The sequence below is a fragment of the Oncorhynchus mykiss genome, chromosome 25, assembly GCF_057628025.1.
Source record: "Oncorhynchus mykiss isolate SJ-2025 chromosome 25, ASM5762802v1, whole genome shotgun sequence".
Taxonomy (NCBI): domain Eukaryota; kingdom Metazoa; phylum Chordata; class Actinopteri; order Salmoniformes; family Salmonidae; genus Oncorhynchus; species Oncorhynchus mykiss.
Genome location: NC_143046.1, coordinates 19,364,710 through 19,435,905, shown reverse-complemented (window position 1 = coordinate 19,435,905; position 71,196 = coordinate 19,364,710). Strand labels below are relative to the sequence as shown.

At 42.6% G+C, this 71,196-nt stretch overlaps 4 protein-coding genes across 6 annotated transcripts; 1 reads left to right on the top strand and 3 right to left on the bottom strand.

Moving 5' to 3' along the window:
* The first annotated feature begins 37,840 nt into the window (after nt 1-37,840).
* LOC110504740 (aldehyde dehydrogenase, dimeric NADP-preferring) lies at nt 37,841-41,859 on the top strand. Its single transcript, XM_090220359.1, has 9 exons — nt 37,841-38,007; nt 38,847-39,051; nt 39,383-39,504; nt 39,608-39,816; nt 39,915-40,032; nt 40,324-40,465; nt 40,672-40,838; nt 40,935-41,034; nt 41,160-41,859. Exons 1-9 carry the CDS (start codon nt 37,852-37,854, stop codon nt 41,432-41,434), a joined length of 1,494 nt encoding a protein of 497 aa, XP_090076485.1. The 5' UTR covers nt 37,841-37,851; the 3' UTR covers nt 41,435-41,859.
* Nucleotides 41,671-48,458, bottom strand: ccdc142 (coiled-coil domain containing 142). 2 transcript variants are annotated; one of them, XM_036970552.2, is made up of 13 exons: nt 48,024-48,458; nt 47,585-47,723; nt 47,391-47,452; nt 47,226-47,280; nt 45,497-47,095; nt 45,331-45,417; nt 45,015-45,179; nt 43,904-44,067; nt 43,549-43,665; nt 43,310-43,424; nt 42,986-43,163; nt 42,535-42,746; nt 41,671-42,357 (listed from the first exon to the last, which is right to left on the bottom strand). In XM_036970552.2, exons 2-13 carry the CDS (start codon nt 47,670-47,672, stop codon nt 42,107-42,109), a joined length of 3,093 nt encoding a protein of 1,030 aa, XP_036826447.1. In that variant the 5' UTR covers nt 47,673-47,723; nt 48,024-48,458; the 3' UTR covers nt 41,671-42,106. The 2 variants fall into 2 exon arrangements, with proteins under 2 accessions (XP_036826447.1, XP_090076484.1); XM_090220358.1 differs by lacking the exon at nt 48,024-48,458 and having other exon boundaries at nt 47,585-47,905.
* Nucleotides 48,459-48,668: 210 nt separating this feature from the next.
* Nucleotides 48,669-52,713, bottom strand: slbp (stem-loop histone mRNA binding protein). Of its 2 annotated transcripts, none has more exons than XM_021583544.3 (8): nt 51,972-52,713; nt 51,047-51,175; nt 50,499-50,603; nt 50,353-50,415; nt 50,011-50,145; nt 49,772-49,921; nt 49,366-49,477; nt 48,669-49,201 (listed from the first exon to the last, which is right to left on the bottom strand). In XM_021583544.3, exons 1-8 carry the CDS (start codon nt 52,028-52,030, stop codon nt 49,133-49,135), a joined length of 822 nt encoding a protein of 273 aa, XP_021439219.1. In that variant the 5' UTR covers nt 52,031-52,713; the 3' UTR covers nt 48,669-49,132. The 2 variants fall into 2 exon arrangements, with proteins under 2 accessions (XP_021439219.1, XP_021439220.1); XM_021583545.3 differs by having other exon boundaries at nt 50,353-50,409; nt 51,972-52,525.
* Nucleotides 52,714-53,827: 1,114 nt separating this feature from the next.
* On the bottom strand, nt 53,828-58,979 carry tmem129 (transmembrane protein 129, E3 ubiquitin protein ligase). Its single transcript, XM_021583543.3, has 4 exons — nt 56,660-58,979; nt 55,931-56,405; nt 55,538-55,697; nt 53,828-54,973 (listed from the first exon to the last, which is right to left on the bottom strand). The coding sequence occupies exons 1-4, from the start codon at nt 56,862-56,864 to the stop codon at nt 54,725-54,727; spliced, it is 1,089 nt and encodes a 362-aa protein (XP_021439218.1). The 5' UTR covers nt 56,865-58,979; the 3' UTR covers nt 53,828-54,724.
* Between the last annotated feature and the right edge of the window lie 12,217 nt (nt 58,980-71,196).

Below are 71,196 nucleotides of genomic sequence, written 5' to 3'. Positions count from 1 at the left end.
GGGGTAGGTTACCCTGATCTATAGATGATGTAGTGTCAAGGGGTAGGTTACCCTGATCTATAGATGATGTAGTGTCAAGGGGTAGGTTACCCTGATCTATAGATGATGTAGTGTTAAGGGGTAGGTTATCCTGATCTATAGATGCTGTAGTGTCATGGGGTAGGTTACCTTGATCTATAGATGCTGTAGAGTCATGGGGTAGGTTACCCTGATCTATAGATGATGTAGTGTCATGGGGTAGGTTACCTTGATCTATAGATGCTGTAGTGTCATGGGGTAGGTTACCCTGATCTATAGATGCTGTAGTGTCATGGGGTAGGTTACCCTGATCTATAGATGATGTAGTGTAATGGGGTAGGTTACCCTGATCTATAGATGATGTAGTGTCATGGGGTAGGTTACCCTGATCTATAGATGATGTAGTGTCATGGGGTAGGTTACCCTGATCTATAGATGCTGTAGTGTCATGGGGTAGGTTACCCTGATCTATAGATGCTGTAGTGTCATGGGGTAGGTTACCCTGATCTATAGATGCTGTAGTGTCATGGGGTAGGTTACCCTGATCTATAGATGATGTAGTGTCATGGGGTAGGTTACCCTGATCTATAGATGCTGTAGTGTCATGGGGTAGGTTACCCTGATCTATAGATGCTGTAGAGTCATGGGGTAGGTTACCCTGATCTATAGATGATGTAGTGTCATGGGGTAGGTTACCTTGATCTATAGATGCTGTAGTGTCATGGGGTAGGTTACCCTGATCTATAGATGCTGTAGTGTCATGGGGTAGGTTACCCTGATCTATAGATGCTGTAGTGTCATGGGGTAGGTTACCCTGATCTATAGATGATGTAGTGTCAAGGGGTAGGTTACCCTGATCTATAGATGCTGTAGTGTCATGGGGTAGGTTACCCTGATCTATAGATGCTGTAGTGTCATGGGGTAGGTTACCCTGATCTATAGATGATGTAGTGTCATGGGGTAGGTTACCCTGATCTATAGATGATGTAGTGTCATGGGGTAGGTTACCCTGATCTATAGATGATGTAGTGTGATGGAATTATAAGCCTTATAGTGTCCACATAGGCTACAGCCTAAAGCTTGTGCATATCCATACAGGTTTGACTGTGTCTTTCTGGGGCTATGCAATGCATGGATGCATAAGGTTCTGAAAAATAGCCCGAATGCAAGACATTGTGTTTTACATTGGATTATTTTTCTAATAAAGGAATAGCCTACTATACTTGCCAGAAACAAGAAAGCTTTTGCCCTGCAACCTTTATAGTGCATACGTCTCAGGTAACACCAGGTCAAACATTGATGGCTGCATTCATTTGTGCTGGGGAGCAAATAATCCTGACAACTTTATAAAGTGCTTGGGTGAAGAAGTTGTTCACTTCGAGAACCGTTTGCCTGTAATTTAAAACAACTACCCTCCGATTTGTGCCGGGGGTTTTTCACCCTCCCTCCCTGGTCTCCCTCAGTGAAAGTTTTCAGCAGGATATTACACACAAGAGCAGGCAGCAGATTGTGTGAGATTACGACAACATCCCGGAGCAGTCCAGCCTCTGTAATATCCTCATGTTTGTAGTCATGGCCCGTCACCCCCGCTGACCAGTAGGGACGTCCGGTGAGGCCGCCTGCGTTCCTCCATCAACCTCAACTGTTATTAAATACTGACCTCCATAAAAAAAAAAGTACAATGTAATGATGTCTTAAACAAACGCAATTTATCATCCTCTTGGAGTTGACATTGCTTTAGCCTCCTGTAGCCAGCCAAGCAAGTGCACTTCAGCTGGTTTGGGAAGGCTCCCTTTGGTTAAATCTAATTCTGAGGCTGTGCATATACTGCCATTGGTTTAAATGTCTAAAAAGTCATTGAATGTACAGTATTTGCATTGCAATGTTCCCAGTCTTTTCCCTTTACCCCAGTATATTACAATTTAGAAAGATTTAAGATGGAGTTATTCTTATGGAAACAATATGGCAAGACCATTTAAAGTCACTCCTATGAAGGACATGTATAGAGATGCCTTGCTTGATGATGCCCTTCAGGATCTTGGACAGTTCCAGATTCTCCACCAGGTCAGACAATGACTGCCTACTTCTGCAGTCACATTAAGCTTCTTTCCTAGTTATAAAAATGGAAGCAGTCGCTGTCACGATCCACACACAATCAACTTTGAAAATTGAGCCATGTATGTACATTTTCATGTGTATTTAGTTCTACGCAATTTTGCAGATCATTATTTGCTGTGGTCGAAATAAGGACAAGTTTGTTATGTAAAGATCTCCTGCGTTTCAGCAGATCAGCAGAGTAGCTATGCCTCAGGACATCACTAGTTGAGTAGCTATGTCTCAGGACATCACTAGTTGAGTAGCTATGTCTCAGGACATCACTAGTTGAGTAGCTATGCCTCAGGACATCACTAGTTGAGTAGCTATACCTCAGGACATTACTAGTTGAGTAGCTATGCCTCAGGACATCACTAGTTAAGTAGCTATGCCCCAGGACATCACTAGTTGCATAGTTATGCCTCAGGACATCACTAGTTTAGTAGCGATGTCTCAAGACATCACTAGTTGAGTAGCTATACCTCAGGACATTACTAGTTGAGTAGCTATGCCTCAGGACATCACTAGTTGAGTAGCTATGCCTCAGGACATTACTAGTTGAGTAGCTATGCCTCAGGACATTACTAGTTGAGTAGCTATGCCTCAGGACATCACTAGTTGAGTACCTATGTCTCAAGATATCACTAGCTGAGTAGCTATGCCTCAAGACATCACTAGTTGAGTAGCTATGCCTCAGGACATCACTAGTTGAGTAGCTATGTCTCAAGACATCACTAGTTAAGTAGCTATGCCTCAGGACATCACTAGTTAAGTAGCTATGCCTCAAGACATCACTAGTTGAGTAGCTATGTCTCAGGACATCACTAGTTGAGTAGCTATGTCTCAAGACATCACTAGTTAAGTAGCTATGTCTCAGGACATCACTAGTTGAGTAGCTATGCCTTAGGACATCACTAGTTGAGTAGCTATGTCTCAAGACATCACTAGTTAAGTAGCTATGCCTCAGGACATCACTAGTTAAGTAGCTATACCTCAGGACATCACTAGTTGAGTAGCTATGCCTCAAGACATCACTAGTTAAGTAGCTATGCCTCAGGACATCACTAGTTGAGTAGCTATGCCTCAGGACATCTCTAGTTGAGTAGCTATGCCTCAGGACATCTCTAGTTGAGTAGCTATGTCTCAGGACATCTCTAGTTGAGTAGCTATGTCTCAGGACATCTCTAGTTGAGTAGCTATGTCTCAGGACATCTCTAGTTGAGTAGCTATGCCTCAGGACATCTCTAGTTGAGTAGCTATGTCTCAGGACATCTCTAGTTGAGTAGCTATGTCTCAGGACATCTCTAGTTGAGTAGCTATGCCTCAGGACATCTCTAGTTGAGTAGCTATGTCTCAGGACATCTCTAGTTGAGTAGCTATGCCTCAGGACATCACTAGTTGTAAACGTTAAAAGTTTGGCCTTTTACAGTTCCTTGGCACTTCATCTTTGATGGGATTATTTTTCTATATAAGATATTGATTCGCCCTTTATTGATCCAGTAGAATGTATCACACAAATCATTTTGCACCAAATCAATAAAGAAATCTCCCGGAAAATGTATATTAAAAGGCCTTTGTTTGCTTAACTGGGTTTAAGACAGGGCATATTGAATGTTTTGCTGATTAATTGAATATGTTTAAATTTGACCAAGGCTAGCCCATTAAAGAATGAATTCTTAAATCAACTTCTGCCATTTCTGATTGAAATGAGTTTCCGATGCAGTGAGAGGACTGTTAGATAAATCAGCTGTGCATTTTACAGTGTGCAATAAAAGGGACATAATTCTTATGAATGCACGGTCTCCTCATCTTAAGCTGCTCTGTGAGTAACTTCGCTCAGGTAGCCTACAAGTCACCCTCTGTAAAAGAGTTTAAATGACTATAGTTTAAGATGACTTGCTGTGTGTATCATCTTAATTATGCAGAAATACGTTTGAGGTCAGTGTTTTGATCATTCCAAATTGAGGTCATTATTGAAGTGATTATGATTTTTATTGCAATAATAAAAACACATTTATTTTCAAATGAGTTCTTCAGGTACAAACATCCCATATGGTTTGTTTGTTAGTCACTGAATGACAACTAAGCGCATAATTTCAAGGATCTTGATAAATTGTCAATGGAAGATCAACTGTCAATCAGCTGCATCTTTCTAATGATTCATCATAGACTCAGCAGTAATCTCAACACAATGTACTTTTCCAGGCACCATTTCTAATGAGCAATTCGTTTGGCAACTGATAATGGTCATTTTGTCCTCTAACTGAATTATCAATGGTGAGTCCAGTCTGACCCAAAGCATACTACCATACCATCAGATAGACAACACATAGCAAGCACACGGGGACTGACGGCTCACCTCACTGGCACTGAAGGGCAGACACTTCAAGGATGCCAAGGTTTTTTTTTTATAACTATCAGTTGATCATTTCTATTTAATTATGTGGGGTGGATTTTGGAGTAGATAACAAGCTGTTATCTGTAGGTGAGGAGGATAGAAAGGATATCAAAAGATAAAGATGCCTAGATTGCCACTGTTAAAATATTTTAATGATTTTTTCTCTAAAGGAATGGAAGATGTTAATGTTTTACTTAAAAGAGAATGAAAAAGCTGAAAAAAAGACAGGCCTGCCGTTTTGACCTCCTCGTGTGAAAGTGACAAATACATTGGGACATCAGCCAGACAGCCACCTCCATCCAAACGGAGCAGGGGGGTGAATAATGACGTGAGGGGAGGAAGGCAGGCAGGGTGAGGGGTAGCTAGTATAGGAGACCTGGGAGGTTCAGCAACACTGCAGAAGTAATGGCTGAGGGGATTAAAAGATCACGGGAGTCAGGAGGTGTGCTAAGCGCAATAAAATGCAGAAAATATTCTGAAAGATATACCTGGTGGAGTGAGGTTGTGAAGAAATGGAGGAGGACTCTGTTGACTGGGCATTCATTAAACAGGCCGCGCCGCACAACATTGGCCCCGGGAACCAGACAGATAGGAGTGACAAACCTCTCTGCATCTGGGTGGCTTTCACTCTCAATACGTATGTTATAAGCATACTGTTGTTCCATTTGAAGCAGTCAGCCAAGGTCTCTCTTGACAGATTCCTCTAACCCTTTGACATTATGATCAGTAATGTTAACAACATGAGCTGATAAGATGATGACTACCTGTGAAGATTTGGACCTACTTCACTATCAGCAGCGTGCCAACATGTCATTATGGTTGAGCAACAGGAAGTCTGAAGAGACCTAACCTAAGAGGCTTGGGTTGTATTAATAGCCCAAAACAAGACACTCTGCACTACTTGGCTGTACATTCGATTCAATCTAGACACAAAAATGCAGTACAATATTATCAGCAAAGTGTTGACTTTCTGTGTTTAGGTGGAAATAAAGCAAAGGTAGGGTGCTAAAGGTAAACACAAGCATGGATCTGGGTGGTAGGGTGGGTAGTAGGATCTGGGTGGTAGGGTGGGTAGTAGGATCTGGGTGGTAGGGTGGGTAGTAGGATCTGGGTGGTAGGGTGGGTAGTAGGATCTGGGTGGTAGGGTGGGTAGTAGGATCTGGGTGGTAGGGTGGGTAGTAGGATCTGGGTGGTAGGGTGGGTAGTAGGATCTGGGTGGTAGGGTGGGTAGTAGGATCTGGGTGGTAGGATGGGTAGTAGGATCTGGGTGGTAGGGTGGGTAGTAGGATCTGGGTGGTAGGATGGGTAGTAGGATCTGGGTGGTAGGGTGGGTAGTAGGATCTGGGTGGTAGGCAACACTCAGAAGAATGTATACCACTTACAGCACAAGAGAAGGAATTTAGGAAACATTCAAATGGAAAAAGGAAGTGGGAGGGAGTGGGAAACAACTCAAGAATGATCGGAATAGGAGATTGGCTGCTTAATTACAAGAGGATTTATTCAATAAGCTGTCTAAACTCTTAATTAAAGGAACTAATTATGCTATCGAAAGACGTCGTCGCCCTGCCACCAAAAGTGGGCCGCCCACTGCCGCCGCCTCCACCCCCACCCCCCCACCCCACCCCACATGAGCAGAGAAGGTGATGACCTTGCGATAACCTGTGTGTTCATTAGTCAAATTACTGTCCCCAGTAATGGTAATGGCAAAGCACTGGAACACTGGGGCCAGCTAATCTGTATTCAAATTACACGCCACCAAACAGTGAGGTGCACTCCTGGGTCATAACTCAGCTGAGCTGTAAGGGACAGAGAGCCAGGTGGGTGGGTGGGTGAGAGACAGAGAGAGAGAGACAGAGCGAGAGAGAGAGAGACAGCTGTAAGGGAGAGAGAGCCAGGAGGGTGGGTGGGTGAGAGACAGAGAGAGAGAGACAGAGAGAGAGAGACAGAGCGAGAGAGAGAGAGACAGCTGTAAGGGAGAGAGAGCCAGATGGGTGGGTGGGTGAGAGACAGAGAGAGAGAGAGACAGAGCGAGAGAGCGAGAGACAGCTGTAAGGGAGAGAGAGACAGAGAGCTGTAAGAGAGAGGGACAGAGAGAGAGAGAGAGAGATGTAAGAGGGAGGGAGAGACAGCTGTAAGAGAGAGAGAGAATTCAAAAACAAATCCAATTTTGATAAACTCCCAAATCTATTGGGTGAAATACGCCAGTGCGCAATCCCGGCAGCAAGATTTGTGACCTGTTGCAACAAGCAAACGGCAACCAGTGAAGAACAAACGGCATTGTAAATACAATCCATATTTATGTTTATTTATTTTCCCTTGTGTACTTTAACTATTTGCACATCGTTACAACACTGTATATAGACATAATATGACATTTGAAACCGTGCTTCACGGTTGGGATGGTGTTCTTCAGCTTGCAAGCCTCCCCCTTTTTCCTCCAAACATAACGATGGCCATTAATGCCATACAATAGTTATATTTTTGTTTCACCAGACCAGAGGACATTTCTCCAAAAGTACGATCTTTGTCCCCATGTGCAGTTGCAAACCGTAGTCTGTCTTTTTTATGGCGTTTTTGGAGTAGTGGCTTCTTCCTTGCTGAGCGGCCTTTCAAGTTATGTCGATATAGGGCTCGTTTTACTGTGGATATAGATAATTCTGTACCTGTTTCCTCCAGCATCTTAACAAGGTCCTTTGCTGTTGTTCTGGGATTGACTTGCACTTTTCGCTCCAAAGTACGTTCATCTCTAGAGACAAAACGCGTCTCCTTCCTGAGCGGTATGACGGCTGCGTGGTCCCATGGTGTTTATACTTGTGTACCATTGTTTGTACAGATGAACGTGGTACCTTCAGGCATTTGGAAATTGCCCCCAAGGATGAACCAGACTTGTGGAGGTCTACAATTTTTTTCTGAAGTCTTGGCTGATTTCTTTTGATTTTCCCATGATGTCAAGCAAAGAGCCAGTGAGTTTGAAGGTAGGTCTTGAAATACATCCACAGGTACACCTCCAATTGACTCAAATGATGTTAATTATCCTATCAGAAGCTTCTAAAGCCATGACATCATTTTCTGGAATTTTCGAAGCTGTTTAAAGGCACAGTGAACTTAGTGTATGTAAACTTCTGACCCACTGGAAATGTGAGACAGTGAATTCTAAGTGAAATAATTTGTCTGTAAACAATTGTTGGAAAAATTACTTGTGTCATGCACAAAGTAGATGTCCTAATTGACTTGCCAAAACTATAGTTTGTTAACAAGGAATTTGTGGAGTGTTTGAAAAATGAGTTTTAATGACTCCATCCTAAGTGTATGTAAACTTCCGACTTCAACTGTATGTTTCCCTTGTCAATAAATGCCTTAAATTGAAAATTAATTGAACTGAGACAGCCAGCTGTAAGGGAGATAGGGAGTTTGATATTGAAAATACTAATCAAAGACAACTCCACTCCGGTTTAATGGTCAATTTGAATTCATAGCAGAGGCGTGTGAAGGAGGGGCATTTATTGGTTGCAGAGAGGTGCAGTATAGGACTGTGTTGGGGCCAAGGGTGAGCCTCGGGAATGAAAAGGTCAGCAACTCGTTTTTATTCTTAGTTCTTAGCTATGGGTCAATCTGACCAGACCAAGGCCCCCTTGGTATGGTGTTTGACCCTGTTATTTACATAACATAAAGGTAATTGAAGGGTAATATTTACGACTTTGGATATGGTCACCAAGTGAACTGAGAGATTATGGAAATAGTCACTATAAAATAGTAATGGTGTTCAGGTCTGCTTGGCCCAGGAGCAGACAGAAACACAAGACAACTGAAGTTGTTCATCAGCAGTTTAACAGTTTCATATTCACCAGTCCATTCTGAACATTATTATGTGGTTCTCAAAATATAACCAGAATATTGTACATTTATTTACATCTACAGATTGATTACATCTACAGCCCTGCATCAATGTCTGTGTGTGTGAGGCTTAAGCTTACAGATGCCAGACAGATAATGGTCTCTCTCCAGATGAAATCCTGCGACTAGTGAGGTCCGGCCACCCGACAACCTGACGCTCGACCCCTTCCCCTCCTCCAGACCATCTCTGGAGACCCTCTCCCATTCCTCATTTCCCTCATCAACTCATCCATGACCACTGTCTGCGTCCCCTCTGACTTCGAAATTGCCTGAGTCGCTCCCCTCCTCAAGAAACCAACACTTGACCCGTCTGACATCAAAAGCTACAGACCGGTATCCTTTCTTTCTTTTCTTTCCAAAACACTTGAGCGTGCTGTCTGTGACCAACTCTCTCGCTATCTCTCTCAGAACGTTCTTCTTGACCCTAACCAGTCAGAATTCAAGACGGGTCACTCAACCGAGATTGCTCTTCTCTGTGTCATAGAGGCTCTCTGCACTGCCAAAGCTGACTCTCTCTCCTCTGTTCTCATCCTCCTAGATCCATCCACTGCCTTTGACACCATAAACCATCAGATCCTCCTCTACCCCTTCACAGGGCGTCTCAGGCTTTGCACACTCTTGGGTTGCATCCTATCTGGCAGGCCGCTCCTACCAGGTGACGTGGAGAGGATCTGTATCTGCACCACATACTCTCACTACTGGTGTCCCCCACAGCTCGGAGCTAGACCCTCACCTCTGACACTCTTTCTACTTTTCTCCTTCCCCCTTTCTGACACCCATGTTGCGACACACATCTCTGTGTGCCTGGAAAATATCTCTGGTTGGATGTCGGCCCACCACCTCAAGCTCAACCTCGACAAGACAGAGCTGCTCTTCCTCCCAGGGAAGGCCTGCCCAACAGTCATTATGCAGGAATTATCGTGAATTACTGCTATCAGCCAGCATCCAAACAACCTGTTTTTATCCAGTGTAATTATGTTAGATCTGCTAAAACAGAACAGTTGAACTGCAAATTACTGCACGTAGAGCACTGGACAGCCTACGAATCCTAATTGAACTCCTGCACTGTAACTGCAATTGTTGTAATTGGGGTGATGTGCTATATGCTGTTATTATACTTTGCTATTTACATAACTTACCGTAGGCCTACATTAGAGATTGTGATGTAGCATATGCTTGTATGTTAGCTTTCTATATCTGTCAAAAATCATTATTTAGAGCATCACAGCTCATTTATGTCAGAGTGGATTTCTGGAAAGTATCCTATGGTTTACATTAAAAATAAAATCCCACTTCCTTCCACACTCTTTTTTTCAGGTGCCCTATGATGCCAGATCATCACTGCACTCAGCTGCCCTATGATGCCAGGTCATCACTGCACTCAGCTGCCCTATGATGCCAGGTCATCACTGCACTCAGCTGCCCTATGATGCCAGGTCATCACTGCACTCAGCTGCCCTATGATGCCAGGTCATCACTGCACTCAGCTGCCCTATGATGCCAGATCATCACTGCACTCAGCTGCCAAAGAACCTCCATCCTTGCGCCTGCATTATGCTACAGCCTAGACCTAACCCACCCAGAAGTGATTGGGTCAGACATTGTAATACGTAGCCTAATTACTCATGACAAGGCGCTTTGCTCATATTGGGCATGTCTGTAAAAGGAATAGCCTGTCTTCAGATAGGTTGTCGTTATGTTAGTAGTGGTTCTGGAGCTGCTTTTTCTGTCCACTAGGTGTCACCAGAGGGGTAATAATGTATTTTTGTTGGCAACAGAGTATTTGTTAAACCAAGTGGATGCCTCCTATTTGAAAATAAAGAAATAGTAAAAAAAATATTTAAAAAACACTAAATAAACCAACCATTGCTGATTACAGCCTACTGTTTACAAATGTCCAGGTCATCTAAATTTGTTTTCAATTTGATAATTATATCCAGAAGAAAATTCCACCCCTTGTACAAATCATGCTAATATATCATAATAATATATTACACTTGGCAAATGCTTTTATGCATAGCAACTTACATCCATATGTGTGGTCCCGGGACTCAAACCCACTATCGTGGCATTGCAAGAGCTAAGCACCATGCTGTACCAACTGAGCTGGAGGACCACTCTAGGTCTCTGTGGTTTTATTTCCTGTAGTCTAGTTTAAAGGGGCAATCTGCAATTCAAACAACAAGCACAAAGTGGTTACCCCACCTCCGTTTTGTTAAACAGTTGAGGGATAGTGGTGGAGAAATATAAACAAAGATGGATGCAATGAATAAACCATCCATTAATTCACCATTCTATTTATGTGAAGCTATATGGTAAAAAAAAACAAGCTTCTATTTGGGTTACGGTGGGGTGTGACAGTTGAACTATGCCCATGAAGCATTTTTCAGTCATATTCTTATTATTTTAATCTATGGGTGTTAATAAGCCTATACTGTAGCATATCTGGGGGTTCCAAACCCCTTGATGAGGTCGCTAGTTATTGTGTTAAGGTTGCTACAATTGGCTTTACCCAGGGCTTCTTTAAAACATGACAATGTTAAGTTTGAAGATGCTAAAAAGCATGTCTTGGTGGCTGAAAGAGATTCAAATCAAATTGTATTTGTCACGTGCTTCGTAAACAACAAGTGTAGACTAACAGTGAAATGAAAATAGAAAAAGTAATAACAAGCAATAATAAAAGTATTAATATATACAATGAGTAATGAGGATGTTGGCTATATACACACCGTGTACAAAACATTAGGAATACCTGCTAATTCTATGACAGACTGACCAGGTGAATCCAGGTGAAAGCTATGATCCCTTATTGATGTCACTTGTTAAATCCAATTCAATCAGTTTAGATGAAGGGGAGGAGACAGGTTAAATAAGGATTTTTAAGCCATGAGACAATTGAGACATGGATTGTGTATGTGTACCATTCAGAGGTTGAATGGGCAAGACAAAATATTTAAGTGTCTTTGAATGGGGTATGGTAGTAGGTGTCAGGCACACCGGTTTGAGTGTGTCAAGAACTGCAATGCTGTTGGGTTTTACACACTCAACAGTTTCCCATGTGTATCAAGAATGGTCCACCACCCAAAGGACATCCAGCCAACTTGACACAACTGTGGGAAGCATAGGAGTCAACATGGGCCAGCATCCCTGTGTAACGCTTTCGACACCTTATAGAGTCCATTCCCCAATTAATTGAGGCTGTACTGGGGGCAAAAGGAGGTGCAACTCAAAATTATTAGGAAGTGTTCCTTGTGTTTTGTACACTCAGTGTAGTGTACCTGGGATACCAGTACCGAGTCGATGTGCAGGGGTGCGAGCAAGGTTGGGGAGTAAGAGATTACATGTAATCCATTACACGCAAGAGATTACAAAAAACGGTAACTGTAATCAGTTACGTTACTACCAAAATATTGTAATTGGATTACAGATACTTTTGAAAAACTCGAATATTAGAGGATTACTATTAAATACAGAAAGGATGATTTGGGACACTTCATTTTCTCAATGACATTCAAATCAGCATTGAAAAAGGCACAAGTTTAAGTTTGTTCCACCTGAGCGAGTCTGACCACAAGTCAGAGACCAATATGATGACACACCAAATGTGTTTGATCAATCACGGGAAAAGAGCAAGAATAGGCTTTTGTAGGCTTCAGTCCAAGCTATGTTTTCCAATAGTGCGACTGCTGTCGGCATCCAAAGATAATCCAACTTGAATAAATGCTTGGCGGTAAGGATGACAGCAGTGGTTTAGACAACGGCCAAACTTTTTATAGTCCCATACCCCTTCAAACATTCAACCTCCAGCTGCACCAGGGTCAGCTCATTTTCAAATGTTGTTTTTTGCCATCATTGTAAGCCTGCCACACACGATACATTTATTAAACATAATAATGAGTTTTTGTCACAACCCGGCTCGTGAGAAGTGACAAAGAGCTCTTATAGGACCAGGGCACAAATAATAATAATCAATAACTTTGCTCTTTATTTAACCATCTTACATATAAAACCTTATTTGTTAATCGAAAATTGTGAATAACTCACCACAGGTTAATGAGAAGGGTGTGCTTGAAAGGATGCACATAACTCTGCAATGTTAGGTTATATTGGAGAGAGTCTCAGTCTTAAATCATTTTCCACACACAGTCTGTGCCTTTATTTAGTTTTCATGCTAGTGAGGGCCAAGAATCCACTCTCACATAGGTACGTGGTTGCAAAGGGCATCAGTATCTTAACAGTGCGATTTGCCAAGGCAGGATACTCTAAGCGCAGCCCAATCCAAAAATCTGTCAGTGGCTTCTGATTAAATTAAATTCACAGAACCGCTTGTTGCAATTTCGATGAGGCTCTCTTGTTCAGATATCGGTAAGTGGACTGGAGGCAGGGCATGAAAGGGATAACGAATCCAGTTGTTTGTGTCATCTGTTTCAGGAAAGTACCTGCGTAATTGCGCACCCAGCTCGCTCAGGTGCTTCGCTATATCACATTTGACATACAATGAGAGAAAGACCTGTGTGTTGACCTTGTTAATGCAGACAGAGAATAGCTCCAACTTCTTAATCATAGCCTCAATTTTGTCCCACACATTGAATATAGTTGCAGAGAGTCCCTGTAATCCTAGATTCAGATCATTCAGGCGAGAAAAAACATCACCCAGATAGGCCAGTTGTGTGAGAAACTTGTCATCATGCAAGCGGTCAGACAAGTGAAAATGATGGACAGTAAAGAAATCTTTAAGCTCGAAAACTTTGCTCTTTAATAACCAGCGTACTTCTGTATACTGTAAAGGCGTTACATGGTCGCTGCCCATATCATTGCATAGTGCAGAAAATACACAAGAGTTCAGGGGCCTTGCTTTAACAAAGTTAACCATTTTCACTGGAACGCTTTTACAACCTTTTCATTGACTGCAAAGCTGTCATCAAGGCAAAGGGTGGCTACTTTGAAGAATCTCAAATATAAAATATATTTTGATTTGTTTAGCACTTTTTGGTTACTACATGATTCGATATGTGTTATTTCATAGTTTTAATGTCTTCACTATTATTCTACAATGTAGAAAATAGTAAAAATAAAGAAAAACCCTTGAATGGGTATGTGTGTCCAATCTTTCGACTGGTACTGTATATACTTAAATTCAAACATAGACCTTGAGAATTAGCTAACAAACACGGTAGGTAAAACAATAGTGCTATCAAACACTAGTAATATTCCATAAAGTGGATCCAGGACAATGTACTGTAGCACCTTATATCCCATCACGTGGTAGTGACACAAGGAGGAGTGTATGATGTAGACTAGGCTACAATCCTTCAGCTTTACACTGTCAGATCTTTTGAAAGTGATAGACAATCTCACCTTTGTCCAGGATCTCTTTGGCCACCTGCATTCAGGCCCCACCGATGTGAAAATGCATTGGGACAGTTGGGACACTTAATGCCTTCTCCTTCTGCATGAACTCTCTGCCCATCTAGGTCAGCCTTTCTTAATGTATGGGTCACGACCCGGACCTGTTAATGGTGGGTCGCGACGTGTCAGAGTAAATGTATAATTACTGAATTAATGACAGGAATTGATTTGGCCAAGTGCAACTGCGCTCATTCAAGTCGTTGACTGCTAAATCCCCTTTGCACATGTGAAATCTTTGGAAAGAAACACTTGGATGAACGCTAAGGCTATTTTCTGGTAATTGTGTCGTTATTATGTGCCAGATGTCAAGACTACAAACCATTCAAATTGGGTAATTTGAGGAATTTACTGGTAATTCCAATAGCATTGGGTCTATGTTCCTGACTGAATTGAAGTTGTGGGCAGAAAGAGGCTCAAGTATTGTGAACTATTTTAACTCCCATCGAAATGTATCTTTTCTCTTAGGAATTGGCTGATGTATTTTGTGGATTTGGCACATTACATGTTAATCTTATAGAGGGTTAATAAGTATGAAGCAGAAAGGGAATATCCAGCAGAGGTTGGTATTAAAAATATAGAGTAATATTGTTAGGATGGACTGAAATTAAAACAATGCCTTCTAATAATGTGAAAGGAAATATGTTATTAGTGGTTTTTGGATAGACTCTAATAATGCCATGTTTAATTCCGTAGGTGAAAGCGAGTCGTGCTCGCTGGGCTATATCAGGCTGTAAGGGACAGTGAAGCAGAGGTCTGAATAGTTGAATCTGAAACATTCTTTGACAGTTTCTGATTATTATTGCTCAGTTTTGTAGTTTAGGTAACACCAGTGAATTTGAGCAGGAAGGTAATGTCATTTAAAACGATACTCTGTTTCCATAACATGGAACAGTGGAAAGTATCTAAAGTGAATGTTTTAGTACTGAATATTGAGCTGATGAGTATTGAGCTGATTTGTTAAAACAGGTTTTATATTTTGACTAAATGAATGCAACAGGTTATGATGACAGGATTACCCGAAAGGGTACTGTTTACTGTAGAAGGTGTCTCTTCCAAATAATGGGATGTGTTTTGAGTAAGATTCTATCTTCCAGGACTGATGGAAGTCCACTACAGTATATATGTTAAGGGGAGCTCCCACATTAAATAAGGCATGGAAAATGTTGTTTGTTTTTACCCTACATCATGAATATTTGTTAGTGTTTCAATACCATGTCTGATTTATTGTGTGGGGTTATTTGATTTGTTTTCTGTGGGTTTTTCACGGGTTAGAGCCGAGATATCTTGAAAGGGTTACGTACACAAATGACATTTTTTGAAGTTATACTTTCTGAGTTTTAATTGAACATGTGTATTCTTTTGATAAGGCATGTCCTGAAGAAACTGTAACCTGGGATACGAAATGTATGACATGTATGAAATGTTTGTTTTTAAATCATTAATCTAATACAGAAAGAAACACTTATTTGAAGGGTTTGAATGACCTCTGACCTCAACCCTGACTTTCTAGTGTGGTTTGATCGCCCTCACTGGAAAGCCAAGAGATGGTTGGTTGATGATTTAAGGTCATTTGTAATACTTATTTGAAGGTCATTTATCATACTGATATTTACGGAGAAGTTTATAATTAATATGTGTTATATGGACAGTCCTGTCTCTAGTCTATTTTTCTATTCCTTGAATCAAGTTATGGGTACAATAATTTTTCTTTATGAAGTTATTATGGGTAGTGATTCTAATTCTATTTTGTTATTTTAATTTGTTTTATTTGTTGTTGTTTTTTTACACGTTAGTCACTATGGTGAGTCGTGTCAAAATGGGGGAATTACCAGTGTTTTGAGGTTTTTGGATTGAAGTTTACACACCTTGAGTGATATGTCGGGATGTATACAGTGATACAGTGCCTTGCGAAAGTATTCGGCCCCCTTGAACTTTGCGACCTTTTGCCACATTTCAGGCTTCAAACATAAAGATATAAAACTGTATTTTTTTGTGGGACACAATCATGAAGTGCAACGACATTTATTGGATATTTCAAACTTTTTTAACAAATCAAAAACTGAAAAATTGGGCGTGCAAAATTATTCAGCCCCTTTACTTTCAGTGCAGCAAACTCTCTCCAGAAGTTCAGTGAGGATCTCTGAATGATCCAATGTTGACCTAAATGACTAATGATGATAAATACAATCCACCTGTGTGTAATCAAGTCTCCGTATAAATGCACCTGCACTGTGATAGTCTCAGAGGTCCGTTAAAAGCGCAGAGAGCATCATGAAGAACAAGGAACACACCAGGCAGGTCCGAGATACTGTTGTGAAGAAGTTTAAAGCCGGATTTGGATACAAAAAGATTTCCCAAGCTTTAAACATCCCAAGGAGCACTGTGCAAGCGATAATATTGAAATGGAAGGAGTATCAGACCACTGCAAATCTACCAAGACCTGGCCGTCCCTCTAAACTTTCAGCTCATACAAGGAGAAGACTGATCAGAGATGCAGCCAAGAGGCCCATGATCACTCTGGATGAACTGCAGAGATCTACAGCTGAGGTGGGAGACTCTGTCCATAGGACAACAATCAGTCGTATTTTGCACAAATCTGGCCTTTATGGAAGAGTGGCAATAAGAAAGCCATTTCTTAAAGATATCCATAAAAAGTGTTGTTTAAAGTTTGCCACAAGCCACCTGGGAGACACACCAAACATGTGGAAGAAGGTGCTCTGGTCAGATGAAACCAAAATTGAACTTTTTGGCAACAATGCAAAACGTTATGTTTGGCGTAAAAGCAACACAGCTCACACCATCCCCACTGTCAAACATGGTGGTGGCAGCATCATGGTTTGGGCCTGCTTTTCTTCAGCAGGGACAGGGAAGATGGTTCAAATTGATGGGAAGATGGATGGAGCCAAATACAGGACCATTCTGGAAGAAAACCTGATGGAGTCTGCAAAAGACCTGAGCCTGGGACGGAGATTTGTCTTCCAACAAGACAATGATCCAAAACATAAAGCAAAATCTACAATGGAATGGTTCAATAATAAACATATCCAGGTGTTAGAATGGCCAAGTCAAAGTCCAGACCTGAATCCAATCGAGAATCTGTGGAAAGAACTGAAAACTGCTGTTCACAAATGCTCTCCATCCAACCTCACTGAGCTCGAGCTGTTTTGCAAGGAGGAATGGGAAAAAATGTCAGTCTCTCGATGTGCAAAACTGATAGAGACATACCCCAAGCGACTTACAGCTGTAATCGCAGCAAAGGTGGCGCTACAAAGTATTAACTTAAGGGGGCTGAATAATTTTGCACGCCCAATTTTTCAGTTTTTGATTTGTTAAAAAAGTTTGAAATATCCAATAAATGTCGTTCCACTTCATGATTGTGTCCCACTTGTTGTTGATTCTTCACAACAAAAATACAGTTTTATATCTTTATGTTTGAAGCCTGAAATGTGGCAAAAGGTCGCAAAGTTCAAGGGGGCCGAATACTTTCGCAAGGCACTGTATATGAAGGAGTGTATTGTTGCGTTGTTTGTTCTGTTTTGTTTAGATAAATCTCACCAGATTGGTTCTGCTGGATGATCGGGATCATTTCCTGATCCTATGACTCTGCCATGAGGTTGACAGTGTGATAAGGGGAGCATAACCAATTTGGAAAAATTGTTACAAAAGAATGTGTTGTTATTCTCTTTGACATTTGTTTTAGAGATTTGTATTAATAATATTGGTCTGAAGTAATAAAATGTGATAAGGTAGATCATTTGTCAGGATTTCCTGAATCAGATATAAACTGAACTGAATTGTTGTTCTGATCGGGCCTTTCTTGAGGTTATGGGATTGGTCGACTGTGTCATCATTTATTTAGACTTGTCTAAAATTGTTGTTTTGGAGTATAGGGTTGATTGAGGAGGTTTACACACTGTTAAATTTATAGTTATTTAGGCTAAGAATTCATTGAGTTCATCTGTCATTAACATGCCACTCACGACAGTGTAAGACGGAGATAAACGGGAGCTCTAATGATAAAAAGTAATAAGTAGTACAAACTGTCTATATAGGATTCCGTTTGTAAATCTATAATCTAACTGTATTGGTGTGTGCTAAATTGAGGGTCTTGAATTTGAGTGAGACTCAACGTGGAGCACTACATTTGAGATAAATAACATTGATAGTAGAGGTTCTATTTTACCATGAATTCTAATGTTAAAGCGCATCAATACATATGGCTTTCTGGATGATACAGTACAATTGACCTGAGCATGTTTTAGTATGTTTATAACTATGTAAGTGGACTAGCAGTAGTGACTAACGTGTTATGAATTAGATAGAATGATTCATTGTGCAAAATGTATTTGTAGCCATAGGCTAAGTACATATGGGGACAGAATGTTTGCACAAGAGTGTGCCAAATGATAGGTGACCATTGCTGTACATTCATACCCCAGGATGAGGGTAACTTCACTATTGCAGTGAAAAATCTGAAAGAGCTCAGTGGGGATTGGAATCTGTTTGGATGGGTTCAGTTATCATTTGGTGTTATGGGAGCTACAATATTTCATTGGTTGATTTATGGCTTAGTTATTATTTGTATTACAATCATTCTGATTATAACTTGTGTTAAGAAATGGTGCTGCAAAGCTGTTGAGACTATTCTTGCCATGCCATTACTGACCCTTGAAGGAGATGCCTCAGAACCCTATTTACCTGATTTATTTCCTATGCCTGATTACATGTCTGATGAAGACTATGATAATCCATAACAGAGGTACACATATTGAGTTAATGGTGCAGCATGTCCATAGGCCGTGCTCACAGTGGGGGTTATGTGAATGGTGCTCCCAAGGTAGGGTACCATCATGGTGACCCTGTGGCAATATGGACAGTCTCAACAAAGCTATTGCCTTGTGTGTAGTGATAAAGTATGTACAGATGTTTGAATTCATATGTTCCTTTCCCCCTTCTGAGAATGAATTGCACTATATGAAGGGTTGAAACTGAATGACAACAGAGGTCATTTACAATTGTAATGTACTAAGTGTAAGAAAGCATTTTCTTTTCCCTCATGATAATGCTTGTTTAATGGAAATGCTTGTAAGTAATTTTCTATTAGGTTGAGACTTAGTCTCAAAAGGGAGGAAATGTTGTGGAAAATTACATTATTATTCATGCTATCCTGTTTTAATGCTTAAAGAATAGTCTCTCTTTACATGCTAGTGTTTTTTCTAACCTGATACAAACTTGTCTTGATGTGACTTAGTCATAAGACTGGGCTTACAGCTGAGAGACATTTGTGTGCAACCGCAGCATGTGAAATCCCATGGGTTTACTATCTACAGAAAGTAACATCTATGGAACCTTGCAAAAAGGAGTACAATATAGTGTTTGTTGTTGTGAATACAGTCAGACTGTTGAGCCCTAGGCCTATCAACCTTGTGCTATCTTAAGTTTACACAGACAACAAATTATCTTTTACACACTATCTGCTGACTGCCACGTATACAGAAAGGGGTTGTATGTATTTTCTCTATAAAGCATTGAACCGGCACTGTTTGTTGAGCTTTTCAACTGTGCACTGTTGAGTGAATAGTTCATTCTCAATTTTTGCAAAACTTATAATAAAGTGTTGTTTGAAAGAATTTGCAGTCTCTCTTCCCTTTGATTAGATATTCCACGACAAAGTCTGCAGATAGACCTCAGAACTCATTGCAGTTACAGGCCCCAGTCGGGCGGGCTCATGGAACGCACTAACCAGACCCTAAAGATTAAGATGGTAAAACTTATGGCAGAAACGGGTCTCTCATGTGTGAAGGTGTTGCCATTGATGTACATAAGGGGGCGGGCCCACAGGACCACAGGGTTGGCCCCTCATGAGATACTGACTGGTAGACCTATGAGAATGATAGATACCCCTTTCCCACAGAACAGGTTGACCCTGATGGGCTGTGATGACCAGATGGTAAGTGACTGTACAGCTCTAAAACAATGTTGTGAAAGCTATCTTTCCCAGGGTGAAAGCAGCACTGTCTCAGCCTAAAGAGGGGTGGCTACACAAACTTCAGCCTGGTGACTGGGGGTGGGGGGTGAAGGACATGCGCCGGAAGCATTGGAGTCAGAAGCACTGGACGGGGCCATTCCAGGTAACCCTGATAACTCCAACTGCTGTAAAGATCGCAGAGAGGTCAACATGGGTCCACGCCGGTCACTGCAGGAAGGTGCCACACGATCCAGCTGAGGATGTACTGGAGGATGAGCCGCCACCAGGTGCGACCTAGAGGGCTATGGGAGGACCAGGACCTGACTCTACGAATCATGCTGGGGCCATTGTGATCAGTCTGCTCATCGCAGCTGTGGTATGGGCCCTGGGAGGGGCAGAGACGTGCCGAGGAGTAAATAAGACCAGTCCAGCCGAAAGAAACACCAGCAAAGTCCCACGGTGGGACTTAAATAACAGCCGCTCCAGCTCAATCCAACGGTAGGCTCGGGACAGGAGTCCAGTAAAAAATAGCCGCTCCAGCATGAGGAAGCACTCAACACCATGGTGGTATCACTCCGAAGCCTTGAACATTGTAAGCTAGTGGACGAACAATGTGTGGTATGATATGTTGACGATCCATGTCAGGCAAAGGAACAAGCAAACATGCATAGCATGTCTCCCTGCTGCCACTAGTTATACTATGTTAACCCTATATGACAATCCAGAGGAGGCGGCAAGTACCAGGTGCGCTTTGCTCCTCATGTCCAAATGGATAGAGGGGAGATTACCGAATCCCACACCCGTTAACAAAACCACCTGTTTGGGCCTAGTAACGACCCTTCTTAGTGTATTTCCCTATTTGCTTCCCCGAACCACTGGTGCCAACTAATGTTAAAAAAAATGTTTTAAAGTGTAGCTTTGATTAGGTTTTTCCAGACAATTCTACTGATACAGGAATCTGCACCAAGACCGTTAAAGTAATTCCAGGGAAGAAACCAGCCTTCTGTATTTGTAGAGGCAGTACTCAGACTGCGGTTAAATGTAAAACTACGACTTCTGATAAAATATTGTACTTAGGAACGTACGTATGTGCTAAGCAAATAGCGAGTGAACCCGTGTGTAACACCACAGCTTGCTGCTTCAAAATGAATATGACAAACCCTGACCACAGCTATCTGATTACAGTTGGGTGGACGCTGGAACTAGGAACGCCAGCTGGGAAATATTGGGTATGCAGGGAAGATGCTTACACTCCCATTTCTCGTGATTATGCCGGGTACTGTCATTTGTCCACTCTCACCACTGATTTGGCCGTATTTCCACTAAATTCCTTGATTAACAAATCTGTGGGGGAGAGGGCATCATAGACAGAAAAAGGACAGGGGACGGTTTAACGACCTCCAATCTTTCCACTGGCGTACATCTCTTGGAGACAAGTGGGGCATCAGCATTTTCCCTTGGTATGGAACTGTGTTCTTAGCTGAACATATCACTTACTCTATGTGGCAGTTCTCTAACCTGACTATACAGATGTTTAAAGCCTTAAGTAACGCCCAGCAGAACCACCGAATGATGTTGCTGCAGCATCAAATGGCACTTGACCACATTCTGTCAAGGCAAGGTTTGAGAACGTGCTGCTTTGAACCTTACAGGAGAAGCATGCTGTACTCTGCTGCCTGACCCACATGATAACTTAACAGCATTAATGGACAGGCTTGACGCATTGGTGCACTCATTTGCCGCCTCTGAGAGTGCGGGTACTTCGGCAAAATCATGGTTCCACAATAGATTAGGCCCATGTGGTACTATGCTCCTCCAAATTCTCCTTCCGGTTGGGATTGTTTTATGCCTTGTGTTTTGTGCTTGACCTATAGTAATAACATGCATGAACGCTGTTCTGGTGCGATGGGTTAGTACAGCTCTAGGACCAAATACACTAACCACACCATTATTGAAGGGCTGAGCCCAAGCGGAGTCTGATGATGAGGAAGGTGAGGAACCTGACAATGATCGGGAAAGCACTGATGGGTACATGTCTGATTTCCCTGACCCATTCCCAATTCCAGGCTACGTTGAGTATGATAATGATCCAAACCCTGAGCACAGGGCTCAAATTGACCTGATGGCCCATTTGGTCTGTAAACGTTGTGCTAAGAGGGGCAACTGCAGATGTTGTTTAAAGGGAAGACGTGGTCCCAGAATCGGTCATTTCCACCATGCTGACCCTTATCATTGTGCCAGGTCCTGTGTGTTTTAATGAAACTTGTGTGTAAATACTATTTGATGTAGAGAAGATTGTGCTGATGGCAGAAAGGGATTATTTACCATGCATGGGTTATTTAGGTTATTTACCATGCATGGGTTATTTAGGTTATTTGCCATGCATGGGTTATTTAGGTTATTTACCATGCATTGGTTATTTAGGTTATTTGCCATGTATGGGTTATTTAGGTTATTTGCAATGTATGGGTTATTTAGGTTATTTACCATGCATGGGTTATTTAGGTTATTTACCATGTATGGGCTATTTAGGTTATTTACCATGTATGGGCTATTTAGGTTATTTACCATGTATGGGTTATTTAGGTTATTTGCCATGTATGGGTTATTTATGTTATTTACCATGTATGGGTTATTTATGTTATTTACCATGTGTGGGTTATTTATGTTATTTACCATGTATGGGTTATTTAGGTTATTTGCCATGCATGGGTTATTTATGTTATTCACCATGTATGGGTTATTCAGGTTATTTACCATGTATGGGTTATTTAGGTTATTTACCATGTGTGGGTTATTTAGGTTATTTACCATGTATGGATTATTTAGGTTATTTACCATGTATGGGTTATTTAGGTTATTTACCATGTATGGGTTATATAGGTTATTTACCATGTGTGGGTTATTTAGGTTATTTACCATGTATGGGTTATTTAGGTTATTTACCATGTATGGGTTATTTAGGTTATTTACCATGTATGGCAGTGCCGAGCACTAGAGGGGTTTTATTGCTCTTTCTTTATTTTATTTGAACTTTATTGTTTGTATGATTATTTTTAACACTGTAAGGGTTTAACTGAAAGTTTAGAATAAACATAGTTTCTTAAGTGGGGAATGTGAGGGCATTTTCTGTTAAACCTGACTAATGCTTGTGTACTAAAATATCATTCTTTAAGCCTAGGCATTGGTCTTGAGATTGTCAAAGAAACTAAATCATATAAGATAGAAAAGTGTGTGTGCATTAGTATAGGCCTGTTTTAACTGTTCTGTGTGTGTAGCATGACCCCATGATGTCTGGGCGCTCAGCCAAGAGCTGACAGAAACTAACTGGTTCCTCTTAGCTTAACTGGAGACAGAGCAAAGTGTTATATCCTGCACACCAGGGGAAAGGCTGTTGTTCTGTTTGGAGCCTGTTTCTGGGTGAAAGGTTCATGCTTGTGTGTGTGTATAATTAACAGACTCAAATTACAAATGCTGGTAAACACTCAACTACATTTAGTTCACATTTTTTTTCACAAAAGTAGTGCACTGGGCATTTACTAACCCTCTATTAGTGAATGATATCTTCGGTGCGGAAAAAAATTGTAAAAAATAAAATAAAATAAAAAACCTGTTCACTAAAGTTTTTAAAGTTCCTCTTTCTAATGGTTAGGTTTAGATCATTACACATGTCTTTTAGATTGTCTGAAGCCTATGTTTCTCAATCATAGTTTAGGTCACTCAGGATAATGACTTCTGATTTAATAAAAGAAGACAAACTAATTAACTCCTCGGGTGTACAAAGGCCGAGGGAGGACGGTAAGACCCCTATAACAGTTATGGATACTTTTTTCTGGGGGGCTGGAGCCTCAGACACCCTCGAGACACCATCAGACACCCTCGAGACACCATCAGACACCCTCGAGACACCATCAGACACTCTTGAGACACCATCAGACACCCACAAAGCCTGATGTGAGATGGAGAATAGTGGACATCAAGAGAAACTGCACCACACACACACAATAACCTTCAAACAGATGCATGCTTTGCATACATTGCTGTCTTTATTATTAGACACTATTAGATATGTCCAAAGAGACATTCAAAAGTGCAGTACATTTGGAATGCAGAACACAAACAACTGGGAAGTTCTTTAAAAGCAGCTGTAGTGAGTCAAGCATTTTGAGGTTACCTGAAAGAGGTCAAAGTATATATTAAATTGAACTCAACAACATCTTCGACACAGACACAAGTTACCTATATTTGGTCAACAGGATTAACAGACAGAACTTGGCCAAATATACAGTGGGGAAATCTATCCATGGGGTTTTAGATGTATATGACATTTGGACTGGAAGCTATAGGATATTTTATTTGCAGGTGAATTAATAACCACAGCTGTAATAGGATAAATATTTTTAAAAAGGGGAGGAATTTTGATAATGTCACGCCCTGGTCGAAGTATTTTGTGTTTATCTTCATGTATTGGGTCAGGCCAGGGTGTGGCATGGGGTTTTTGTATTGTGGTGTGTTTTGTCTTGGGGTTTTGGTGTGTATGTATTGGGATTGTAGCTAGTGGGGTGATCTAGCAAAGTCTATGGCTGTCTGGAGTGGTTCTCAATCAGAGGCAGGTGTTTATCGTTGTCTCTGATCAGGAACCATATTTAGGCAGCCATATTCTTTGAGTTTGTCGTGGGTGATTGTCCTATGTGTTGTTGTTCCTGTCTCTGTGTTAGTTTACACAAGTATAGGCTGTTTCGGTTTTCGTTAAGTTCTTTGTTTTGTAGTGTTTGTTATTGATTCGTGTTTTACGTTCGTTCATTAAACATGGATCGCAATCTACACGCTGCATTTTGGTCCGACTCTCCTTCTCACCTAGAATACCGTAACAGATAAAGTAATTTGCTTTGATAATAGAGGTCAGGGAACACATCACACTTGTCTATAGATCTCTAGCATATGTGAATCGTAAACATTTAAAAATTATAATTATGACATTAAATATTAATTTATAATCAGGGAACTTTCAAATGGGAATTCTTATTGGTGTATCATGGATTAGGGACATAAGTGACTTTGCTACAAGTGATTTTAGCTCTTCGGGCCATGCAAGTAGATACAGTAGGCTACAGTAGGCTTCAGTACCCTGCAGTAGATTACAGTAGTTTACAGTAGGCTTCAGTAGGTTGCAGTAGATCACAGTAGGCTACAGTAGATTACAGTAGATTACAGTGGGTTACAGTAGGCTACCTTAGGCTACAGTAGGTTACAGTAGGCTTCAGTAGGCTGCGTATGAATGAGAACGATCATAGGCCTATTTCTGCTCTCGCATTTGCCTGATGTGTGGTAGCATTCTGGTCTAGGGGAAGGACCTAAAAAATGGTAGTGAACACCCATGTCTTGCTCCCACACAGATTTTGCATTTGCCAAGGAAGGTGGATTAATGTTCTTTATTATGTTGTATAATCTGGAGAGTGTGCCCTTCAGATACAGGTTAAGATCTAAGCACCTCTCGACTGGACACTTAGTGTGCTCGAGTGGAAATTAAGGGAAATGTTTTTTAGCAAAGCTGTGAGTTTGCAGATATCTAAAAAAGTGTGTATTGGGAATATTATGGTCAACCCTTAGAGTATCGAATGAGACAAATAGGTCACAAGAAAACACCAGGCTGTTCCTATGCCAGAACTGGAATGCCGTGTCAATCTGTGACGCCAGGAAGAGATGATTAGATGTCAATAGAAAGAAGCCTCTTGCTTGTTTAAGGCTAAAGTGATTCCGGAATTGGGACCAGATTTCTTGACAATGGTATTCAAACATGGGTGCCAAGGTTCATAGGCAGTGGGGAGCACAGGAGCGAGACAGGAGAAGTTGGAAGGCTTGACTGTAGCTCCATAATGGCCCAAGATGGACCATCCTTGTTTTCAAATGGGGAAACCCAATAAACACATTTTGATATACAGTTGAAGTTGGAAGTTTACATACACTTAGGATGGAGTCATTAAAACTCATTTTTCAACCACTCCACAAATGTCTTGTTAACAAACTATAGTTTTGGCAAGTCGGTTAGGACATCTACTTTGTGCATGACAAGTAATTTTTCCAACAATTGTTTACAGACAGATTATTTCACTTATAATTCACTGTATCACAATTCCAGTGGGTCAGAAATGTACATACACTAAGCTGACTGTGCATTTAAACGGCTTGGAAAATTCCAGAAAATTATGTCATGGCTTTAGAAGCTTTTGATAGGCTAATTGACATAATTTGAGTCAATTGGAGGTCTACCTGTAGATGTATTTCAAGGCCTACCTTCAAACTCAGTGCCTCTTTTCTTGACATCAAGGGAAAATCAAAAGAAATCAGTTAAGATCTCGGGAAAAAATTGTAGACCTCCACAAGTCTAGTTCATCCTTGGGAGCAATTTCCAAACACCTGAAGGTACCACGTTCATCTGTACAAACAATAGTACACAAGTATAAACATCATGGGACCATGCAGCCGTCATACCGCTCAGGAAGGAGATGCGTTCTGTCTCCTAGAGATTAACATACTTTGGTGCGAAAAGTGCAAGTCAATCCCAGAACAACAGATGCTGGAGGAAACAGGTACAAAATTATCTACATCCACAGTAAAACGAGCCCTATATCGACATAACCTTAAAGGCCACTCAGCAAGGAAGAAGCCACTGCTCCAAAACCGCCATAAAAAAGCCAGACGGCGGTTTGCAACTGCACATGGGGACAAAGATCATACTTTTTGGAGAAATGTCCTCTGGTCTGAACTGTTTGGCCATAATGACCATCGTTATTTTTGGAGGAAAAAGGGGAAGCTTGCAAGCCAAAGAACACCATCCCAACTGTGAAGCACGGGGGTGGCAGCAACATGTTGTAGGGCTGCTTTGCTGCAGGAGATACAGGTGCACTTCCCAAAATAGATGGCATCATGAGAAAGGAAAATTATGTGGATTTATTGAAGAAAAATCTCCAGTTCTCTAGATATACATTTCTCATTCAAACTTTAACAAAAGTTCAAGTTTGGTCACAAACGGTCTTCCAAATGGACAATGACCCCAAGCATACTTCCAAAGTTGTGGCAAAATGGCTTAAGGAGAACAAAGTCAAGGTATTGGAGAAAATTTGTGGGCAGAACTGAAAAGCGTGTGCGAGCAAGGAGGCCTACAAACCCGACTCAGTTACAACAGCTCTGTTAGGAGGAATGGGCCAAAATTCACCCAATTTATTGTGGGAAGCTTGTGGAAGGCTACCCGAAACGTTTGACCCAAGTTAAACTATTTAAAGGCAAAGCTACCAAATACTAATTGAGTGTGTGCAAACTTCTGACCCACTGGGAATGTGATGAAAGAAAAAAAAGCTGAAATAAATCATTCTCTCTACTATTATTCTGACATTTCACATTGTCAAAATAAAGTGGTGCTCGTAACTGACCTAAAACAAGGAATTTTTACTAGGATTAAATGTCCGGAATTGTGAAAAACTGAGTTTAAAAGTATTTGGCTAAGGTGTATGTGAACTTCCAACTTCAACTGTATTTGCTGACCAGTAGTAGTGTAAAAAAAAATGGGAAGGCCCAGCGGGCTTTGGTCTCTCTAGATATACATTTCTCATTCATGGATTTGACTTATTCCAAATGAATTTGGAAATGTAGCTGTCCAGTTGTTTGAACATGGACTTTGGCAGAAAAATGGGAATAATTCGGAATAAGTACAAAAACCTAGGTAGTACAGTCATCTTAACATAATTAATGCGACCTGCTAATGAAATGGGAAGAGACAACCACCTTATGCAATCCTGCTTAGTACGCTCCAGGGGTGTTTTGAAGTTATGTTTAAACAGAGCCTTAAATGAGCGTGTGACCTTTATCCCCAAATAAGTAAAGACCTGATACGCCACCTTAAATGGGAAGTTGGCATACCCAATTCCTTCTGCAAACTGTTTAATGTGGAGGAGCAAAGTTTTTTTTTAGGTTTCACTAATAACCAGAGAATGTCCCAAAACCTTGTAGCATGTCCAAGAGATAGGGTAAAGACTCCACCTGGTTAGAGATGTATAAAATAAGATTGTCTGCATATGAAGACACCTTGTGAGTTATGTCGCCCCTTAGTATTCCCTTAATCCTCTCCTCCGCCCGCTGGGAAATAGCAAGAGGCTCAATAGCCATATCAAATAGGAACGGGGATAGACAACAACCCTGCCTGGTCCCCCTGTGGAGAGGGAAGTAGCTGGAAGTAACATTGTTGGTGCGAACAGAAGCCACTAAGGACGAGTACAAGATATTCATCCAGGAAAGGAATTATGGGCCAAACCCAAATCTCTCTAGTACTGTAAATAGATATCCCCACTCAACCCAGTCGAAAACCTTTTCAGCATCAAGAGAGATGACAACTTCTTTCTGGCTGTTGAGTTGAGTGGGCAGAATAAAGAACATTAAATAGCCGGCGCATATTATATGAAGTTTGCCTACCTGAGATAAATCCGCTTTGGTCAGAGTTAATTATATTAGGCATTACTGTCTCCGAACGGCATGAGAGGACCTCAGAGAGAATTTTATAATCACAGCACAAAAGGCTTATAGGGCGGTATGTGCCACAGTCTAGGTGATTCTTGTCCTTTTTAAGCAAAACCCAAATCAAATCAAACTTTATTTGTCACATGAGCCGAATACAACAAGTGTAGACCTTACCGTGAAATGCTTACTTACAAGCCCTTAACCAACAGTGCAGTTCAAGAAGAGTTAAGAAAATATTTACCAAATAAACTCAAGTAAACAATAATTAAAAAGTAACACAATAAAATAACAATAACAAGACTATATACAGTCAGTGTGCGGGGGTACAGGTTAGTTGAGGTAAGTTGTACATGTAGGTAGGGGTGAAGTGACTATGCATAGATAATAAACAGCGAGTAGCAGCAGTGTACAAAGCAAATGGAGGAGGAGGGTTATTTGATTAATTGTTCAGCAGTCTTATGGCTTGGGAGTAGAAGCTGTTAAGGAGACTTTTGGTCCAAGAACGCTTGCCGTGCGGTAGCAGAGAAAACAGTCTATGACTTGGGTGACTGGAGTCTATTATACCGCCTATTGTATAGATCCTGGATGGCAAGAAGCTTGGCCCCAGTGATATACTGGGCCGTACGCATTACCCTCTGTAGCGCCTTATGGTCAGATGCCGAGCAGTTGCCAAACCAGGCGGTGATGCAACCGGTCAGGATGCTCTCGATGGTGCAGCTGTAGAACTTTTTGAGGATCTGGGGACTCATGCCAAATCTTTTCAGTATCCTGAGGGGGAATATATTTTGTCATGCCCTCTTCACGACTGTCTTGGTGTGTTTGGACCATGATAGTTCTTGGTAATGTGGACACCAAAGAACTTGAAACTCTCGACCAGCTACACTACAGCCCCGCAATGTTAATTTTCCTGTAATCCACGATCAGCTCCTTTGTCTTGCTCACATTGAGGGAAAGGTTGTTGTCGTGGCACCACACTGACAGTTCTTTGACCTCCTCTCTATAGGCTGTCTCGTCATTGTCGGTGATCAGGCCCTCCACTGTTGTGTCGTCAGCAAACTTAACGATGGTGTTGGAGTCATGTTTGGCCACGCAGTCGTGGGTGAACAGGGAGTACAGGAGGGGACTAAGTACACACCCCTGAGGGGCCCCAGTGTTGAGGATCAGCGTGGCAGACGTGTTGATGCCTACCCTTACCACCTGGGGGTGGCCCGTCAGGAAGTCCAGGATCCAGTTGCAGAGGGGGTATTTAGTCCCAGGGTCTTTAGCTTAGTGATGAGCTTCGTGGGCACTATGGTGTTGAACGCTGAGCTGTAGTCAATGAACAGCATTCTCACATAGGTCTTCCTTTTGTCCAGGTAGGAAAGGGCAGTGTGGAGTGTGATTGAGATGGCATCATCTATGGCTCTGTTGGGGCGGTATGCGAATTGGAGTGGGTCAAGGATGTCCAGGAGGATACTGTTGACGTGAGCCATGAACAGCCTTTCAAAGCATTTCATGGCTACCTAGGTGAGTGCTACGGGGTGGTAATAATTTAGCCAGGTTACCTTCGCTTTCTTGGGCACAGGGACTATGGTGATCTGCTTGAAACATGTAGGTATTACAGACTCGGTCAGGGAAAGGTTGAAAATGTCAGTGAAGACACTTGCCAGTTGGTCCGCTCATGCTTTGAGTATACATCCTGGTAATACGTCTGGCCTCTTGGCTTTGTGAATGCTCACATCGGCTACCGAGAACGTTATCACACAGTCATCCAAAACAGCTAGTGCTCTCGTGCATGCTTCAGTGTTGCTTGTGTCATGATGTTGGCCTGGGGGTAGTTTTATGACAGTCATAAATACCTCTTCCCCCCTTTTTCCTCTCTCTACCCTACTGATGTTACATTTGCAAATCCCTTGGTTAACATAGAGATTCTGGGAACATCAGAAGGTGGGGGAAAATGAACTATATTCTGGTAATCCGACCAATTGAACATATGCGGTGGTAGTTAATGAACATGATGTCAGTTTGGTTGTCATCTGAGACATTCTCATCAATGATAAGATTACAAACTCTACAGTGGAAAGTCTACACATCAGAGTTATCGGATTCACATGGAATTGTCGTTCAATTTAAATGTTTGAATATGAAATTATTCGTGAAGGGATGAAATGTGATTTTAGCTTCTAAAATGTGAGATTTGGGTTTTCATAAGGTAGGGCTCTGCTCAATCAGTGGCCCGCCCCTGTGAAGGGACATGGGCTATAAAACTTTTCAAACACGCCCTCCTCTCCCTTCCTATATAAAGCCTTGACGACAATATAGCCTCCTGTTCCGAGGATGTTAGGACGATGGTCCAATGTCAGAATGGTTCAGATAATAACTACAGAACGAAGCCAACATCAGCGTGAGCTTTGGTTGCGAATGGTATGACTTTTGAACTCTTATTCACTACAGAAGTGATACCGCCTAGCCGTTGAGTTAGCAACAGCAGCTGCAAACGCAGGTTAGGAAGGAACAGACAGAGTATTCCGTCTAGCACACAACAACGTTACTACAATGTATCCAATTTACCAGCAGAGACATTCTTCAAAGGACAAAGGACTCGGTTGGGCAACACGGCCTTCCATCTACCACCAAGCTACCGAAGCACAGCTCAGAGTAAATATTTATTGCATTTTCCTTTTCCAAATGGGCGGTAATTTAGAATGCATAAGATACTGTATTTACGATAGCACAGCTTTGCCCTTTGTTCCTCAGTCTTCCCGCTCTTTCACTCAAACCCAGCCCCTTTTCTTTTGTGTAACAAGCTGTCATATCTGTTCCGCCCGCTAGGGACGTTTTCCTTTATGACGTAATTTGTAATCAAGTTTTGATTTTATTATATGTATACGTAATTCTGTGTGATTAGTTAGGTATTTAGTAAATAAATAATTAAACCCAAATGTGTATTGCTGATTCAACTTGTGAGCCAGGATACGTGCAGATAACCAAGAATTTACAACTTTCAGATGAGACTGAATTAAGATGACGATTAATATTGACTGCTATTGATGTAAGATATTACTAGGTCTTTAAGAATTTATTCGGAAGATAACAGCTCTATAAATATTCCTTTGTGGTGCCCCGACTCTCTAGTTAATTACATTTACATGATTAGCTCAATCAGGTAATATTAATTACGGAGAAATTATTTTATAGAATAGCATGTCATATCACTTAATCCGGCATAGCCAAAGACATGACACTTGCCTTCAGTGTAGGCAAGCATAAAAGGCATTTAGCTCATCTGGTAGGCTCGCATCACTGGGCGTCTGGGTTTCCCTTTGTTGCCCGTAATAGTATTCGAGCCCTGCCACATCCGACGAGCGTCAGAGCCGGTGTAGTAGGATTCAATCTTAACCCTGTATTGACACTTTGCTTGTTTGATGGTTTGTCTGAGGCCATAGCGGGATTTCTTATAAGTGTACGGATTAGTGTCCCGCTCCTTGAAAGCGGCAGCTCTAGCCTTTAGCTCGATGCGGATGTTGCCTGCAATCCATGGCTTCTGGTTAGGATATGTACGTACAGTCACTGTGGGGACGACGTCGTCGATGCACTTATTAATGAAGCCGATGAATGAGGTGATATACTCCTCAATGACATTGGATGAATCACGGAACATATTCCAGTCTGTGCTAGCAAAACAGTCCTGTAGCGTAGCATCCGTGTCATCTGACCACTTCCGTATTGAGTGGGTCACAGGTACTTCCTGCTTTAGTTCTTTCTTTCTTTTTATTTTTTTGCATTTTCCAATTAAGAACATTCAAAACAAAAGTGAAAAGATATTAGACAACGATAGGACAAAGTGGCAGTAACAGACGAGCATAAAAAAAAAAATAAAAAAAAAAATGATAATTATATATACAAACATACACTAAGAAAAATAATAATAACGAGACATTGGATCACCTGCCATAGGCTACATATTATACATTACGTGTGAAACATTATGTGAGGATTATATATAGATTCAATCAATGAGATGTGGGGGGAGATTCTCCATATAGTCAATAAAAGGTTGCCAAATTCTGTAAAATGTCTTTAACTTATTCCTCAAGCAGTAAGTGATTTTCTCCAAAGGGATACAACTATTAACTTCCGATAGCCACATTGCAACTGGCAGGGAGGAATCCAATTTCCATTTCAAGGCAATACATTTCTTGGCAATCGCTAGCAATATTTCTGTTAGCTTTATAGTATGGCTTAGTAGTTAGGAGATGGGAGCCACTCGGAAGACATCCTCCTTCTGAAGGTAGTGGAATTTAACTACGATGGGTCTGGGCAGCTCCCCATTCTTCAGTGCAGACTGTAGGCTTCTGTGCGCACGGTCAAGGGTGGGGGTGTAATCAAGGTCTGGAATTTCCTTTTGCAATTTAGCTATGGAGAGGGTATGGAGAGCTGCAATCCGCTTACGGTCTCGAGTTCCTCTCTCAGGCCAAAAATGCGACCGTTCCCCAGGCGCTGTCATAGGTCAGTGGATAGTGACTTAGCTAGCACAGTCTGTTCAGACTTAATGATCGCCGCCATTACCTTGGCTAGGTCGGGGGGGATCAGAGTCAGTGTCCAGTGAGCCCGAGGCTTCAGTAGAGGCCTGCTCTTTTGTGACTCGTGGCCGTGGTTGTTTCGACATTTCACAATGAAAAGGCCAAAAATGTCAGAAAAAATTGCCAAATTAGTCAATTGGGTTTGATTCCAAATTAAATGTTACAAAATTAACATGGGAGGGGAGATGTTGGTCAAGTATTAATAGTAAATTGTTCACCCTGGACAGGAGCACTGAGAAAACGCATCTTCACATGTTGCTGCTCACCAGCACCGCTTCCCATTTATGCTTTTTGAGTTCATATTTTCATATAAAATCCATGAAATATAAACAGGTTAACAGGTTTAAATGGAATTGTTGTGGGGAAAAGCAAAGTTGTTTTAAGATCTCTAGATCATTTAATTGAGACAAAAAAAAATAGTTTTTCTGTAAACACCAGGTTTGGCTGATTGCACTTTTAAGACAGTCCCTTAGCTGCCCATGCATAATATTCTCCCATTGAAACCAATATAAAGTCACTTTTTGAAAATGGAACAGAGAAGGGAAAAAAGGCTGTACCTTGCTCTCTAGCATCATCTGATTCTAGATATATCACCCTAATCATCCTAGGACCTTCTGTCAAAGAGGTATTGATTAGCAAACTCCAAATATCAAACCAATATCCAAACTGAAAACAAATTTACCGTGGTATGTTGGACTAGAACACCAATTAATAAAGATTGCTTCCTTGCCCCTCCCCTGCTTAATCTGAGTCTGCAGAAGTGATAAGACTTCATGGAAGCAATGTTAATGCTTCTACACCTGCATTGTTTGCTGTTTGGAGTTTTAGGCTGGGTTTCGGTACAGCACTTTGTGACATCAGCTGATGTAAGAAGGGCTTAATAAATACATTTGATTTGATGGAAGTAGGGATGGGACTATATAGAATTTTCTGTCAATAAATCAGAACCAAATGTACTGTCAGCAAATATGCAACGGAATGAGTTGGACCTCCCAAAGATTGCTTAAGGCAGCCAGTCTAGTCTCTTCACAGCTGCTTTGAAGAGACTACAGAAAGTCTAGCTCAGAATTTCTCAACCTCTGGTCCGTGGACCAGCACTGGTTCCTGTGATGATGTTGGGATTGTCCAGCAAGGCCAGATTCTTATAGTGGTACTGATGCCCCCAATGGCACGTGCAAATTCTTAGAGAGCTAAGGTAATGATTAAACTAACAGGCTGCCTCTGATATCTCAAGTGATTAAAAGAACTGGCAATTGTCCATGGTGACACCCAAAGTTACGTCAGTGAGGTAGGTATCAGGAAGAAGCTTCTGTAGAAGTGTCAGGTTATTATACACTAGAACTTGGTCATTATTTTTAAAACTTTGCCATATTTATAGTAAAGTTCAATCACGTAGCATGTTCACCTCATACAGTACAGGGTGTTTTGATATTTTGCAATTAAGGTTTTCAAAAGTGAAATAAAATAAAAGTTAAGGAATTAACATTTAAATAAAAAATGCGTCTTCAAATAAGTCTTGTACATGAACAAATGACTGTTGAAAAGTGAAATGATGTGTTCCTTCCCCCTCCCCTGGTTAATAAGAATCTGCATAAGTGATAAGACTTCACGGAAGCAGGGATGGACTATATATAATTTTCTAGAAATGAATCAGAACTAAATGTACTGTCAGCAAATATGCAACGGAATGAGTTGGACCTCCCAAAGATTGCTTAAGGCAGCCAGTCCGGGTGCTTTGCTCTTCCAGTGTCACCACTTTGTCGAAGTAAGTATTTGCACCTCCTTCCAAGCTATTCAGACAGGTGTCATGTTTCACCAAGTCGTCTTTAACAGAGTCCATCTTTGTGTTGACCTCGGTGGCGAGAATGGCTATTTGTGCGGATAGGTCAGTGGATAGTGACTCCACCTTAGCCAGCACAGTCTGTTCAGACTTAATGATTGCCGCCATTACCTTGGCTAGGTCGGGGGGATCAGAGTCAGTGTCCGGTGAGCCCGAGGCTTCAGTAGAGGCCTGATCTTTTGTAACTCGTGGCCGTGGTTGTTTCGACATTTCACAATGAAAAGGACAAAAATGTCAAAAAATATTGCCAAATTAGTAAATTGGATTTGATTCCAAATTAAATATTACAAAATTAACACGGTAGGGGAGATGTTGGTCAAGTATTAATAGTAAATTGTTCGCCCTGGACAGGAGCACCAAGAAAACGCACCTTCACATGTTGCTGCTTACCAGCGCCACTTCCCATTTATGCTTTTTGAGTTCATATTTTCATATAAAATCCATGAAATATAAACAGGTTAACATGTTTAAATGGAATTGTTGTGGGGAAAAACATAAAGTTGTTTTAAGATCTCTAGATCGATTAATTGAGACAAAAAAAAGAAGAAGTTTTTCTGTAAACACCAGGTTTGGCTGATTGCACTTTTAAGACAGTCCCTTAGCTGCCCATGCATAATATTCTCCCATTGAAACCAATATAAAGTCACTTTTTGAAAACGGAACAGAGAAGGAAAAAAAGGCTGTACCTTGCTCTCTAGCATCATCTTATTCTAGATATATCACCCTAATCATCCTAGGACCTTCTGTCGAAGAGGTATTGATTAGCAAACTCCAAATATCAAACCAATATCCAAACTGAAAACAAATTTACCGTGGTATGTTGGACTAGAACACCAATTAATAAATATTGCCTCCTTGCCCCTCCCCTGCTTAATCTGAGTCTGCAGAAGTGATAAGACTTCATGGAAGCAATGTTAATGCTTCTACACCTGCATTGTTTGCTGTTTGGAGTTTTAGGCTGGGTTTCGGTACAGCACTTTGTGACATCAGCTGATGTAAGAAGGGCTTAATAAATACATTTGATTTGATGGAAGCAGGGATGGGACTATATAGAATTTTCTGTCAATAAATCAGAACCAAATGTACTGTCAGCAAATATGCAACGGAATGAGTTGGACCTCCCAAAGATTGCTTAAGACAGCCAGTCTAGTCTCTTCACAGCTGCTTTGAAGAGACTACAGAAAGTCTAGCTCAGATTTTCTCAACCTCTGGTCCGTGGACCAGCACTGGTTCCTGTGATGATGTTGGGATTGTCCAGCAAGGCCAGATTCTTCTAGTGGTACTGATGCCCCGAATGGCACGTGCGAATTGTTAGAGAGCTAAGGTAATGATTAAACTAACAGGCTGCCTCTGATATCTCAAGTGATTAAAAGAACTGGCAATTGTCCATGGTGACACCCAAAGTTACGTCAGTGAGGTAGGTATCAGGAAGAAGCTTCTGTAGAAGTGTCAGGTTATTATACACTAGAACTTGGTCATAATTTTTTATAACTTTTCCATATTTGTAGCAAAGTCCAATCACAAACCTCATACAGTACAGGGTGTTTTGATATTGTGCAATTAAGGTTTTCAAGAGTAAAATAAAATAAAAGTTAATGAATTAACATTTAAATAAAAAAATGTATCTTCACACACGTCTTGTAAATGAACAAATGACTGTTGAAAAGTGAAATGATGTGTTCCTTCCCCATCCCCTGGTTAATAAGAATCTGCATAAGTGATAAGACTTCACGGAAGCAGGGATGGACTATATATAATTTTCTGGAAATTAATCAGAACTAAATGTACTGTCAGCAAATATGCAACGGAATGAGTTGGACCTCCCAAAGATTGCTTAAGGCAGCCAGTGCTCTTCCAGTGTCACCACTTTGTCGAAGTAAGTATTTGCACCTCCTTCCAAGCTATTCAGACAGGTGTCATGTTTCACCAAGTCGTCTTTAACAGAGTCCATCGTTGTGTTGACCTCGGTGGCGAGAATGGCTATTTGTGCGGATAGGTCAGTGGATAGTGACTCCACCTTAGCCAGCACAGTCTGTTCAGACTTAATGATCGTCGCCATTACCTTGGCTAGGTCGGGGGGATCAGTCAGTGTCCGGTGAGCCCGAGGCTTCAGTAGAGGTCTGCTCTTTTGTGACTCACATATTACCTCAACTAACCGGTGCCCCCGCACATTGACTCCGTAAAGGTACCCAGCTGTATATAGTCTCGCTATTGTTATTTTACTGCTGCTCTTTAATTACTTGATACTTTTATTTCTTATCCCTATTTTTTTTTAACGGCATTGTTGGTTAGGGGCTTGTAAGTAAACATTTTACTGTTGTATTCAGCGCATGTGACTAATACAATTTCATTTAATATTCACTAGAACTAAGTCATGATTTTATATGACCCTGGGTAGCCTATATAACAACTTCCTCTCAATAGATATGCAGCAACCCTTATAGTACTTAACGAACAGTGAATAGATTTAGGATTTTTTTTTTTATGTACAGACCATCTCTATATTTATGGGTGTTGGTGACAGGCAACATTAGGATTTGTGTAGGCTACTGCTTTCATTCACATGTAAGTATTGCACTTTACCCTATGTTATGCTCAATTTTCAATCCTCTGCCTATCAGAAAAATAGCATTATTATGATGTTGAAATGCACTTTTAATAAAGTTCGATTTGATTAGTTGGTCAGGCATATCACAGTAAATGTAGTATATTTTAGTACATTTTCAAACTGAAAGGATTAGGTCTACTGCTGTAGGTGTGTATATTTTAGTACATTTTCAAACTGAAATGATTAGGTCTACTGCTGTAGGTGTGTATATTTTAGTACATTTTCAAACTGAAATGATTAGGTCTACTGCTGTAGGTGTGTATATTTTAGTACATTTTCAAACTGAAACGATTAGGTCTACTGCTGTAGGTGTGTATATTTTAGTACATTTTCAAACTGAAATGATTAGGTCTACTGCTGTAGGTGTGTATATTTTAGTACATTTTCAAACTGAAATGATTAGGTCTACTGCTGTAGGTGTGTATATTTTAGTACATTTTCAAACTGAAACGATTAGGTCTACTGCTGTGGGTGTGTATATTTTAGCGTCTTTCTCATTGTGATTATGGTTGCAGGCTACAGGTGTGTTTGTGATAGATAGTCGTAGACATGGAGAAGCAGACTGTGGACTTTGCCAGGGACGCTTTTCTCACAGGGAGGTCCCAGCCCCTGAAGTTCAGAGTTCAACAGTTAAAGTCCCTTCAGAGGCTGATCACAGAAAGACAAGGAGAGATTGCCATAGCGCTCAAGCAGGATCTCAACAGGGTGAGTTTGAAAGTCATTGATTTTTTGTTGTTGTTGATAAATAGACATACACTGAGTGTACAAAACATTAAGAACACCTTCCTAATATTGAATTGCAAGGTGTCAAAAGCATTCCATAGGGATGCTGGCCCATGTTGACTCCAATGCTTCCTACAGTTGTGCCAAGTTGGCTCAATGTCCTTTGGGTGGTGGACCATTCTTCATACACACGGGAAACTGTTGAGTGTGAAAAACCCAGCAGCGTTGCAGTACTTGACCAAAACGGTGTGCTTGGCACCTACTACCATAACCCGTTCAATGGCACTTAATGATTTTGTTTTGCCCATTCACCCTCGGAATGGCACACATATACAACCCGTGTCTCAATTGTCTCAAGGCTTAAAAAATCCTTCTTTAACCTGTCTCCATTTCCTATACACTGATTGAAGTGAATTTAACAAGTGGCATCAATAAGGGATCATAGCTTTCACCTGGTCAGTCTATGTCATGGAAAGAGCAGGTATTCTTAATGTTTTGTACACTCAAATGTATCAACAAAGGGCATATACATATACACCAAGCTTTTTAGACGTAATAAAGCCTTCATAAATCGTAATGCATTTATAAGACCTATATAGATGCTTCACAAATTATAAAAGTAACCAAGTGAATGTCTGAGTTTTCATAACTTTGAGGGAGAAAAGAGGGAGATACCCCTTACCATATTAGTAAAGTCCAACCACCTACCACATTTGAATGACTAATCCAGTATGTTTAGGCACAGAGTGTGTTGATAAGTAAATAATAACGATCCATTTAGCCTCGATACAGACAGACATCACTGCCCTGTCGTTTTACAGAGCCAGTATGACACAGCCCTCTCCGAGCTGATTGGCCTGGAGAATGAGATCAGCCTGGCGGTGGGGAAGCTGTCTCAGTGGGCTGCCCCTCGCCATGTGGAGAAGAACATCATGACCTTAACAGACCAGGTGTACATCCTGCCTGAACCCCTGGGAGTGGTGCTCATCATCGGGGCATGGAACTACCCCTGGGCCCTCACTCATTGCAGCTGGTATATACCCCAGGCCCTAGTTGAATTAAATTCCTTCAAATGTTCCCACCACAAGGGGAGCAGAGGGGTATACTACAAAGCAGGATCAATGAGTCACCTATGAGCCACCTAACGTTGATAAACAACCAGATATAACCACTTATTTGCTGGCTCATTATTAAAGATAACACATCTAAGTTTTTTGGTTGTTGAGTGAACTAGACCATGTCCATTTCAAGCTTATCTTTAAAAATAAAAGGTTATATACCAATATTTAATCAAGTTACCTGGCTAACTCATTGATCCTGTAATGGATGCATATTTAGTTGTCTAACTTTATCTCAGCAACCCTCTCACACACTGTTTATTCTTCCTCTACAGGGAATGCAGCAGTGGTGAAACCCTCTGAGTTGAGTGAGCACTCAGCCAGTCTCCTCAAAGCACTGCTCCCTCAATATCTGGACAAGGTCTTACATTTTGCTAACCTTGTATCAGTAATAAAATAAAACATCTAAATGTGTGGTTTTGGGGTAAACTATCACTATAATGTTGGGTTATTTTCCCTGACAGGAGTTATATCCTGTGGTGACAGGTGGAGTTCCAGAGACCCAGGAGTTGCTGAGGCAGCGTTTTGACCACATCTTCTACACTGGGAACAGCACAGTGGGGAAAGTGGTGATGGAGGCCGCAGCCAAACACCTGACCCCTGTCACCCTGGAGCTGGGGGGCAAGAGCCCCTGTTACATCGACAAGGACTGTGACCTCATCGTGGCCTGCCGGTAACAGCTATTTGCACCGTTGCTCAGCAACCCATTTTATCCATAGTCACATGGCTCATATAGAGATGTCTTGATACGTCATGTGTTTGTTTTTATAGCCGAATCACATGGGGAAAGTTTTTCAACGTTGGGCAGACGTGCATTGCCCCTGACTACATCCTGTGTGAGCCCAGCATTCAGAACAAAGTGGTGGAGGGCATCCGGAATACACTACAGGTCTGTTCCAGATCTGTCTTCCCACAGCAGAGTAGTCTATTACCATGGACAATATATCAGGGTTCTATATCTGTCTATTACACTGTATGGTTTGAGACAGCATCTAATCCTCGTTTTAGACAGCATCTAATCCTAAATTTAGACAGCATCTAATCCTCGTTTTAGACAGCATATAATCCTCGTTTTAGACAGCATCTAATCTTTGTTTTAGACAGCATCTAATCCTCGTTTTAGACAGCATCTAATCCTCGTTTTAGACAGCATCTAATCCTCGTCTTTTGTTAATTCCAGGAGTTCTACGGCCCGGACCCCAAATCTTCCCCAGACTACGGTCGCATCATCAACCTGCGCCACTTTAGTCGAGTGATGGGTCTGCTGGAGGGATGCAGTGTGACACTAGGGGGAGAGAGTGACCCATCACAGTGTTATATTGGTAGGGAGAATCCTTATGGGGGAGATGATTGGCTGGACTCTTGCCAAGCTTTTTTATTTATGCAATGGGTATACAAATCCATATTGAATCAATTCTGGGATGAACTTTTGTCAGTGCTGTGATGTGCCGATGTAACTGACTGTACCGTCCCTGTGAATCTGTCAATAACAATGACCTTCCCCCCCCCCCCCCATCTGATCCTCCAGCTCCCACCGTGGTAACGGACGTGTCTCCTCACACCAGACTTATGCAGGAGGAGATCTTCGGACCTCTGTTGCCCATAGTGACTGTTGGTGATGTGGGTGATGCAATTCGCTTCATCAACGGGAAAGAGAAGCCCTTAGCGCTGTATGTTTTTTCCTCTGACAAGAAGGTAAGCTACTACCGTTGAAACAATAGGACTCCATATTAGGAGAGTGTAGAGGATCACGCAGACTATATTATTCTTCTTTCTCTTTTTGCCAATGAGGTGATAAAGCGAATGATTGCTGAGACCAGCAGCGGCGGGGTGGTAGTCAATGATGTCATAATGCACTACGTGCTCAACTCCCTTCCTTTTGGCGGCGTAGGTAAGACCGATAACCAACAAGTATTTTAATAGTTTTGGCTAACACATTGGTGAATTTTCCTAGTCTAATATCCTATCTTATCTAATGACCTCACTTGCTGCTCTCTGAACTCTGACCCCGTACAGGTCAAAGTGGAATGGGCAGGTACCACGGGAAACACACCTTCGACCAGCTCAGCCACCACCGGGCGTGCCTGATCAAGTCCTTGGGCATGGAATGCATTAACATGGCCAGGTACCCACCCCAGGACCGCTCACGGGCACGCAGGGCCAGACAGGCCATGAGGAGCTCCCTGTGTGACCAATCCAAATCCACCTTCGTGTGGGCAGTTTTGGCCACCATCTTAGCCTGTGGTCTCCTTGTCGCCCTGATTGTAATTGTAGTCATGGGTGCCAGGTAGCCCAGGTTCTCACTACTGCAACTCATCAACTGGAAATTGTTTTTTGCATCAAATGCACTTCTTGAAGTTGCTATATTGTAATGTATCATCATCAATGTATTATGTCGATAATTCTGTAATCTTACTATGAGAGGGTTTACTATCTATAGATCAACCATGATCATCTATTTTATGACCTGATGTTTCCTTTTCTGTGGTTAAAAAGTAAACAAAACATACCCCTCAGGAGCCAGAGATGAAAAACAAATCTTTACTTTCCATTACGTCATTAGCACAGATTTACAAAAAGATGTTAAATTATATGCACATGCCATGGATACACACAATATTTGAAATGTTGTTTTGAAAAGAAACAAAAACTTTTCAGTAACGTTATTGCTTTGTACCTTTTGTCGTTAATGATAACATAAATAACTTCAATACTAGTCTATTGACATGGCTTTGATTTGTTCAGATGAAGTCCTAGGAAATGTAACATCCAAATGTTCCTAGTAACTTCATAATCTAGTAAACTGGCCCTGTCTGGCCCTAGCGCATTAACACATTTATTAATTTAAAGAGCAATTGCTTGCAGATGAGCAGCCTTGTAGGACAGCCTTTAGGCCAAAAGGCTGTTCATTTCCAGTGTCTGGACTGGAGGAGGAATGAGTTTCTACATAGAATACCTGAGGGTTAGGGCTCTGACCTTGTCAGGCACTGCAGCCCAGGGAGCTTCCAGCGGTTTCCATTGTGTATGCGCAGGTCCAGCCACTCTTGCTGTGCCACGGCCAGGTAGGACTCCTGCGGGGTGGAGGCCAGCAGCTCAGGGCTCATAGAGCCCTCTGCCTGGGCCAGGGCCTGTTGACATGCAGACTGGAGGTCCATGTTCTCAAAATTATTCAGACTGCTAGACGATTGGTCCACCATATTGGCACTACTTGGACCTGACGGGTAGAAATCACAAGATTGTCAACAGGAGAAACAGGCCAAATACATTGCTGTAAAGTGTTGCGGTACGTCTGACTTGCCTGTGTGGCTTACTTTTATAATTCCACTATAGTGGGATTCAACAAAAAATCATGTTATCAATGATGAAGGCACCCCCCCTGGTGGACACTTACAGCAGCGTCTGAAGGGCTCCCAGCCCCGCGAAGGCATGTAGGGCTTGGCCATGGGCTGCTGCAGCAGGCACACGATGGCGTTGTCCACCTGGTGGAAGACCCGGAGGGAGAGCAGCCTCTGGTGGATCTCCTCTGACAGGCTGTATTCCTCAGAGCGTATCAGGTTTCGGATCAAGTCAAAGTCTTGCTTCAGCTGTAGAGCCCCCTGGATACTGCAGAGAGAGAGAGAGAGAGGAACAGAAAGGTTGGTGAATGGGTGTGTCTACCACTCCCCTTACTAGTGTCATGTTAGGAAATAACAGTAATGATAATCAGTATAATCACAGAAATAGAATCACTAGTATGGGCTTCCCAAGTCAGAGATTCTATGCCCATTGTAGTAATTGTATTTCTATGGTATTCAGCACGGTTGTATTTGCTAATCTAGAATCAGGGAATACTGTACACATACCTGAACTTGATCTTCTGCTTGAGGATGTGCTCCATCCAGGCCTCCATGAAGGCTGTCATGGCCTCTGTCAGGGCGGGGATCCGAGCCTCCTCAGGCAGGGGCTGCACCCCCTCCAGTACCTGTCCTATTACACTCTGAGCTGCAGTAGTAGCGTAATCACTAGGGCTGCTGGGGAACTCTACAGATACAATAAGATGAAGGAAAAAACAAGCATCAATTATATTGGCTCCATACACAAAGTACAACAGAAAAAAACTCAAATAGTGGACATGTTTCTTATGTTTAGAATATAGGATATTTCAGTTCCATCAGTCTGTAATTTACCTGTTTTATAGTTCACTCTCCAGTGCTTTGCTGAGGGCATGGTCTGCAAAAAGATCTCCTCAGACATCCTCTTACAGTCCTTGGAGAAGATTCTGAGCACCAGTTCAGAGAATACCTTCAACAATGCAGACATAATAGAACTGAGTTTATTTGAGTAATAAACTCAAATCGGTTATAAGAGATGACAGGTGGAACATTGGTCTAGAAATTGACAGATCAACCATTATATTGTCCCTCACCTGTAGATCTGTGACACTCTGAGTAAGCTGTGCAGCCAGCAGCTTGAGGAGATGATTTTCATTCACACTCAGGGCCTCCACATGCTGCAGTAGCCTCACCACTGATGCTCTCAGAACCTTAAAGCACAGAACACACTTATGTAAGTGCATCCCTCAATGTCAACATAGGATTGCTCACTAAAGACAAGAAGAAAGATGGAGACCACCTGAAGCAAGGCCAACATACATTCAATAGGGAAATAGAAGATGTGTCCCCCAAATGTCACCGTATTCCCTATATAGTGCACTGCTTTAGACCAGAGCTCTAGTTCAAAGTAGTGCACTATATAGGAAGAATGTCAGAGTGAATCCTCACCTTGAGGTCTCCTAGGGTGACAAGCAGGAACTTGTTGAGGGACCAGGAGGAAAGGAACTGGTAGGCCTTTCTCATGACCCAGAAGGTAGAGGATCGGACGGATGCCACCACTCTGCTCAGCGATCCTATGTGAAGGGACCTCATAGTCCGAGCATTACTGTCACCTGATGAAGGATGAAAAGCAAGATGACTACCGTGTGGCCTGGTAGAATGTTTAAGAGGTAGAGAAGGAGAATGACCTAGGGATATTTGGAGGTGATTTCCAGATTAATAAGCAGTTTAAATCATATGGATATGGGGGTTACCTTGGACCAGGTGGGCTGATATAGGGGTTACCTTGGACCAGGTGGGCTGATATAGGGGTTACCTTGGACCAGGTGGGCTGATATAGGGGGTACCTTGGACCAGGTGGGCTGATATAGGGGGTACCTTGGACCAGGTGGGCTGATATAGGGGTTACCTTGGACCAGGTGGGCTGATATAGGGGGTACCTTGGACCAGGTGGGCTGATATAGGGGTTACCTTGGACCAGGTGGGCTGATATAGGGGGTACCTTGGACCAGGTGGGCTGATATAGGGGGTACCTTGGACCAGGTGGGCTGATATAGGGGGTACCTTGGACCAGGTGGGCTGATATAGGGGGTACCTTGGACCAGGTGGGCTGATATAGGGGTTACCTTGGACCAGGTGGGCTGATATAGGGGGTACCTTGGACCAGGTGGGCTGATATAGGGGTTACCTTGGACCAGGTGGGCTGATATAGGGAGTACCTTGGACCAGGTGGGCTGATATAGGGGGTACCTTGGACCAGGTGGGCTGATATAGGGGTTACCTTGGACCAGGTGGGCTGATATAGGGGTTACCTTGGACCAGGTGGGCTGATATAGGGGTTACCTTGGACCAGGTGGGCTGATATAGGGGTTACCTTGGACCAGGTGGGCTGATATAGGGGTTACCTTGGACCAGGTGGGCTGATATAGGGGTTACCTTGGACCAGGTGGGCTGATATAGGGGTTACCTTGGACCAGGTGGGCTGATATAGGGGTTACCTTGGACCAGGTGGGCTGATATAGGGGTTACCTTGGACCAGGTGGGCTGATATAGGGGTTACCTTGGACCAGGTGGGCTGAAGTTTGAAGCCACTGCAGCACTGTGAGGAGTGGAGGGGACAGCTGCAGGAGTCTCTCCATGGTACATGTCATCACCATGCAGTTCTCGCGCTCAACTCCTGGAAGACATTTATCTTTCAGTCCTGAGCCCAGTGACGCACACATCACTGCAAGAGAGAAAGAAACACACACACAAAGATTAGAGGCAATACCTTAACAGAAACCAAAAACATTGTGTTGTTATATTACTATAACTACATGATGCAGATGGATGTCAAATTACAGTGTATTAAGGATGTTTTAAACACAGAAACTGACCCTCATCCCAGTGCCTAAAAGCAGTGTTGGACAGGAGCTGTAAGATGAAGTCATCAACCACTCCTCTACACTCCTCAGGGACGAGCTCTGCAAGGCATTCAACTATTATTTATTGAAAGTGTCACAGTCACACATCAACTGATTAAAAACAGGCAGCATTTGTTACCTCCTCTACAGCCATGGTTGAGCCACATCACAAGCTGGAAAACCATCTGGTCGTTCCACTGGTTAACACTGCCCAAAGGGTCTCTCTTTGGTGGCTGGTGGAAGCGCTGAATGACGGCTTTGCCAAACTCCCTCCACAGCATTGTCCTGTAATGACCAAAGAGCTCCACACAGGCCCAAGACTGGACTGACTTGGGTCTCTTTATCTCCTGCCTGGCCTCATCTGTGGGTGAAGACTCTCCCTCAAAGCACCTGGGAGAATGTTCTGGGGTGTTGGTACACTCCGGCCTGGGTCTGTTGGGGATGTGTGGAGCCATCAGGTCTGTGGAGGACACCAGGGCCTGGAAGAGAATCTCTAGAGACTTTCGGTCCTGACGGATAAAGGCTATAAAGGGGAGATCAGAGGACCAGGAACAGGGTTTTCCCAACCTGGATTCATCTGAAGAGGGACCAGGGAGGTTCTCCAGTGTGAGCCCATCAGGACTGGGCTCTGAGGGGTGTAGAGGGGAAAGCAGCGGGAATAACAGTTCTAATTTCTCCCACGTAGGGGCTGGGGCTCCAGTGTGCAGGGCCTGGGAGTGGAGGAAGCTCTGTTGGGAAGCCCATTGGTACAGCTGCTCTGCCGCGATCTGCCCCCTGTGCTCTGCCAGTATCCTCATCAGTTCAACCACTGGGAACGGTGCAGGAAGGCTATCCCTCCGGGTGGGCTGCCTACTAGACAGCCCAGGCCAGTCAGACAGCTGCAGGGTCTGAGTTCTCCACCGCGAGCCTCTATACTGGACTCTCTGCTCCTCCAGTACCTGGTTAAAGACCTCTGCCCCAGCCAGCAGGTCTTCTAAGGCATCTCTAGGCACCCTGGCCAGCTGAGCTGATGCCAGAGCGGAGAGGGCTGTATAGATACAACGTTCCATCAGAACCAGGGCCTGCAGTCCCAGCACTCTCAGTGTCCGCCGCATGACAGCAAGGGTCTCTGTCCTCTGGAACAGAACAGTTCTCAGCCAGATGTCAGACTGGGCTTTGGCACATAGAGCATCCCAATGGCTCACATGGATACGTAGTTCCTGGCAGAGGCCTCCCATCCCAAAGCTCCAGGCAGAGTTTGGTCGCTCCAAGACTCGACTCCTGTCCATCAACAAACCTAGCTCCCGCTCCAGCAGGCTAGTCAGTTTGTCAACGTACACAGTGGTGACTCTGGTGCGCCGGGCATACTCATGGAGGAAAAGGAGCTGAGCCCGCTGTTCCAGTAGGTACTGCAGCTGCCCATAGTGATGGCTGAGGGTAGCGGCTGGAGGGTGGTGGTAGAAACTGCCCTCTGTAGCGAGGCCCCTGACGCAACTCTGCAGCTGGCCTGTCCGTGGCCCCCGCAACACTTGGCACTGTGGACTGAGACCCAGCATGCCCTGGTCTAGCCGCTGCAGCCTGCTAGACGACTGAGAGGTGAGGTTCTGGCACGCTACAAAGGTATCCCGGTTCTCAAATTCCCACATATCATCACTTTTCTGCCTCAGTAGCCACCTCAGGCTGGGGTTGAAGCGAGTCCTCAGCAGGGCCTCCGCCTTCTGCAGAGACTTGGTGAAGGGGCAACTCTGGGACCAAGAAGCTGAAGATGACAGGAGTATAGTGCTACTGTAATGCCACACAAACAGCATTGTCCTCTTATCAATTTGTTTCTATTTACATAGCTCAGGTGTTAACTATCAAAACAGTAACAAAGGAGGTGTTGCCCATACCATCAAGCTTGTCCTTTGAAAGAAAGTCATCATCTGACAAAGCATTTAGTCTCTTCTGAAATAAGATGGTTCAGAGAATGGTCAATAATAAAACCATAACTTAATGTTTTTTACATTGACTTAAGCATACCACAAAATATTTCATTGAGAATGTTAGTCACTTACCTGTTCATCTTCAGAAGAAAAGGGTTCTGGGTTCTCATTCACAGGGGATGTCTCGGTTTTATCTGGATGAAGACAAAGAGTAGTATCAAACCACGCAACAGTGTTCCTATTCTGAAACAGAACACGAAGTAACAATAAACTACGTATTCACAATCACAATGTCAGTGTAGACGTTAGGGAACAGAGAAGGTTACCTCCTGCCTTGTCCAAACCTCCCTGCCCCTCTATTTCCAGAGCGGTCCCATTCTGGGTCACCTGGTAGGTGCATAAAATCTGAGCCATATCAAAACAGGACGCAGCATTCAGGGGTCTTTCCCAAAATGGCTCACATTGCTGTTGGAAACAACGTTATTAATTAAATGCCCTCATAGTCAGAATAAATGAACACATTTCCAGGAAACAGCACTGAGCTTTAACGTTACTCAAGGTAACATGATCACCCTCTTTACATTTCGTATTCAGGTTACGTCTAGCTCTTAAACTTTAGCGAGGTCAAGCTCGCCTGCTGATGTTTTCTGATAGTATTCCTTGACAAGCTGTCGCCACCACACTCCCTAACATGGTAGCTACGCGTTGGCCATCTGAAAAGTATAGGGTACTTACTGCCATAATAAAACGGCAATAACACAATACCTGTGAAATCAGTATCCGACGTAAAGGCCCAGTAAGAGAACCCCATTTAGCTGGCTAGTAAGTCTATGCTTCCTCTTCTTGACACCTAGCGTTGGCAAGTTCATTTGTCAACATTGCTTTTTACTCCACGTTGCTTGCCACTCTTGCTAGCAAATATTTTCTAGTTAGCAAGCGATGGCCAAATTGAAGAAATTAGCATCCATTGTTGCTAACTACCGTTAAAGGTAATAAAACAAACATCACATTTGTACTTGAATACTTCCGTGTTTCACATCACCACTTGCTGTGAGGATTACAGCAGTCAACTGTTAGCAATTTAGCCAATCCTATTTTGAGTTTTAATCCTAGTGCTCACGAAAGTAGCGGGTTTGGTCCACGAATAGCATTGCTAGCTCAAAGCTAGCTAACCATCATGAGATACAAACAGCCAATGAAAAGAGAGCGTCCCTTGTTATGGTTAATACGGGGCGGAGCTATGACGCTCGTCCACATAGATCAATTGCTCATTCATGCTTGCAATAATCACTAAGCATTAACTAAGCATTAATGTACTATGAAAAACTAACTGAGAACATATACATTTCGCAGCTACAGCCAGGCAGAACAATGAGAATGCATATACAGAAAACTGATCATAGACTAAAATAACCTTGACGCATAACTTCATTTATTTTTTAAAAACTGCCTATAAAAATCTCAATGCCAACATAACCCTTCAAAATATAGTACAACATTGTATTTCAAAACAATTTACACAGGCTGCCAAATTCTGATATTTTTTTCTAATTGGTCATTTTTACCTACCACATCAGATCTTTTTCAGAGCTGATCTGATAGAGAAGAAAAAGATCTGATTTGGCCTGCCTGTCTAAACGCAGTCAAATTTACACTCCCAACTACTCACAATAAATTTATTTTCTTAACATAAAGTCATTAACAATTATAAAATGCAAGCATCCACAGCACAACATAAGAAAATTGTAACTATATACAATTCAGGTCACTGACTTGAATTTAATCATGAATTTATCCTGGAATTTTAATTAAGCATTCAATAATTTTTTTCCTGCTACGGTGATCGCCATGGATTGTCTTTCAATGCACAACAGTTAGGCCATGTCAAGATCAACTGATGCATCTATTTTCATCATCTTGCTGGGAGTCCCTTGGCAGGAGTCCTAGAACATAAAAAAAAAATCTAGATTAGTTTTATACTGAAAAAATGCAGCACAAAGTCACTCCAATTGTGTTTGATAAGAGTCCAACAGTGCTTCCCAAAATTGCTTTTGAACATGGACCAATAGTTGTCTTCAAACATGCCAAGACTGGTTAAAGAACATACCGGTTGAGACGAAGAGGCATTGCTGACTTTAAGAGGCTGTGCGCTCGAGTCTGAATCCAGCTCAGGGAAGTCCAGCTCAATATCCATGACATCATCCAAGTCAACCTCCTCTCTAAATGATACATGAAACAAAGAACAACTGTATTACAAACTTGGTTTGAGTAAGCCATCTGGCACAAAGGTGTCCTCTCATGAAGGATTTTCCCTGAAACTAGGTAGATACATTTTTTCTACAGGATGGCTTTAACATATTTTCCAAATCCAATTTCAGGAGAACAACTTGTGCTTACAATTGAAGGACTATATCAAAGGGAGTATAAAGTTCAGTGGCATAAAAACATAATATATATATATACATTTTTTTTGCTTGATCGTTTTAAATGCCAGGATAATTTGAAGGGCTTACATGGCCTGCAGCTCACTGCCTTCCAGGGCTGGGGGATCCCACGCGTGAATCTTCACCTTCCACAGCTTAATCTGCTGGTCCCATGAGCGCCGGCTGTACTTCTTAAACTTGTTGGGAGTCTTAGGATGAACTCCCGGCTGCCTCAAGTGCCTGGCAAAACAATGGAAAACAAATGGGTTAATATTAACTTTGATCTATTAGGGTGGTAGCTGAATGAAAACCAACAATATTTTACTCACTTGGGTACTTCCTTGATGTATCTGTCGTAGGCGAGTGTGTTCTTCCCGTAGGTGATCTGTTTCTGCCTCCTCATCAGGACTTCCTCATCCTCCTCCATGACCTCACCGGGGACAGGAGAGTCTCTGGACTCTGAGCTGAAGACAGGAAACAGATTAATGAATGAAATGCAATGAATGGATGTACCCTGAGTGCCAGTCTGTTTGTGCTATCATGCCAACTCCTTGTCACACACATTGTTTGTTTGGCTTGACAACGAGCGAGCAATGGAGTTGGCAAGAGCACAAAAATCTGGGACCAGGCTCATGCGAAACACAGTATGAGACATACATTTTCAAACATACCTCCCAGAAGAGTTCTTTCGTTCCCTTGGACCAAAATCTGATGTTAGTATCCTCCGCCTGTAACTAAAAGAAACAATACCATAAGCAATTGAAAGCTTTTACAAGCACATTTAACTAAAATGGGAAACTCCGCAGTGACTGCTGACCGTTGCATATCCCGACGGACACTTGAGCGCCTTTCGTCAGTCTCCACTTCACTCCCCCAATCCGCACATCTAGGAACTGGACCTTCACTTTCAGGAGTGGTAAAACTGAAAGAGGAATGAAATGTACAGTTATTATGAGATTCCTCTCCAGAAGATGTCTCAAAACACCTTAAGTTGGAGATGGCTGATGGTGTGAAAGACATTAAACAACATCATACATTTTAAATTGTTTGTTTTTAACAGCATTATTCAGGGTGACATACATGGGGCACATTTGCATCTAGCAACCATCTGTCAACCTAGCTATTGTTCTCAAACACTTCCCTCATTTATGTGTTACAGGGCAGTCTACTTAAGTTATGGTTGTCAAGGTCTACATCCCAAATTGCTTGTCCCTATAAAGTGCACTATAAAGAAACCATAGGGCTCTGGTCAAAGTAGTGCACTATGTAGGGAATTGGGTGCCATTTGGGAAGCAAAAAAGGGCTCAACAGAAAATCTACCTAAAATATTGGTTTGATAACTGAGCAGTGTGAATCTTATCTTACCTAACAGGTCTGTGGTTAGCATTCATCTTCAGATCACTGGTACCAGTTGAGTCCAAGTCCCCATTTGATCTCATACTGCCATCAGCTCCCCGTTTCCGGCAGTTGGACCACCTTGAAGGGCCCCTATTCCTAGAAACAATGATATGGACCAACAAGACTGAAAGATCATGCCATTGTCAAGAACATCATTTTCCCGAAGAACTTAACATTAAAACAGTACTAAAAATGCCTTGTTCCCTTTGATTTAGTTGATTATTGTCAATCACTACAGACTCAGTGGAGACACTAGTAGGTACACTAGTTGACTATTGATGAGATATTTCAAGCACAGTACAATAGCTGCTTCGGCGCCATAGGATGCATGAGCGCGAAATGTTTTGCTAGTCAACCAACGTTACTATAGCTAGCTAGCAAGCTAGCTAACGTTAGTAGCTAGTTAGCTGTTGCATTAAAACCAGTTACATTAGCTAGCTACATTTTAAGGGAAATTAGTTGTTATAAAGTTGGTTGGCTAGCTAACGTTAGTTAGATAAACAAATTATTTGCACTTTCTATTTAGCTAGTGTAACTAGTTAAGGCAAGTTAGCGAGCTATTGTTAGCTGATTAGCTATCCAGCAGTAAACTTAGCTAGCTAACACCTGATCAAAATAAAGGTTAGGTGTCTAGCAAACGCTACGTTACTGTACGTAGCAAAACTAGTCAAGAATGCATAAGCAAGCAATGCAATAAATGCTCACATACTTATAACACGATAGGAAACATACATTAGCTGGAAAAGCGTACCTAGAAACAATTAGCCAGCTAGCTAACCAGACCAGCAACAATTCCGGATTTCGCGGGAGAAGACTGGCGCGAGAGAAAGCGAAAATAGATTTTTAAATAGATTTTTGTTGCTAAATTACTTACAAACTCATGACAACTTACCTATTTTCATCTCCGTTATATTCAGCATTGGTGCGTCTGGATTTGTGGCGAAAAGACATTTTTTTTTCTAAACGTACAGAGGAACGAAGGGCTTGTAGCTACTTCCCTTAAAGCAGAGATCTTTTGATTTTGATGTGAACGCGCCAAAGCTAAGGAATGGCGCTTCCCTGACGTCAGTCAACAATTGAAGAATTCATTTCGCATGGCCCGGTGCCCAGTGAGTATGGAGATATCGGTTAAGGACCAATGGAATTGTCTAATTTCGCAAGCTCTGCTGTTCCGGGGCACCGTGCCATGTACAAACGAACATGCCCGTTGTTGTCACGTGATAGAAGGGGAGGGATTTGACGCGCTTGTTTACAAAACCACAGATGGAACAGTGGTGGTTTAGTAATAAATAGAGGCATATATTTAGGGAGCTAGGCAAACTTTTAGAATATTATACAACATACAAAGAGGCGCCCTATACATTCTGTTACATAGCATTGTTTAAATATTCCTCGTGTAATGGTGAGCTAACATGGCTGCCATAGAATGTTGTAGTGTCATGTAAATGCGTCATAATGCTCATTCTAGACAATCCGTTTTATAGCATTTTTTTTATTTTGTATATTCCCCATGTACTGTTAATGTGCAGCTAACGCCACGTCAATGCGCTATACTAGGAAAATCCGAAATCTCCAAATGTTTTAACTGGTAGTAGTTATATACGTGCTGCGTCGGAAATGTCGCGGCATAACATGGCTAGAATGTTGAAGTGTCGTTAATACATCATAATGCAGAAACCGCATTGGCCCAACTGTCTATTGATGCATTCAAGACAACTGGGACCTCTGAAAAAACGGGGTCAAATCATGTCAGTGACCTTCTGGTCAGAAAATTAGAGGTCTACAGAAATACCAGAATTTTCGACATGAAACTCCCACTTAATTGGTAATTAGATACTTATGCATACATTTCAGTTTTCTAGATCCGACTACCACGTGAATGCGGAATCATCTTTGCATCTGGGACAGCATGGGCAGCGCCAATGAGTAGAAACAAGGTTCTGTACGATTGGCTGATCCCTCCTGATGACCCGATTGGACATGACTCCAGCAGGGTCACCAGGAAAGATCAGCCAATGAAGTTGGACGTCTCGCCCTGTTGACCACATTAAAATTGTGGAAGCCCCAATGGCGCTGCCCATGCTGATAACAGCATTTAGTCCGCTAGAGGGCTCTATCATTCTCTATGGTTAAAAAAATAATTTTCCCAGTTTGAGCTCGTTTTTTTATCGAGCTCCCAGTTGTCTTGAACGCACTGAAGTCGGACATTTCCGAGTTCAAAATTGTTTTAAACGCGGCGCTAACACATGTTCTGCTTATACATTTCGTTGATAAAAAAAAAACGAATGTTGCCGCGTTCAAAACAACTGGGATCTCGGAAATCTGTGACTTACAACTTCAGTGCGTTCAAGACAACTAGAAACAAAAAAAAAACGAGCACCAACTGAGAAAATTTAGAATGTTCATCCAAATCGGAAACTCCGGTATCTTTCTAGTACTCCGTCTTTCTGACTTGAATATCCCTGACGTCATGATTTGTCCCCAAGTTCCCAGTGAATGCGCCATTACTGTTGATTGCCACAAAGAGGCGCCCAAGACCGTCATGGTGGATCACTAGGCCTACTGATCAATGAAGTTAAGTAATTTCCTCATCCATTCTCGGTATTGTTACAAACATGTTTTGTGGCAATTCTCACACAACAATTCTTAACCTTTTTGTTCCCAGGTCAGGTTAGTTAATTTTCTGTTGACAAATCCTCATCGAAATGTGGTATCAAGCAGTGGACATTCAGCAACAAACAAAACCAATTAGAGGGTAGCTATATTTTAATAAAGGTAACATAATTGTGAAATTAAGTATATGGCAATTTTAAAAACCATGTACCACATCAGTTTTCTCCATGTCATCAACTGACTACTTCATGAATTATATTTTCATAGCCCTACTTGACAAAGTTCCCTAATTGCATAACAGACCGATGAAAGACTGATAACACAAAGATGAACAAAATGTTTCCATTACAGCACCCTTGAAAAGGAGAGTAAAACAGAGTAAAGATATGTTGTGCCGCACTGTCCAGAGCCTACTACATTTTGCCCCATTTGAGTCTCATCAGAACGATCAACTGGAAGATGTAGAAAACCACAAGGTAATTCAAGGGGCAGACAAACGTTTAGGCGCAAGTGACTCAGCGATATGACGTAGGTGCACAAAGTAAACAGCATAGTGGGTTGATTTCCACAACAACTACGAGCATTGACTCACGAGGCTAAACTTCTCAGCTGTTTTGGTTCGTACCTACCACTAACAGTGTGACACGAACACGTGCACATGCACAGATACTGTGCGAGTTTTGCATCTCGCTCATCGCAATTATCATCGGTGCTGCTCATGGAAACATCATTTTGCTGAGACTAAATTTAACTTCTACTTAGCAATCTACCCAGCTTTAAAGCTCAAAGTTCATGTTGTTGCCATATTGTGCAGGGAAAAATATTTTATCAAATCAAAATCATGAAGAGCAAAGTTAGAACAAAACTAGAATATGCCAAGGTTTCCCATAGCAGAGTAATGGCACTAATGATGCAATAGAGACAAGGCACAATTAGAAAAGTAATCACAAGGGCTATCTGATGCACATCGCACCAAACCACCAGCAGATGCATATCTTTAGAATTGACTGAGAGGAAAACAGTATTGAGTGATCAGGGGACAATGCAGACATCCAGGATGCAGAACTTGGCCCTACAAGTGGGGCAAGGCACTCTGTTGCCCAACCAGGTCTCAGGTTTCTGCTGGTCCTGGCGGCTGGCAAACCATTTGCCCATACAGGTGAGACACCACATGGGTCTACAGTAGCACTGCTGGCACTCTCCTTCACCCTCCTCCTGGCATAGCCGTAACAGTTTGGTGTTGGCGGGCACCTGCATGCAACCAATGCAGGACTCCAGCTCCTAAGAACAGAGGCAGAGAAATATTGGGCATGATATTTCTAGTTTCTACTACACTGAGCAGAACACATTTTTTCATGACCATTTATCAAGCATGTTGGGAGAATTCATTTAAAGGTAGACTCAGCAAAATTATGTTGTCACGAGCAACACTGGAGATTGAGGTGAGCGCTTTGCGCTCACACAGTCAAAGGGGGATACCAAGTCAGTTGTACAACAATGCCTTCAACTGAAATGTGTCTTCCACATTTAACCCAACCCCTCTGAATCAGAGAGGTGTGGGGGGCTGCCTTAATCGACATCCATGTCTTTGACGCCCAAGGAAAAGTGGGTTAACTGCCTTGCTCAAGAGCAGAACAACAGATGTTTACCTTGTCAGCTCGGGGATACAATCTAGCAACATTTCGGCAACTGGCCCAGCGCTCTAACCACTAGGCTACCACACACAGTATGTGCACAGGTTCACTTCACGTTGTGTCGTTTACTTTCTGCATCATATCGCTGAGTCTACCTTTAATGTTGAATACATTAAATGGTTCACCCATAGACAATATAACATGGGGGCACCTGTCCGCTTGTCAGCTGGTAGACTTGGTTCATTTCCACCTGGGATTTGAATGTTTCCAAGAAGAGGTCACTCATAGTCTGGTGAATGACCACGTTGGCAGCGTTCCTGATTGGTGCATGCAGCTTCTCTCGCAGTTCTGCATATTCTGTTGAATTGAGCCTATGCAGGTGCATTATTCAGAACTGAGTATTTCACATACATAGTACAACATCATTATGCATCAGAAAAACAATATTTGCATTAAACAGGTGTTACAATGGGAAATAAATATGGTAGTTCTATTTAAGGTTTTGAAAGGGGTTGGCATTTACGGTTTACTTCTCAAATGAGCTGACAAGACAACAGCAAGCTTAGCCTATAGCTTAGCCTATAGCTCGTGTTAGCTACTGTACCTTATGTCAAAGGGCTTGACGCTGGGGTTGATGCTAGCGACCCGGAGTGTCAGGATCTGAACAGGAGTGGCTGAGTCAGGGGAGAGCTGGTGTTGCCTTGAGTCTGTGACTGTCAAGTGAGTGTCTTGCTGCAGTGCAATATGTACATAATAGGTAGTGACCTTCATGATCCAGGTGTCAGTGATGAGAACCCTTGCACCAGGGGCACCCGTTGCAAACTTGTCAATGCGGCGAAATTCTGTGTTGACAGAGGAGGCAACTGCCCCCCAGCCGGACTGGGGCAATGCATGGGCTTTAAGGTTCTGCGATATTGGATGATTTCCCCATTTGTGCCGAGACCAGTAGATGACGAGCACCCAGCTAAAGAGCTGAAGAGCCAGTGACAATGTGAAGAAAGCCCTCCAGCCATCACTTATTAAGTGAACATAGGCCAGATACTTTTCTGGAGCAGCTATGCACATTCCCATGTAGTACCCTGTTGGATACGGAACAGAAAGTTTGCTCAGATGTCTATACACTTGACGTTTGAATGATGTCGCTAGCTACTAGCTAAGCAGAATTATCACAGATAAAAGAGACTAGCTATACTATAGTAAAAAACAACAACAATACAATCAGTTAGTATGAATGATCACTTGACAGGACAGTGATCAATGTGGGTATTGCATGTCAATAGCTATTTTTCACTAGGCCCCTGGCAGCTAGTTAGCTGCTAGCTAAGTGACTTACCAAGTGGCAAAGTTGAATGAACTAGTAAAGTGACGCTCGTTCTCCTCACATGATATTGAATGAAACCAATATCTTCACTTCCAAGCCATCCTGAAAACAGATTTTGCACGGTGAAACCAGCTGATCGAAATTCATTTGGTGTGAATACAAAGCAAAACGCTAATACTATGTAGGCTAAAGAAAACGTTACTTCTGGCCGATCCATGTTACCAATGTATGTGTATCTAGTTAAGCTAACAGTCTAGCTAATTTTATTAACACATTAGCTTGCTAGAACTGAATAGGAAGAAACCAGACCAAAAATGACAACATCCTGTGCCACGACTTTCGCTATCCCCTGAATTTTCAAAATAAAAGTCGGATGCTGCAGTCCAAACAAGTTATTTCTTCCCTTTCATTTAGGGGAATCCCCGTTGAAACCGGATGCAGTTTGATTTCCATCTTAAATGAAGGTCCAATTCACTAACTTTGCCCCCTCTGCCCTCGATTTAGCTCACTTATGGTTGATATGACCCACAATTCAATGCAAACTGTAGTTAAGCGTCCTACTCCGGTGGCCGCGAAGTGTCACATTTAATCAAGGTAGCTAGCTTTTAGGAATACTAAAATGTATTGGCATAAACGACCAAACTAAAAAACGATCTAGCCAGCTATGGGTAACTGTAGCTAGTTGTCTGACACGAGTGCAAGCTAGCTACGTTAGCTTGCTAGGTACATTCATAGCTTTAAGTTGGTTGTTTTTAAGCTCAACTTCTAAGATTTCCACCAAGGACTTTGTCTCTCTGATCATCACTCTCCCTTGTTCTAAGGGCTCCCCAGTGGTGCAGTGGTCTAAGGCACTGCATCTCAGTGCAAGAGGCGTCGCTGCAGTCCCTGATTTGAATCCAGGCTGCATCACATCCGGCTGTGATTGGCCCGGGGTAGGCTGTCATTGTAAATAAGAATTTGTCCTTAACTGACTTACCTAGTTAAATAAAGGTTACATTTTTTTAAATTGCTTGGGCAAGGGACATTTAAGGTACACTCAGACGTGACGATGTAAAACGTTATTCAAGGGCAGAGGGTTTAGCGCTGACAACCATGAGTTTGGACGGCAGCCTGGGTTTCGCAACAAACTTCTTCTGTGCATTTTATGGCACACTACAAACCAAAAAGCTGTACTGGGTTAAAAAAAAAAGGTAAAATAAAACCCATATGTGATAGGGAAACCTAACTTAATCAACCCCAAATAAAACAAAAAAACACATTGACAACACAAAAAACCCTACTTCTTCCTTCGTTCAAATCTCCATATCTTTCTTATCGGGCTCTATGACCTGAGAGGGTGGTACGGCTTTTGACAATACTCCATGCAACCCCTCCGCCGAGAACTCTTTCAGAGCCAGGAACCGTTCCGCCGCATCCACAATATCTATTTTCCTGGACTTTCTCTCCACCTTGGGAGTGCCATTAATCACCATAGCTATAAATACCACAAAGTCCACCTGCTTAACCTTGAACATATCTGGGTCCTGCTGTTGAAGGGCAACCCCTGCAGCCTTCAGTGAAGGCCTATCCACCACCATGGACTCTTCAGGAGAACCATTTGAATCCTCAACCCTTTTAACAGGAGCTGCATATGAAATGCTCTGAACAGCCCTGACTTTGGACACCTCATTCTCTTTCACCCTTGTTGGGCATTCCAAAGACATGACTTCATGGTTACCACCACAATTGCAACATGTCACATTTTCATCACTTTTAAAACACATGATATGATATTTTCCAAAACTTGAACATCTCGGTTTCTCCATTCTGCAAACACTTGAAACATATCCAAAAGCTTTACAATGATGGTCTTGGAACAGATGTTCTGGCTTGGTAGTTTATATATCCCAAATGCACTTGAGTAAGGAGAGACTCCATATTAAAAAACACAAGAACAGATAGTCTACACTTTTTCTTCATCCACCACATGATTCATCCGACGAGCATCATTCATTCCAGGAATATTTTTAATGACTGCAAGATATTACCCCCTTGAGGGAGGCCCTGTTCCGAAGAGGCACACAGGACACATCAAACTTATCAAACCGGGTGAGAGGCAACACGCTCCCTCTGATCCTCAGAAGAACAAAAAATATAAACAAGCTCGCCTCTCGTGATCCTCACAGCCTTCACTTTACCCAGCACTCTCTCCACCAGTTTGGATGGATATATCAAATGGATTCTTTAGAATTGGTAATCCAATCAGCTGCTTTTTGAATAGTTTGTTCTCAAGTAAATTTCCCAACCACGTTGTGGCGAAATCCTTCACCGTGCGCTGCTACTTTAAGAGAGCATCAGCAGTAAGGAAGGAGGAAATAAAGACAGCTTTTTCAGCTCTTTGGGGAGGAGCTCTTGGTTGGCGCGACAGTTTGATTGTGTGTGCTATGCTGCAGAAATTTGGTTTATTTTCAGCGTGTGTAGTTTATAAAGTATTTAACTCAATCATCGGTGTGACAGTTCTAGGTCGTGGTTGTTATCGTTTGGGACCGCGCCGGTTATGGATCGCATGGATTAGTAGCAACATTGTTGCGAAGCTTTGACATACAAACCATCGAACGGTCAGACAGGACACCGATACACCTGATGGTAATCATGGTCAGGATTCTTTCATTGTGGAAGGACTCGATGGACTAATGGAGTTGGATAGCACTGACCCTAATCCCCAGGCTTCCGGCTCACCTATAACATCTCCACCATTACCCTCCCCTCAAACCCTTCCTGTTACCCTGTCCAGAGAGAATGGGAGAGGTGTCTCTGTGATCACTGGACAAATGGAACATCAATGGACACACACCAATCATAGTTTGACAATGCAGGAGAATGCCATTCGCAAACTTAGTGAATGTGTGGAGGCTCATCAAACAGATGTGCAGCGGAGGTTGGATGCTTACCCTCTTACCCTGTCAAATGGAGGAAAACCAACAACAAATTGTTCAGAGACAGAAATATTTACAAGATTCTCTGAAGCAGGATATTCAAGGAAAACTGCACCGGTTCAAAACACAAATGGAAACTAATCATCATCAAGTCATGATCTTTCTTGAGGAGGAACAAAAACAGAGAGCAGAGGTGTCAGCCTCTGTTGTGAAGGGAGTATGTTCTTATCTGAAGGAAGTTATGGAGGACATGAAGAACTCTCTCACAGGGGAACTATGATGTTTGATTGAACAGAGTCAAAAAGGACAGGGGAACTACGATGTTTGATTGAACAGAGTCAAAAAGGACACCGTTAATGAGATGGGGAAAGCACAGAAGGCCACAGACCTTCAAATGGAAGAGCTGCACCAGGAGGTAATGCAGTACTTTCCCTTCTGGACAAATCTTCTGCACCTCCCTTAGGTTTTACCTCTGCCACTGGCTTGGCCAGTAAGGGAATAGGAACAGGTAGCACTACAAAAGCCCCTCTGAAGATACTGTTAAACAACATAACTCCCGCTGCCACTGTCATGTCTCCTCTAGAGCTCTCCCTCCCTATCTTCCCTCTTCCCCACTTTTGGCAGCCCAGAAGATGATGTTGATCCACTGTTTTTCTTATCTAAGTGTAATTATTTTCTTTCTATCCGGCCCCTTACTGACTTGGAGGTTCTTGCCACCCTCCGCAGTGTTCTCTATGGTACAGCAAGAGACTGGTGGGAGATAGCCCGTAAACATGTGTCAACCTGGGAGGAGTTTCAAAAAATATTCCTCTTAGCCTTCCTCTCAGAGGACTATGGGGATGAACTGGCAGAACGTGTTCGTAACAGAGTCCAGGGTGAAGCAGAGCCAATACCTTCTCCTATTGAGTTCTATGTAGGAGATGGAAGGCTGACATTACTGAACAGGAGATGGTCAAACTCCTTCTCAAGGACATGGTTCCCCGCCTTGCTAGTCAACCTTGAGAACGTGTGCAGAACGTGGATGATCTGGTGCGTCTTGGGACTCAGTTTGATAAGGACTGGAAGCACCACCTCCAAACTAAAAACCCTGTTCCCTCATCCCAGTATACCCATAACTCTCCTGGGGCTAAACCATCTCAGATATTTGTACCCAAGATCCAGGACAAAAGTCCAGTTATATGTTGGAGGTGTAAAGTTCAACATCCTCCAGATTCTTGCCCCCTCTATGTCCAGCGTCAGGATTCAGGAAAAGCTCAGAAAGGACAGAAGACTGAAAGTCTAGACAGGCGTGGTGGCTTGCATACAATTGGGTCAGCTTTAATGCCCACCATGAAGCCTTTAGACAGCACAACTAGCGGTCTTATTCCTATTCTGCAACAACTATTGGTTCCTCTGACTGTTAGGAACTGGAGAGGTCATAATCGACACAGGGGCATCTTACACCCTGATGCGAGAGGCCCTGTGGCAGAACATGGCATTACCTCATGAGGAGCTATGAACATGGGAGGAGGGACCATTGTACTTGGCCAATGGAGTACCTACCACCCCCATGGGCTGGATTGGTATAATAATAAAACTGCATGGTGAGACTATTAACCTTCCTGTGGCTATTCTTGCAGATTCAAGCCTTGCATTTGCTGTAGTCCTTGGCCTAGATTTCCTGTTCTTCAATGGACTGACCATCTCTATGTCCAAACCCTCCTATCGGCTGCACTCTGACTATTCCCATTTCAACCTGGTAATGCACTGATTTCAGGCTGGAGCCTGCTACATTATGCAGAGTCCGGACAAGGTCAAGTCAGAGACAGAGAAAATATAAAGAGACAAAGACAAAAACATGTTCCACCAGTGAAGTCCGAGAACCCAACTATCACCCTGATTACCGCCGTACCCCCCCCTTCTATCCGAGAGCAAAAGCAAACCTAAAGCTGATTTCTACATCAAACAAGCGGTGGAACAGGCATGTCTGTCGGATGATGAAAGGTGTTAGCTCTCCTAGATGTTGGACATGAACAGTGAGGTCTGTACTCGTACACTCGGCCGTACAACCATATTCAAACACAAAATCTATACCCGGCATGAGGTCCCCATTAAGAAGCGTCCCTACAGGCTGTCCCCTACCAAACTGGCAATTCTCAATGAACAGCTCAAAAGCATGTTGGAGAATAGAATTGTGGAACCTTCTTTTTCCGGATGGGCTTCTCCGGTTGTCCTGATTCCTAAGAAAGATGGTGGATATCGATTCTGTGTGGACTACAGGAAGCCGAATGCCATAACAGAAAGCCTACCCTCTACCAAACATAAATGACATACTGGAATCTCTGGCAGGAGCATCCATCTTTAGTAATCTGGATCTGAACAGTGGCTATTGGCAGGTGTCAATGGATCCCGCTAGTCAGGACAAGACTGCCTTTGTCACCCCTGCTGGTTTGTACTCCTTCAAAGTCATGCCTTTTGGTTTGAAGAATGCTCCAGCAACCTTCCAAAGGTTGATGGAGACTGTCCTGGGAGATCTGAGGGGTAGAAATTGTCTTGTGTTTCTGGATGACATCATAATCTACTCCTCCTCTGTCGCGGATCATACAGTCCGTCTTCGACAGACTAAAGGCTGCAGGTTTGACCTTGAACTTGAAGAAGTGTCGTTTCTGTCTGCCGGAACTCAAATTCCTTGGTCATGTGGTTAATGCTGAAGGTATTAAGTTGCAGCCGTGCAGGAAGACCACAGCTAAGATCTCTCTTGTTCTCTTTCTCTCCCCGCTATTGTTCCAGTGCTTTACCCTGCAACCAGACATTCTATTTTTGAAATGCAATTCCCATTGAAGTTCATTAGAGCTGGACTATTATTGCCCTGCCAGAAGTATTTGGGTGGACATTTTAATTAAAAGTGAGGTTGCTTGTAAGATGTGTATTGTTATTTGAACTATATATTGAGGTGGGGTGTACTAATGACATGTGGCCGAGAAGATTGTGGACATTTTTAAGGCCTTTGTGTCTATGAAGGGGGAGACACTCTATACAACTGTTATAGACCTATAACCATCCTGCCCTACCTTTTCTAAGGTCTTCGAAAGCCAATTTAACAAACAGATTACCGACCATTTCAAATCCCACCGTACCTTCTCCACTATGCAGTCTGGTTTCCGAGCTGGTCATGGGTGCACCTCAGCCACGCTCAAGGTCCTAAACGATACCATAACCGCCATCAATAAAAGACAGTACTGTGCAGCCGCTTTCATCGACCTGGCCAAGGCATTAGACTCTGTCAATCACCGCATTCTTATCGGCAGACTTAATAGCCTTGTTTTCTCAAATGACTGCCTCGTCTGGTTCACCAACTACTTCTCAGATAGAGTTCAGTGTGTCAAATCAGAGGGCCTGTTGTCCGTACCTCTGGCAGTCTCTATGGGGTGCCACAAGGTTCAATTCTTGGGCCGACTCTTTTCTCTGTATATATCAATGATGTCGCTCTTGCTGCTGGTGATTCTCTGATCCACCTCTACGCAGAGGTGTATACATCTTGCCCTTCATCTGGCCCTTCTTTGGACACTGTGTTAACAAACCTCTAAACAAGCTTCAATGCCATACAACACTCCTTCCGTGGCCTCCAACTGGTTTTAAATGCTAGTAAAACTAAATGCATGCTCTTCAACCTATTGTTACCCGCCCACCCGACTAGCATCACTACTCTGGACGGTTCTGACTTAGAATATGTGGAGAACTACAACTACCTAGGTGTCTGGTTAGACTGTGAACTTTCCTTCCAGACTCACATTAAGCATCTCCAATCCTAAATTAAATCTAGAATCGGCTTCCTATTTTGCAACAAAGTCTCCTTCCCTCATGCTGCTAAACATACCCTCATAAAACTGACTATCCTACCGATCCTTGACTTCGGCGATGTCATTTACAAAATAGCCTCCAACACTCTACTCTGCAAACTGGATGTAGTCTATCACAGTGCCATCTATTTTGTCATCAAAGCCCCATATACTATCCACCATTACGACAGTGGTATGCTCTAGTTGGCTGGCCCTCACAACATATTCATCGCCAAACCCACTGGCTCCAGTTCATCTATAAGTCTTTGCTAGGTAAATCCCCGCCTTATCTCAGCGCACTGGTCACCATAGCGCTCCAGCAGATATATTTCACTGGTCATCTCCAAAGCCAACACTTCCTTTGGCCGCCTTTCCTTCCAGTTCTCTGCTGCCAATGACTGGAATGAATTGCAAAAATCACTGAAGTTAGAGTCTTATATCTCCCTCTCTAACTTTCAGCATCAGCTGTCAGAGCAGCTTACCGATCACTGTACCTGTACACAGCCAATCTGTAAATAGCACACCCAACTACCTCATCCCCATATTGTTATTTATCCTCTTGCTCTTTTGCACCTCAGTATCTCTACTTGCACATCATCATCTGCACATCTATCACTCCAGTGTTAAAACTAAATTGTAATTATTTCGCCTCTATGGCCTATTTATTTCCTTACCTCCCTACTCTTATACATTTGCACACACTGTACATAGAATTATCTATTGTGTTATTGACTCAACATTTTTTGGGGTAATCGTGTTGTTGTTTTTGTCGCACTGTTTTGCTTTATCTTGGCCAGGTCGCAGTTGTAAATGAGAATTTGTTCTCAACTGGCCCACCTGGTTAAATAAAGGTGAAATAAATAAATAAATAAAAACTCCATATTAATGCCCTTGATTGGTAATGAGATGTTTGATGAACATGTGTCCACAACTTTTGGTCATGTAGTGTATGTTATACCCACCTAAGTTTTGCCTGCTTGAACGGCTATAGCTCAGATACACATGAAAACATGAAATTACCCAGGGAATAGGTAGAACATCGCTCAGAGATGCACAAAAACAATGGAACATTCAAAATGGGTGAACCTTTACTTGAAGTACTATGGAAGAAGTTAGTACAATGCTGCCACAATGCTGCCACCTACTGCAGAAGAACACAAACAAATCAAATGTTATTGGTCACATACACATGTTTAGCAGATGTTATTGCGGGTGTAGCGAAATGCTTGTGTTTCTAGCTACAACAGTGCAGTAATATCTAACAATTCACAACAATACACACAATACACACAAACCTAAAAGTAAAAGAATGGAATTAAGGAATATATAAATATTAGGATGAGTGGCATAAACTAAAATACAGTAGAATAGAATACAGTATATACATATGAGATGAGTAAAGCAAAAATATGTAAACATTATTAAAGTGACTAGTGTTCCATTAAAGTGGCCAGTGATTTCAAGTCAATGTATATAGGGCAGCAGTCTCTAAGGTGCAGGGTTACGTAACTGAGTGGAAGCCACCTATTGATGGCTATTTAACATGGCCTTGAGATAGAAGCTGTTTTTCAGTCTCTCGGTTCCAGCTTTGATGCACCTGTACTGACCTCGCCTTCTGGATGATAGCGGGGTAAACAGGCAGTGGCTCGGGTGGTTGATGATATTTTTTACCTTCCTGTGACATCGGGTGCTGTAGGTGTCCTGGGGGGCAGGTAGTTGGGCAGACCGCATCACCCTCTGGAGAGCATGCAGTTGGCGTACCAGGCGGTGGGTGATACAGCCCAACAGGATGCTCTCAATTATACATCTGTAAAAGTTTATCAGGGTTTAAGGACCATTTCAGATCTTAAGTGATGCGTATGCCGAGAAACTTGAAGATTTCCACCTGCTCCACTGCGGTCCCATCGATGTGGATAGGGGCGTGCTCCCTCTGCTGTTTCCTGAAGTCCACGATCAGCTCCTTTGATTTGTCGACATTGGGGGAGAGGTTACTTTCCTGACACCACACTCCCAGGGCCCTCAGGCTACACTCTAGGCAGTCTCTTCTGCTGATGTGTGTGGGTCTGGTAGTGGTACTCTCTCTATTCTACTCTTTTCCTTTCGGCATGGTTAATACCTGCCTGGCGCCCGAACAAAATCTTTATCTTTATCCCTCTCAAATAAATACCGCCACAATCCTTATCAGGTTATTTTGTTGAGTCTAGTCAACCTATCTCTGCAGCAGTAGCATTATAAATTAGTAGAACCAAACCAAGAACCAATCTGCGTTTATAAACGTTATGTTGAATAAATATTGTAGCGACCCTTCTGGGGTAGGGTGGGCAAACCACGGGCCAGAGTAGGTCACTCCAACTAAGGCCAACTTTGAGTGGTTAATATCCCCGAATTAGTGTGGATATAACTAGTGGGGAGAGCCCCATTTGGCTCTCTCGTGATTATCTCTCTGGGGGGATACTTCCCTCTGGACTGTGAGTTACGGTATGGCTAGTTAGGTTGTTTTGTGCAGCTCCCCATTACCTTGTGCAGTGTAACATTAAAATGGCTGTTGTTGGCATTAACTATGATTCTCTCTCCATTCATTTGTTCTTTAAGCTAGTAATGTTATAAGATCGGGAACCCCGTTAACGCCACAATATATTCTTTCAGTATTAAAAACGAAAATTATGTATTTTTAAGAAGGTAATCTCATGGTCAAAAAAGTGAGACATAATAGCCAACTTTAAGTTTATTTCAACCTCTGTCTGCCAAGTGGTCTTGACCTTTATGACACTTTGTAATGCTGGTTCAAGATCCACTCCTGTTCATCAATAGTCCAATAAAAGATAATTCAGTGTAATGTGACAAAGTAACAGTTAATATAGTATTTTTTGGAAAGAGGAAAACAAATTAACAAAACAGATGTGCCTCCAAATGAGTATGATGAAAACTATATTTTAACTGTACGATCCTTACAAAAAAGTATGAATTACCTCACCAGAGCAGCACAGCAACAGTGTCAGCTGGAAATATTTACTCTTGAGACCTGGTGGCGGCCTGGCGTCAGCCAGGGCAGAGTACATGCCAGAGGAATTTAATATCAGGAGGAAGCAGCAGCAGGTCGCTCAGCGGCTGGCACTCTGCCCAGGAACAACTGGAGGCCTTTGTGTTAAATAGAAAATAAAGAAGAGCCCAAGCCTGTTTGTATCTCTTTACTCCCGAAAATGTTTATAACATTAAAGCCTGTCTATATATAAGGTCACTGCCTACATTTTTGATGTATTAAATAGTTATCTTGGATTACATGAAAGGCTGTATTTGTTCAAAATATTTTTTTAACTTCTGTGTGTGTACCAACCAACCGATCTATTTCGTAATACCTTGAAATATGACATTCACATTTTAGGCAGAAAGGGCCTACATGAGAGTGACTTCCGGACAAGCTAAACACCTTCTTCACCTACTTTGAGGATAACACAGAGACACCAACGCAGCCTGCTACCAAGGACTGTGGACTCTCCTTCTCTGTGGCCGATGTGAGTAAGACATTTAAGCGTGTTAACCGTTGCAAGGCTGCCAGCCCAGACGGCATCCCTAGCCACATACTCAAAGCATGTGCTGACCAGCTGGCTGAAGTGTTTACAGACATTCAATCTCACCCTATCCCAGTCTGCTGTCCCCACTTGCTTCAAGATGTCCACCATTGTTCCTGTACCCAAGAAACAAATGTAACTGAACTAAATGACTAGCGCCCCCTAGCACTCACTTCTGTCATCATGAAATGCTTTGAGAGGCTAGGATCATATCACCTTATATCACCTTACCTTACCTGACACCTTAGACTCACTTCAATTTGCTTACCGCCCCAATAGATCCACAGACAATGCAATCACCATCGCACTACACACTGCCCTATCCCAGCTGGACAAGAGGAAAACCTATGTAAGAATGCTGTTCATTGACTATAGCTCAGCATTCAACACCATAGTACCATCCAACTCATCAATAAGCTCGGGGCCCTGGGTCTGAACCCTGCCCTCTGCAACTGGATCCTGGACTTCTTGAAGGGCCTCCTCCAGGTGGTGAAGGTAGGAAACAACACCCCAACTTCGCTGATCCTCAACACAGGGACCCCACAAGGGTGCGTGCTCAGCCCCTTTCTGTACTCCCTATTCACCCATGACAGTATTAGACCTGCTTACCAAAAATGAGGTGACAGCCTACAGGGAGGAGGTGAGGCCCTGGGAGTGTGGTGTCAGGAGAATAACCTCTCACTCAATGTCGACAAAACAAAGGAGCTGATCGTGGACTTCAGGAAACAGCAGAGGGAGCACGCCCCTATCCACATCGATGGGACCGCAGTGGAGCAGGTGGAAATCTTAAAGTTTCTCGGCGTACACATCACTGACGATCTGAAATCAACACCATCACTGACGATCTGAAATGGTCCACCCACACAGACAGTGTGGTGAAGAAGGTGCAACAGCGCCTCTTCAATATCAGGAGGCTCAAGAAATTTGGCTTGGCACCTTAAACCCTGACAAACTTTTACAGATGCATAATTGAGAGCATCCTGTTGGGCTGTATCACCGCCTGGTACGCCAACTGCATGCCCTCCAGAGGGTGATGCGGTCTGCCCAACTACCTTCCCCCCAGGACACCTACAGCACCCGATGTCACAGGAAGGTAAAAAATATAATCAAGGACAACAACCACCCGAGCCACTGCCTGTTCACCGCAATATCATCCAGAAGGTGAGGTCAGTACAGGTGCATCAAAGCTGGAACCGAGAGACTGAAAAACAGCTTCTATCTCAAGGCCATGTTAAATAGCCATCAATAGGTGGCTTCCACTCAGTTACGTAACCCTGCACCTTAGAGGCTGCTGCCCTATATACATAGACTTGAAATCACTGGCCACTTTAATGGAACACTAGTCACTTTAATAATGTTTACAAATTTTTGCTTTACTCATCTCATATGTATATACTGTATTCTATTCTACTGTATTTTAGTTTATGCCACTCATCCTAATATTTATATATTCCTTAATTCCATTCTTTTACTTTTAGGTTTGTGTGTATTGTGTGTATTGTTGTGAATTGTTAGATATTACTGCACTGTTGTAGCTAGAAACACAAGCATTTCGCTACACCCGCAATAACATCTGCTAAACATGTGTATGTGACCAATAACATTTGATTTGTTTGTGTTCTTCTGCAGTAGGTGGCAGCATTGTACTAACTTCTTCCATAGTACTTCAAGTAAAGGTTCACCCATTTTGAATGTTCCATTGTTTTTGTGCATCTCTGAGCGATGTTCTACCTATTCCCTGGGTAATTTCATGTTTTCATGTGTATCTGAGCTATTGCAAAAATTACACTACATGACCAAAGGTTGTGGATACATGTTCATCGAACATCTCATTACCAATCATGGGCATTAATATGGAGTTTTTATTTAATTTATTTATTTCACCTTTATTTAACCAGGTGGGCCAGTTGAGAACAAATTCTCATTTACAACTGCGACCTGGCCAAGATAAAGCAAAGCAGTGCGGCAAAAACAACAACACAGTTACACATAAACAAACATACAATCAACACAATAGAAAATTCTATGTACAGTGTGTGCAAATGTAGAAGAGTAGGGAGGTAAGGCAATAAATAGGCCATAGAGGCGAAATAATTACAATTGAGTTTTAACACTGGAGTGATAGATGTGCAGATGATGATGTGCAAGTAGAGATACTGAGGTGCAAAAGAGCAAGAGGATAAATAACAATATGGGGATGAGGTAGTTGGGTGTGCTATTTACAGATTGGCTGTGTACAGGTACAGTGATCGGTAAGCTGCTATGACAGCTGATGCTTAAAGTTAGAGAGGGAGATATAAGACTCTAACTTCAGTGATTTTTGCAATTCATTCCAGTCATTGGCAGCAGAGAACTGGAAGGAAAGGCGGCCAAAGGAAGTGTTGGCTTTGGAGATGACCAGTGAAATATATCTGCTGGAGCGTGTGCTACAGGTGGCCGTTGCTATGGTAACCAGTGCACTGAGATAAGGCGGGATTTACCTAGCAAAGACTTATAGATGACTTGGAGCCAGTGGGTTTGGCGACAAATATGTAGTGAGGGCCAGCCAACTAGAGCATACCACTGTTGTAGTGGTGGATAGTATATGGGGCTTTGGTGACAAAATGAAAGGCACTGTGATAGACTACATCCAGTTTGCAGAGTAGAGTGTTGGAGGCTATTTTGTAAATGACATCGCCGAAGTCAAGGATCGGTAGGATAGTCAGTTTTACGAGGGTATGTTTGGCAGCATGAGGGAAGGAGGCTTTGTTGTGAAATAGGAAGCCGATTCTAGATTTAATTTAGGATTGGAGATGCTTAATGTGAGTCTGGAAGGAGAGTTCACAGTCTAACCAGACACCTAGGTATTTGTAGTTGTCCACACATTCTAAGTCAGAAGCGTCCAGAGTAGTGATGCTAGTCGGGTGGGCGGGTGCGGGCAACAATAGGTTGAAGAGCATGCATTTAGTTTTACTAGCATTTAAAACCAGTTGGAGGCCACGGAAGGAGTGTTGTATGGCATTGAAGCTTGTTTAGAGGTTTGTTAACACAGTGTCCAAAGAAGGGCCAGATGTATACAGAATGGTGTCGTCTGTGTAGAGGTGGATCAGAGAATCACCAGCAGCAAGAGCGACATCATTGATATTTACAGAGAAAAGAGTCGGCCCAAGAATTGAACCCTGTGGCACCCCATAGAGACTGCCAGAGGTACGGACAACAGGCCCTCTGATTTGACACACTGAACTCTATCTGAGAAGTAGTTGGTGAACCAGACGAGGCAGTCATTTGAGAAACCAAGGCTATTAAGTCTGCCGATAAGGATGCGGTGATTGACAGAGTCTAATGCCTTGGCCAGGTCGATGAAAACGGCTGCACAGTACTGTCTTTTATTGATGGCGGTTATGGTATCGTTTAGGATCTTGAGCGTGGCTGAGGTGCACCCATGACCAGCTCGGAAACCAGACTGCATAGTGAAGAAGGTACGGTGGGATTCGAAATGGTCGGTGATCTGTTTGTTAAATTGGCTTTCGAAGACCTTTGAAAAGGTAGGGCAGGATGGTTATAGGTCTATAATAGTCGTGTAAAGTGTCTCCCCCTTCGAAGAGGGGGATGACCGTGGCAGCTTTCCAATCTTTGGGGATATCAGACGATACGAAAGAGACATTGAACAGGCTGGTAATAGGGGTTGAAACAATTTTAGCTGATAATTTAAGAAAGAGAGGGTCCAGATTGTCTAGCCCGGCTGATTTGTATGGATCCAGACTTTGCAGTTCTTTCAAAACATCAGCTGTCTGGATTTTGGTGTAGAAGCTGGAGGGGTTTGGGGAAGTTGCTGTAGGGGGTGCTGGCCGAGTTAGGGGTAGCCAGGTGGAAAGCATGGCCAGCCGTAGAAAAATGAAATGATCGATTATCGTAGATTTATCGGTGGTGAAAGTGTTTCAGTGCAATGGGCAGCTGGGAGGAGGTGCTCTTATTCTCCATGGACTTTATAGTGTCCCAAAACTTTTTGTAATTAGTGCTACAGGATGCAAATTTCTGTTTGAAAAAGATAGTCTTAGCTTTCCTAACTGACTGGGTATATTGGTTCCTGACTTCCCTGAAAAGTTGCATATCGCGGGGACTATTCGATGCTAATGCAGAAAGCCACAGGATGTTTTTGTGCTGGTCAAGGGCAGTCAAGTCTGGAGTAAACCAAGGGCTATATCTGTTGTTAGTTCTACATTTTCTGAATGGGGCATGCTTATTAAATATGGCGAGGAAAGCACTTT

Bases quoted from the DNA above. Each gene is read 5' to 3' on its own strand.
- LOC110504740 (XM_090220359.1), top strand. From the start codon at position 37,852: ATGGAGAAGCAGACTGTGGACTTTGCCAGGGACGCTTTTCTCACAGGG. The intron at 40,839-40,934 runs GTAAGCTACTAC...TTTGCCAATGAG, and splicing joins TTTTTTCCTCTGACAAGAAG to GTGATAAAGCGAATGATTGC. The intron at 41,035-41,159 runs GTAAGACCGATA...GACCCCGTACAG, and splicing joins CCTTCCTTTTGGCGGCGTAG to GTCAAAGTGGAATGGGCAGG.
- ccdc142 (XM_036970552.2), bottom strand. From the start codon at position 47,672: ATGGCTCAGATTTTATGCACCTACCAGGTGACCCAGAATGGGACCGCT. The intron at 47,453-47,584 runs GTAACCTTCTCT...GTCTTCATCCAG, and splicing joins AGGTTTGGACAAGGCAGGAG to ATAAAACCGAGACATCCCCT. The intron at 43,425-43,548 runs GTGAGGGACAAT...GCATTGTTGAAG, and splicing joins AGAGTGTCACAGATCTACAG to GTATTCTCTGAACTGGTGCT.
- slbp (XM_021583544.3), bottom strand. From the start codon at position 52,030: ATGTCTTTTCGCCACAAATCCAGACGCACCAATGCTGAATATAACGGA. The intron at 51,176-51,971 runs GTAAGTTGTCAT...CATTGTTTCTAG, and splicing joins TATAACGGAGATGAAAATAG to GAATAGGGGCCCTTCAAGGT. The intron at 49,922-50,010 runs GTGAGTAAAATA...TTGTTTTGCCAG, and splicing joins TACATCAAGGAAGTACCCAA to GCACTTGAGGCAGCCGGGAG.
- tmem129 (XM_021583543.3), bottom strand. From the start codon at position 56,864: ATGGATCGGCCAGAAGTAACGTTTTCTTTAGCCTACATAGTATTAGCG. The intron at 56,406-56,659 runs GTAAGTCACTTA...CGTATCCAACAG, and splicing joins TCATTCAACTTTGCCACTTG to GGTACTACATGGGAATGTGC. The intron at 54,974-55,537 runs GTGCCCCCATGT...CTCTGTTCTTAG, and splicing joins ACCAGCTGACAAGCGGACAG to GAGCTGGAGTCCTGCATTGG.